The 70,993-nt window shown below is 42.4% G+C and overlaps 9 protein-coding genes and 1 pseudogene across 9 annotated transcripts; 4 read left to right on the forward strand and 6 right to left on the reverse strand.

Annotated features, from left to right (window-relative positions):
• Positions 1–1,092: 1,092 nt before the first annotated feature.
• LOC115053110 (odorant receptor 131-2-like) lies at positions 1,093–2,018 on the reverse strand (annotated as a pseudogene).
• Positions 2,019–12,695: 10,677 nt separating this feature from the next.
• On the forward strand, positions 12,696–13,622 carry LOC115053111 (odorant receptor 131-2-like). The gene has a single exon (XM_029517678.1). It carries the CDS (start codon positions 12,696–12,698, stop codon positions 13,620–13,622), a length of 927 nt encoding a protein of 308 aa, XP_029373538.1.
• Positions 13,623–16,838: 3,216 nt separating this feature from the next.
• On the reverse strand, positions 16,839–17,426 carry LOC115053112 (odorant receptor 131-2-like; the record flags this gene model as incomplete). The annotated part of the gene is made up of 1 exon (XM_029517679.1): positions 16,839–17,426. A coding segment is annotated over one exon (588 nt), but the record flags the coding sequence as incomplete, so codon positions are not given.
• Positions 17,427–21,472: 4,046 nt separating this feature from the next.
• On the forward strand, positions 21,473–24,131 carry LOC115053113 (odorant receptor 131-2-like). Its single transcript, XM_029517680.1, has 2 exons — positions 21,473–22,379; positions 23,995–24,131. The coding sequence occupies exons 1-2, from the start codon at positions 21,473–21,475 to the stop codon at positions 24,129–24,131; spliced, it is 1,044 nt and encodes a 347-aa protein (XP_029373540.1).
• A 4,077-nt stretch (positions 24,132–28,208) lies between these two features.
• LOC115053115 (odorant receptor 131-2-like) lies at positions 28,209–29,075 on the reverse strand. The gene has a single exon (XM_029517681.1). The coding sequence runs from the start codon at positions 29,073–29,075 to the stop codon at positions 28,209–28,211; it is 867 nt and encodes a 288-aa protein (XP_029373541.1).
• A 7,397-nt stretch (positions 29,076–36,472) lies between these two features.
• LOC115053117 (odorant receptor 131-2-like) lies at positions 36,473–37,399 on the reverse strand. The gene has a single exon (XM_029517683.1). The coding sequence runs from the start codon at positions 37,397–37,399 to the stop codon at positions 36,473–36,475; it is 927 nt and encodes a 308-aa protein (XP_029373543.1).
• Positions 37,400–41,099: 3,700 nt separating this feature from the next.
• On the forward strand, positions 41,100–42,026 carry LOC115053118 (odorant receptor 131-2-like). Its single transcript, XM_029517684.1, has one exon. It carries the CDS (start codon positions 41,100–41,102, stop codon positions 42,024–42,026), a length of 927 nt encoding a protein of 308 aa, XP_029373544.1.
• Positions 42,027–47,521: 5,495 nt separating this feature from the next.
• LOC115053119 (odorant receptor 131-2-like) lies at positions 47,522–48,400 on the reverse strand. Its single transcript, XM_029517685.1, has one exon. It carries the CDS (start codon positions 48,398–48,400, stop codon positions 47,522–47,524), a length of 879 nt encoding a protein of 292 aa, XP_029373545.1.
• A 6,983-nt stretch (positions 48,401–55,383) lies between these two features.
• On the forward strand, positions 55,384–56,310 carry LOC115053121 (odorant receptor 131-2-like). The gene has a single exon (XM_029517687.1). The coding sequence runs from the start codon at positions 55,384–55,386 to the stop codon at positions 56,308–56,310; it is 927 nt and encodes a 308-aa protein (XP_029373547.1).
• Positions 56,311–62,809: 6,499 nt separating this feature from the next.
• LOC115053123 (odorant receptor 131-2-like) lies at positions 62,810–63,676 on the reverse strand. Its single transcript, XM_029517688.1, has one exon. The coding sequence runs from the start codon at positions 63,674–63,676 to the stop codon at positions 62,810–62,812; it is 867 nt and encodes a 288-aa protein (XP_029373548.1).
• Between the last annotated feature and the right edge of the window lie 7,317 nt (positions 63,677–70,993).

Raw genomic sequence — 70,993 nt, forward strand, 5'->3', positions numbered from 1 at the left:
TATTTATATGATTCTCCTGAGGTTCATTTGATTTCTTTATATTGAAAATGATATTTATGTAAAAAGAAAGACCTTTAAAACCAATATTTTCATGGACAAGGAAGCCTAACAAGGTAACCAAGAGGTAAGAAACGAATTGGATGATCAATAATTGTTTTTAGGGTTTTTATGACTGATTATAGAAACAGAAAGCTAACAAAGTTAGCACGTTCATCCCGAGAGTCCCTGATCTCTTGTCTCTCTCACTCTCTCCATCACTGGCTGGCCACACTGATCCTCATGTTTTTGTTGTTTGTTTGTTTGGATAGTTTTTTCTCTTAGTTCATATGTTAATAGGTATGTTTTCTTTTGTGTAAATAACATGATGGAATCTTGTGAGCTGATGGAAGAATGTGTATGAAGAGGCACAGATGATTTTAATGAAAGCATTTATTGAAGATTGATTAGTCAAGAAAATATGTGAGCAGTAAGGGAAACCAGGGACAAAAATTCCCTGAATCAGAAACAAACTAGAACACAAATTTTGCGCTAAAACATTTTCACCAGTTTTCACCAAAAGTGTTTTTCCAGATTTATTTTTTGGATGCTGTCCTGAGATCAAATGTCGACAGTAGGAACCCAAACAAGTATTACAGAGTCTCTGTTTTGTTGGCTAACAACATAAGACATCCCTGAACCAACTAGTCAGTGACTGTCAATGGAATTCTCTCTCTTATTATTTCATTCTTTATTTTGACAACATATATCATGAACATCATCACAACAAGTCATTCATTTTTTTCCTCGCACCATTTGATCACCAAATATCACACCATAGCTGTAAGAAGTCATTGTTTACTCCAACAACTGCTTGCCAATATCTTCAGAGGAATTTTTTTCACCTGACTGTGATGCACAAGAAGTCTGTCACATCAAAGAAGAGAGGCCCAAAGTAAGATAAATGTTAAAATGCAGGTACTCATACATTTTGACTGATACTGTGGTTTTGTTAAAGAAAACCTAGAGGCCCACTGGCTCATTGTTTTTGAGGACCAGCTCATTAAGATCAGATCGACACGCTCTGACTCGGACACACACACTGACTTTGATTTATCAATTCAGATTTCCTTTATACAACCCAAAGGAGAGATAACTTTTCAGTGCATGAAAGAAAATCTCATCTCTGAGGCCATAAATGAGAGGGCTCAGACATCTTGGTGTAAGATAAAATACTATATAGTTGAAGTATCTCACATTATAAAATACAACAAAATCAATATGAAACAATGCAGATTCAATGAAGGGACACCACAGCTGGATGAGACAGAGCAGCAGCTGGAAACCATGAAGAGCCACTGTCCTGAGCCCTTTCCTTGATGACTGCTTATCCTCTCCTGATGCAGCTTTGGCCACTTTCATTATTTTAACATAGGAAAAAACAAGTATGATGCACATGACCAAAAACTGTAATTGGTATATAGCTGACCTCAGATGTTGCTGCCATAAATTAATCATAAATATTTCCACAGAACATAACTGATATTTGGTGTAAAATTTTAGGGATGCAGATCCAAAGAAAGTGGAGAAAATAAAAATAGAGGGCACAGAGCTGAGAGCATGAATGATGAGGATACAGTTAATAGTATTACGTGTGGAGCAGAGCTCTCCATGATGCAGCGGCATACAAACAGCCACATAACGCTCCAGAGTCATTGCTGTCAGAGTCACTGGTGTAACAGTAATATACACAATTACCACAACACAGATAATGACACACAACCAAACATGAATGGGGATATTAAACTGGGTCAAAATAGCAAGGACATCAGAAAGGAATAACACCAAACTATCAGATAGTAATGTAACAGCAAATAAGATGTAGCGTGTTGTTGTGTAGAAACACTCTTTTGAAAAAAGGTTATGATGAGCAACAAGTTGATAGAGAGAAAAATTATAACCAGCAGCTGCACAACTGTTACCAGGTCATTCATCAGCAGGTACAAAGGTTCATTACCAACCAGTGAACTGTTATCAGCCATAAGTGTTTTTTCTAAGCAAACGTAGAGTTTTAGCCACAACAAAATGTCCTTTAAAGAGTCAGTATTCCTTCAAGTGTTTCCTAGTAGAAAGTGTAAAAAGTTCAATTTCATCAGTTTATCAAATCCTACATGCAGTCTCAGGCAGAGCTGTTGTCTTCTGATGTGTGTCCATCCTTCTGAGAGAGGGCTGTGCACGAGGCTTTAAAGTCTAGAGCATCCAAAAATAACTTCAAATGAAAGTTCACCCACCAGTATTGTCATCGTCTCTTAGAGCCTGCGTGTCTTTGTTTGGCTGTTTACAGTTTGATGGACAATTTACTGCAAACTTTAAAGTGAGCTGATTTTCCTTGAACTTTATTTAAAATGTAAATAAAACTATTATTATTGTTATTAATGGGAAGGCAGCTGCATGTTTTGCATGCAGAGGCCAAACCCCAGTTGCAGGGCGAACCAGTGGAATGCTTGTGCTGTAGTAATGGAGAGGGTGTGACAGGAATGGCAGCCAATGTAAAAACTGAGGCCATCAGTCATGAAAGACACTGAGCTGACTTTTTGTGGCGACCCCAAATAGGGAAATGCTGAAAGAACAAGTGACAAACATATACATACATATATGTTATGAACCGAGATAGACTGGTGACCTGTCCAGGGTGTACTCCGCCCTCACCCAGTGTGAGTTTGGATTGGCTCCTCAATTGTAATATAAAACTGGGTAAAGATGACAAGAATATCAGACATGAATAGTAAGAAACTATCTGATATGAATGTAAGAGCAAATTAAATATAGCATGTAGTTGTGTAGAAGCACTCTTTAGTAAAAAAAGGTTATGGTGAAGAAAAAATTATCTGCCATCTTTGTATTTTCTAAGAAACGGGAGCTTCAGTCACTGCAACAAGTCCTGTAAACTGTAAAAATGTGTTCTTTACACAATTTGATTACTGTCCAATTTTAAGTACCCTTTAAAGTGATATGAAGTTGGATTGTTAGTTTTCCCAAATCCTGTTTCTCCACTCCAGCGACTAAAGTTGTCAGCTGAGCTCTAAACCAGGGCCGTGCATGATGATGACTTTATAGACTGCACGTACAACAGTTGGAAACAACGCTGCCGTGACCTCCTGAGTTTAGGTTGTTATTCATCCCAGGTTTTTGTGAGTTAACGGTGACCCTGACCTGTGACTGCGAGAGTATAATCAGTTCAAATAAAAATCACTTAATTTTTGAGTAATAATCTATGTTTTTGTTCAATTTAAAGAGATTACCTCAAAGTATTAATGAGATATTGTGTTAACAAGACCTGGTGGTGATTTTTCACTGTGCCAACTTGTTGCTCATCATGAACCTTTTTCAAAAAGAGTGTTTCTACACAAAAACACGTTACGTCAGTTATGTGCAGTGGAGCTGTTTACGAGTGGTGGTGTCCAGTTGATGGAAAACTACAGGCCATAGAAGAATATCCTGTCGTAGAGATGAAGAAGGAGTTGAAGCCTTTTCATGGCCTGCTCAGTTGCTATGGCCACAGTTGTGGTACCTGTGACTGCACTGCTAGATGCTTTGGGAGGCAGGTCTTGGATGTAGTCATTCATCTGCTTGTAGAGGGGCTTGGACCCTCCCCATTATCAAGCAGAGATCCCTGATGTTGTGACCAGATAATATGAGTCACAAACAACATGTGGCCAGAGACAGGGCGCAACAATAAATGCTGATGACGACAGTGCAGTGTGGAGTGAGTTTGACTGTCTACTCAGTAGAGATAAAATCATTATACTGGGAGCACAGCATCGAGGAATAAATTCGGCTTTAGAAGATGTTTATCTGAAGATGCTGTGGCAAGATTTAAAGATAACGTTCGGTCATCATTTGCAGCAATGCCATATCTAAATTCAAATGAGGTTTTCTCCCATACACAGGTTGAAACCTTGTGATTCGAACTAAGGCCACACTGTGTTTAAATCTTGATGATGCTGCCCCTCTCAAAAAGAAAGTCATAAAACAGAGGAGGCTGGCTCCCTGGTACAATTCTCACATTCCTACCTTAAAGCAGACATCAAGGAAATTAGAAAGAATTTGGCGTTCCAGTAACTCAGAAGAGTCTCACAGAGCCTGAAAAGAAAGCTTAAAAACATATAAATAAGCTCTCCACAGTGCTAGAAGTTCATATTACTCAGCACTAATAGAAGAAAACAAAAAAAAAAAAAAAACAGGTTTCTCTTCAGCACTGTAGCCAGGCTGACACAGAGTCATAGCTCAGTTGAACCAGTGATCCCCTGAGCTTTGAGCAGCGATGACTTTATGGACTTTTTACAGATAAAACTGTAACAATCAGAGAAAGAATTCATCAGCTCTTACCTCCATTAGACAATAATCTTCTACTGAATACAGCAACTCCTGAATCACCTGCAATGCCTATTGTACATCTGGAATCATTCTTTCAGTCATTCATCCTAGACCTGATTAATTTTACCTTATCTTTGGGTTATGTACCTCAGACTCTTAAGACCGCAGTCGTGAAACTTCAACTGAAAAAGCCAAATCTTGTTCCAGATGTTTTGGCCATCTACAGATCAATATTGAACCTTCTGTCCATCTATAAAATCATGGAGAAAGTGGTAGCAAACCACTTACATCACCATCTGCATAGGAACGGCTTGCTTGAAGAGTCAGTCAAGATTTAGAGCCCATAACAGCACAGAAACAGCGCTGCTTCAAGTCTCCAATGATATTCTAATGGCTTCAGATAATGCATCAGCCTTCATACTTCTCCTGTTATATGTTAGTGCTGCATTCAACACCAGAGATGAACGGTGAACTTAGGAGCCAGTTTCTTAGACTCCACCCCCAGTGGTAGGTCCAGGTGGACAGCCATACCTTTTGTCCCACTTGGTAAGGGGGGGGTCTGGGAGCAACAGCAATTGGCAGCTGTTGAATACCGTTCTGCTGCCTAAAGGAGTGAGGACCTGGCCTGGGTCCAGTTTTGGTGGCAGCGGCGGATGAATGCCTCCACGGATAGACAGAAAGTCTCTTTTTCCTGGGTTGGAAATAATGGAAACAATGAAACCCAGAAGACGGACTGGCGGATGCTCCGAGGCGACAGAACTCCCTCCAGAACAGTGAGGTGAACTAGGGCCCTCTGTCCGACACCCTGTCAGTAGGGAGGCCATGGAGTCAGAAAAAGTGTTGGTCAGCTGTCTTTAGCTGACGGGAGTTTGGGGAGGTGAATGAAGTGAGCAATCTTGCTGAATCGGTCTACCACAGTCAGGATGGTGGTGTGATCTCCAGACCAGGGCCTCAAGGAGCCGTCCCTCTTGCTGACGAAGAACAACCCTGCACCAGAAAGTGATGAGGACAGATGGATGATCCCAGCAGGCAGGGCGTTGCCGATGTATGTCTCCATGGCCTCTCTTTCAGCGGCAGATAGGGAGTAGAGCCGACCCTTGGCAGTGTGGTACTGGGAAGAAGTTTGATGGTGCTGTCATACGGCTGATGCGGGGGCAAGGAGATGGCCCTCGCCTTGCTGAAAACCTCTTGAAAACTCATGGTAGTCTGCAGGTACCTTGGAAGGGTCAGAGGTCAAACAGGTTATGAAGGTTGGTGTAGAGGCAGTAGGTTGGACCCCGTAGACCAGTCTATGTGAGGGTTGTGGCGGCAAAGCCAGGGGTAACCGAGGATCACTGGGAGGTTGGGAGATTTAAGGACGTGGAAACAGACTGTCTCGTGGTGGTTGCCGGACAGGAGCATGGGAATAGCTGTGGTCTGATGGGTGCACTGGCTGGCACTGGACAAGACAGGGGAACCTGATTGATGCTGCTGATGGGCGAGTTCCTCATCAATCAGGTGATGCCCGGCGGTAGCACAGGAGCCGGAGTCAGAGTCGTGTCAGAGGGGTCGGGGGCTGCAGCGGCTGCAGATTGTTGAGTCATGACGGTAGCCATCTGTTGAACCTGGACGGCTAGCAGGTTAGCGTCTGCTCCAGCCCTGAAGGTGTTCCTTATGCCGCTGGAGCATGTCCTCTACTCGAGCTAGGCGAGAGGTTGGAGAGGAGGTGTCTGCTGGGTCCATGTCTGGCCAGAGTTTTACTGACACTGGGTGGTTAGGACCCAAAAACAGAACACAGTCGGCAATGACTTTAATTGCTAGGGACAGGTAAAGAGCAGGATCTATAGAGTCGATCCCCGGTTCAGAAGTGCCAACAAGTTGAGAGCAGAGGAGCGGTCAGAGACAGGAGGAGTGGTCGAAGCCGGGAGAGCAGTGCGAGAAGGTGGAGGTACTGACAGGGAGCAGGCAGAGGATGAGCCGAGGACAGGCGGATAGGTCAGAACCAGGAGAGCAGACAGAAGCCCAGGACACTGAGACAGAACTCTTGGTCGGAGACGAAAGGCAGGCAGGTACAATGGGGAGCAGACGTGGAGAGCAGGTCCGGGAACAGGTAGGCAGGGTTGGGAGATCTGACATGTAATCGCTGGAGAGTCTCGCATGGCACAAAGAACAATCTGGCAAGAAGTGAGTGTGGAGCTAGTGAATATATACCTGGGTTGATTGTGGGTGATGTGCTGCAGGTGTGCTGATGGCTGAGTGAGAGCAGGTGTGGTGTGAGTAGTGGAAAGGTACTGAGTCCAGGGTGAGAGACAGCAGCAGACTGTGACAGACGTACTTGGTTAAAACTGGCACATGTGTCTCAGACCAAATGGCTATGACCTGTTGGGTTCCCCAGGGGTCAATTCTGGGACCCCTATTGTTTAATCTGTACATGCTTCCATTAGGCCAGCTAATATGCAGTTATAATGTGTCCTACCACAACTATGCAGATGACACTCAGATCTACGTTAGGTTAGAAATCTAAGGATAATTTTCGACTCAGACCTGAACACTTACAGCCACATTAAATCAATGACATCAGCAGCTTTTTATCATCTGAAAAACACTGGCAGAATCAAAGAAATAGTGTCTAAACCAGATTTGGAGAGAATAATCTATCCAGCAGGTTAGACTACTGTAACGGTCTGCTCACTGGACTCTCTAAACAAGCTGTAAGACAGCTGCAGTACATCCAGAATGCTGCTGCTCGAGTCCTGACTAGAATCAGGAAATACAACCACATTAGTCCAGTGCTCAGGTCTCTGCGCTGGCCTCCTGACGCTCAGAGAATAGACTTTAAAACAGCTCTGCTTGTGTACAAGTCTCTTCATGGTCTAGCACCAAAGTACATCTCTGACATGGTAGAGCCATATGAGAACCTCAGGGAGTGGTCTCCTGGTGGTGCCCAGGGTCAGGACTAAACATGGTGAGGCTGCGTTCCAGTTTTATGCTGCTAAAATCTGGAACAGTCTTTCAGAAGATGATTTCAGATTAGCTTTTAATGCATTGAATGATTTTTTTCTTGAATGATTTATGTCATGATTCTATCTGCCTTCTTGTAATTTTTTCTCCATCTGTCAAGCACTTTGAATTACCCTGGGTACGAACGCTAATTGTTGATCCAGTCTCCATGTGTCTGTGTGTGGCAACATTGGATTTCTGTTACTTATTAACTCAATTCAAAAACCAACCAAATATCAGAATCAGATTCAGAAAACTTTGTCAATGTGACATTGCACAACGAAATTAAGGTGTCAACTTACAGTGCAGAGGAAGTAATATAAATAGATAAAGATCTAAAAGGGATAAACGTGAAAAGTAAAAAAAAAGGAATTTAAAAACATAAATATAAATACAAACACAAGTTATAAGCAATGGGGAGAAGAGCCTGCTAGCTCTTATTGCATGTCACGGTAAAAATAATTGTATTGCACAAAAAAGTAATGGGTATTGCACATCTTATTTATCTAATGAATATGCAGTTCAGCTGTCATAAATATGAAACAAAAAGTTTATCTTGGCTTCCATTTACAGTTTTGAATTTCGGTTGGTTAAGATCACAACATTTTAACATGAACATTTGGCAAAATATCTTTTAGTAATCTTCCAGTCCGTTACTGTCCAGCTTGCCCGTCATTGGTGTTGTATATGCTGTATATGTGTGTGTGCCTTTAATAGAGAGTTGACGACAATGCCATAAAGCAGGTGTTCCAGGTGAGTCACACGTGGTGACCACACGGGCATTATTACCCAGCTTCAAGTTACACAGTAAAGTTCTAGTATTGGATAATAACCTTTGTGTGGACATTGAATCACTTTACATGGTGTCAGATTCACTTGACAGACGCAGCGCTTCAGAAAGATGGCAAAGTTTAATCCTCCGGATAGTTTTGCATTTGATCGTCCAAATAAATTGGGAGACTGGAAGCAGCGTTTCCAACGCTTTTGTTTGGTGACAGAACTAAGCAGAGAGGATGGAGAAGTTCAGGTCAGTTCCCTGATATATGCTATGGGCCCGAAGGCTGAAAACATTTTCAAGTCATTCGTGTTAGCTGGGGATGACCAAAAGATGTTTGTTAGGAAAAGACGAGTACTTTTTCCCCAAACGGAATGTAATCCACGAGCGCGCCTGTTTCCACCAGAGAGTTCAGCGGCCCGGGGAGAAAGTTGAAATGTTTATCTGAGTTCTTTATGATTTATCAGAACACTGTGACGACACTCACTGTGACAGAGCCTACAGACTGGTGTGCACCGATAGTGCCAGTTCCAAGAAAGATTGGCAAAGTCCGCATTTGTGTAGACCTGAAAAGGTTAAATGAGGCTGAGGAGAGAACTGCAAAGCTGAGTGGTGCTACAATGTTGACGTCACTAGACGCAGCCTCAGGTTTTTGGCAGATAACTACACCCCGAAAGCAGCAAGTTAACTACCTTCATAACACCATTTGGGAGATACTCCTTCAAGCGGCTCCCATTCAGCATGACCAGTGCTCCTGAAGTCTTTCAGCGGAAAATGGCGAAACTCTGAATGACCTTGATATCGCTATTTGATGCTAAATCCAGTCTGCCAGATTCGGTTGCCTGGATCAGGCCCTGAATGACAATGGTCCCCAATTTGCATGTGAGGAGTTCCGAGAGTTCGCTAGAGAGTACAACTTTCAGCACGTAACATCAAGTCCCCATAATCCGCAAGGAAATGGACATGCAGAGAGGAGTTCAAATCGCAACCACGATTCTTCAACAGAGAGACCCTTGCTCTTATGTGCTACCGCTCCACCATGCTCCACTACTGGAGTGAGTCCGGCTGAACTGCTTATGGGCCAGAAGATTAAGACAATATCTCCAACACTTGAGAGAAACCTTCTTCCTCTTTGGCCTAACCTGAAAACTGTCAGGAACAAAGATGCGAAGGAGAAGGAGAAAGAAGCTTTCTACTTCAACCTTTGACATGGAGCAAAGCCCCTGCTGTTGCTGAGGTCTGGTGATCCCGATCTTGGGAAGTTGGACCACCAGCAAGCCTGGGGAACACCCGCTGAAATAGAAGAGGTGGAGAGAAAAGTACGGATGGGATACAGACCCTGGTTCGGGTAGGGGGCATGAAAGTATAGAGGGTGCAGGAGGTGGAGGCAATACAAGCTACACTAGCAGATTCAGCAACTAAACTCACCTGAACAGTCCTATACTCAAACGAAACTAACACACCAACCCAGGCCAACTCACCTGGAACACCCGCTGTCATCCCTGGTTACAGTTCTAATCCACGATCCTATGTTATCGAGACAGAACAGGGGGCAACACTGAGGCGTCACCATCGTCACCTGCAAACATGTTCCTGTGCCAGCTGGAGATATACCAGAGGGGTATTCCAGAAAGCGGGTGATGTGAAAACTCTGAGTATGTTAACCCTGAGATGAGGGAAACTCTGAGTTATCGGTTCCAGAAAGATGTCCAAGATGGAAGGCCTGTAAGGGATGTAACCTGCAGAAATTACTTTTGAATAAAACAGCCTAAGACAACTTCTCATTATTGTTTCTTTATTCCCTTAAAGTACATAAGCAGCAGTTAGGATTTGTAATATACAGTATAATACAGCCATGAACATATTTCACGTGTGTAGTGCACCCATCTCAACTGATGTTCGAGTAATAGAATTTCAAGGTCTGTTTTTCTAATCTGGCAATCCAGATAGACCATTTCTTTTTCTGTTCTCTGTATTGTCTTCATAAGCTGGACTCTGTACAAATCCTTCACAGTTAACTAGGAAACATATGGAGGACATTGAAATCCTACAGTTCTACATACAGATTTAATGCAGTATTGACCGAAAACCTTGCTGAGTCAAGATGTGCTGTAGAAGTTGGTGACCCTCCTGGTGATGTGCAGACATGTTCTGTTGAAGGACAAGAATGGGCTAGTAGTTTGTCCATGATCTATGATCATCACGTCAGAGTGCACGTCAAACTCTGAGTTCCACTCAAGAATATAAAGGAATGTGAATGGGTAGAGCACTGAAGAGCCATCTGAAGCAAGATCTGAGTCTGGAATACTTACAGCTGCTGGGTGTTCAACTGTTTTAGTCAGAGGCTGAACAAGGCAGATGGCACCATCCACAACTGTTGTGTTATATTTAAGTTGTATTTTTTTAAATGACACAAGTGTATACTGACATCTGATGTAGGCACTTTTGTCCTGGGGGTGACAGGCTCAGATGAGCTTCCCCCAGGGATGCCCTCAGCCACCGGTCGTTCCCTGTTTTGGCTAAGGGCCAGTTCCTCAGCCTCTGTCAGAGGTGGTGGCGGCGGCCCTCCACCCGTTTTTCAGGCCTCTGCCTTCTTTCTGGTGGCTAAACAGAACTCAAATGTTAATCTCTTTTTTAAATTAATAGATTTTACTTAGTTTGTGTACACATTGACTTTAATATGTCACAATTTTATTTGGGGAAAACACAAGAAACTTGTGTGACAAAAAAATGGACCAGACAAACTTTCACCCTGCTCTATGTTCCCTACAGATAATATCCAACTAGGCCAGTGAGTGGTGAACTATCATGTCTTTAGGGTCATCAGGTGGTAACCTCCTTTCAGCGGTGTTTCGTCTAGTTAGGCCCACAACACCTCCAGGAGGCTGGACCGTGAACACTTGCGTCCCAGAGTCACCCCCACATGCCAGCCGTCACCACTCCTCACACAAAGACAACTATCTACAACAGTACGACTATCAACTACTCTAACCTCTCACCAACTGCACCAGTGAAAGCGGGGTGGGGGTACAGACCCTGGTTCGGGTAGGGGGGAGAAATAGAAGAGGTGGAGAGAAAAGTACGGATGGGATACAGACCCTGGTTCGGGTAGAGGGTGCAGGAGGTGGAGGCAATACAAGCTACACTAGCAGATTCAGCAACTAAACTCACCTGAACAGTCCTATACTCAAACAAAACTAACACACCAACCCAGGCCAACTCACCTGGACTAACTGCACGGTGTCAAAGAGGCTCAAACAGGCCACACCCTCCACTTAAATACACTTCCTCTTCCTGGATTTCTTCCTCTGCTTCTCCCTAGAGTCTGTCTATCTGAAGAGCTCGGTCTGCTGGGCCCCCAGCTACTATTACTTCTTCTAACCCAAATCCACTGACTGGATCTTACTGCCTCATCTGTCATTTCCTTCACTATTTTCCTCACCCTCAGTCCGCTTCCTCCTAACTCCTTCAACAAAGCAACAGCAGATCTTGCTACAAACCCTCTACATCCTACTTCCACTGGACAAATCCTGACCTTCCATCCTCGCTGCTCAGCATCTTCAATGCCTGCAGCTAAGCTTTTTAAAACCAGGTTATGTCGCCACGTATATCGGCCTTGTGAGAGACTAATCTTACAACCGGACAAGATGTGTTTTAGAGCTGCAGCACCTGAACACAACGAACATAACGGGTCTCCATTTACCCAGAGTTTTAGGTTCTGGGGAGTTGGCAATACGTCATATGTTGCCCCTATCAAATATCTAACAGTACTTTCCTCCATACTCCACAGCTCTTTCCAACTAAGCTTTTTCTTCTCTACACCTTCCCAGTTCAACCACTGTCCCTGCTTATCCTGAGCCACTGCCCTCGCACTCCTTAATATTTCCTCCTGTCTACGAACCTGCTCTACAATTAGCTTCCTCTTCTCTTTGGGATCTGCTCTACTCCACACCGGTTTGCCTGGGCCAAGCCCCAAGCCTCCCAGGCCTATCTGTACATTACCCACAATCTCTGTATGCCTAAGAGATGCTTTTGCTTCCTGCACTGCCATTCTATCAACATTTTATCAAGTGACAACTGAAAACTATTCCAAAGCATTTATTATTTATGCATTTAGATTTTATGGACTTTGAGGATTCTATCCCTTTCTTTCCATATTTTCAGGGCTTTGGTGGCAGTTTAGTAGTTTATATACAGCAATCTCAGTTAAAGCAACATATTAGTAATTTTAAAGGAAATTGTCATTTGAATTTCTAAACAAAAACAAGGACACTGCAGTACTCCATTTGTGCGCAGGGCACAGCTGATGGGGGGCGACATGGTGTTAATTTTCACTGTCCCAGTCTTTAAAGTCAGCATGCGTAGCCCTCCATCTTCAGGCTGCACAGAGCTCAGTGAGCAGCATTCCTCCCAGTTGCAGTAGACAGGATTTTGGAAATTGCTGTGTTCAGTGTACCACAATATCACTTCAGAGAGGAGTGGATAAAAGCTTTGGGTAAATAATCCAGTTTTTGTTTTTGTTAATGACAATTTAAGGGACTTTTTGGGGTGACACAAACTTCTGCGTGCTTGCTTAGAAAACACACTTATGGCAGACAACAATTCTCTTGTTCTTCTTGAATCGCTGCAGCGGCACATAAATTACAAGGTCATTATTGTGCAGCTCCTTGTGATGATTTTTCTCAGCATCAACTTGTCGCTCATTGTAACCTTTTTTCAAAAAGAGTGTTTCTACACAACCGCACGTTATATGCTATTTGCTGTTACATTACTGTCAGATAGTTTGTTGTTATTCATGTCTGATATCGTTCTCATCCTCAACCATTTTCGTATTGCCTTTCAAACGTGGCTGTGCCTCATTATCTCTATGGTGGTGTTTCTGTATACTACAGTCACACCAGTGACTCTGACAGCAATGACTCTGGAGCGTTATGTGGCTGTTTGTATGCCGCTGCATCATGGAGAGCTCTGCTCCACACGTAATACTATTAACTGTATCCTCATCATTCATGCTCTCAGCTCTGTGCCCTCTATTTTTATTTTCTCCACTTTCTTTGGATCTGCATCCCTAAAACTTTACACCCAATATCACATCTGTTCAGTGGAAATATTTATGATTCACTTATGGCAGCAACATCTGAGGTCAGCTATATACCAATTACAGTTTTTGATCATGTGCATCATACTTGTTTTTTGCTATGTTAAAATAATGAAAGTGTCCAAAGCTGCATCAGGAGAGGATAAGCAGTCATCAAGGAAAGGGCTCAGGACAGTGGCTCTTCATGGTTTCCAGCTGCTGCTCTGTCTTATCCAGCTGTGGTTTCCCTTCATAGAAGCTGCTTTGTTCCACATTAGTTTTACTCTATTTAACAATGTCAGGTATTTTAACTACATATTATGTTATCTTGCACCCAGATGTATGAGTCCTCTCATTTATGGCCTGAGAGATGAGGTTTTTTTTAATTCTCTGAAATACTTTGCCTCATTTGGCTTGTGTAAAAGAGACATTATTTAATATGTTAGAATTTCTCTTCCTTTCAGCATTTATAACAGACGTGGATGATGCTCATGAACAACGTGCCAGTGAACTTCTATCTGTTTTTCCTGAAAACCACAGTCTTGTTTTTACTTTAAGAGATCAGGTCCTATTTCATGTGTTAACATTTAGTGGGCTATTTCACAGCCATCAGTAAAATCTATGTACATAGAGCAGCATAGTGATAGATTGGGGTATGAAATGCAGCACGTGATCAAATTCTCCAGTTAATATCTTTATATTGATGTCATTGAAGTCACAGAGTTATTGGTTTTGGGATTTGAGTCTTTAAAACAGCATATTAGATGGTGTAAATCTTTAGCATATATGATACACCTGATGTTGTCTAACATGTAGTAAAACCTTTGCTTGTTTGAGTCCTCTCATCTACGGCTTCACATGAGGTTCTCTTTGATGCCCTCAAATACTGTGTCTCCTTTGGCTCGTAGGTGCAAAATACTATTTGATCAATTTGAATAACAGTTATTGGCTTCCTGTGTGTAGATATAAACACGTCTTGCATGGATTGAAATGGGCTTTATGGGTGTGTTCACGTTATTGTAATAGTAATTGGCATTGATATTGAATCAGATGATTAGCAACTATTCATTACTTTTTTATGAATAGTGCAGAACAGTTATGTTTTTTTTTGTTGTGTACGTTGTTGTTTTGTTGTAAGTTTAAGGCAGAACGTGTCTTTGCTTCATGGTCTTACGTTTTGTTTTGATAAATCAGATACTGATGGTCCTATTTAATCTGTAAAAAGCTGATGTGTCATCAGTTACAGAATTCAGCCTGCCTTTGTCCTCAATCTGAACCACTGACACAAAGGCTGAGAGGAAATTTAAATCTGTAGTTTCATCTGTATTAAATCTTCTAAAGTCTTCATGATTTAATCGTTTAAGCTCATGTTTTGCTTCCCTCATTAATAGTTTGTATACCGTCATAGTTTTTGAATTGTAGTTTGGAGCTGCATATTAAAGATTTTGGCCTTTTAATGTACTTTCTTTGGAACACCTGGAACCTTTAAAAATAAAATGATCTCACCCATCTTTTTTTTGATGTTTTAATAAAATACAAATGAAGCAGAGAATCAGAGCAGGTTACTGATGTCTACAAGAAGTGTTTGGCTAAGCTCTTCCTGTTTGCAGAGCTGTGAATGACTATTCTTCGACAAGATGGTGGTCCCATCTCAATTAGACAAAAGGTCCAATCTCTGAATGTATATTTATTTATTTATTTAGTGTGAAACAACAATAAACACAAAAAGAACAAATAAAAACAATGACACAATCACAATTAAAAAAGCGTATAAAGGTATCCAATGTTATAACAAAACATAAATAAAAATATTGAAAACAAAAAGGAAAAAGCAGCATCCAGGTAACAGTTTCAGCTCGCCTTTAGAGAAGACTGGTACTGAGAAAGGCCAAGTGCCGATTCTGTTCCTTCTCTTTAATTATTTGCCGTGTTTTTGAGAAGATTCCCTCAGAGGGGATGGATGGTATGGAATTACCATATTTTTCGCACAATAAGATGCACTTAAATCCTTAAATTTAAGGCAGTGCGCCTTATGTATGAAATCTTGCTGTGCTTACTGACCTCGAACCAACTTTATGTGGCACACTGCGCTCAAAAATCTGTCAAAATGTTTTATTGCGACTTTGGTAAGCGACGAAGCCGTTCCACTTGATGGATTGTGGGAGCATTCTCAGATGGCACAGGGGCGTTGTGTTAACGGTGGTCCTTGGTTGGATATGGGTTGACAACGTTAGATAACTAATTATGTAGTGCAAGTTCGACTTACCTGACTGTTGTTTCACTTTATATATGTTTTATCATGCACCTTATAAGCCGGTGTGCCTTATGTATGAAAATAGACCTGTTCATTGATATTGCACCTTATAATGCGGTGCACCTTATGGTCCACAAAATACGGTACTTTTGAACCAAAATATGCAAACTAATTTTATAAAATATCAAACAAAAATACAAATTTGAGAGAGAATAAAACAAAACCAAGCCAAAAACAAACTAATCTCAAAATTAAAACTCATGAGTCGCAAACAAATTATCTGGCTTATTGTGTATTGGAAGTATTGGAAGTAAAGTAAAGTATCAGTCTTTTCATTTTATGTCCTTTTGTTTACAGTTCCCTTTGCGTCTTTCTCACTGCTGGCTTTGCAGTTGTTTTTCCTGATCTTTTGGATTTCTGACACAAACCTCTCGGGTGGGCGGGTTCTTTAAGGGGTGCCTCGCTGTTGGCTAATGAGTTTTTGAGTGACGGCTCCATTGCTGGAGAGCTCACTCAGTGCCCCGGAAGTTGCTCAGCGCATCAAGCTCTGGCGCCACCAAACAGACATGTAAACACACAAACATTATATATGTGTTGTCTGTGTCTTGTGTCAAACGTGTTGTTGTTTTGTCATGCTCTGGTTAGTAAGTTTATATTGAATTGATCTTGGCTAACATTAGCTATTGCTATCAATAACGATTGCTAGCTAGCTAACCACACACACACACACACTGGTACTAACGTTGCAGAAAATCGAGCAGTGTAGGTAGGATTTTATTTGTAATGAAGTATTTTTACATGTGGCATCGATACCTTTGCTTAGGTAATCTGAGTACTTGGGGTCACAGAATCTGCTGGTTGACCAAATTCACTGTAACATCGGCCTGTTTTCTTTTCTGGATAATTTGCCATGAGAATCACTGCAGGCTGAATGTATCTTGATATGAGATATATTATATATTATATATAGATATATTATGACATATGACTTTTATATAGTTTTAATTGACAATGAGAGTTTGGGAGATGTATGATTTCATATAACTATTCACACCTTTTTCTGTGATATACATAAAAAATACCAACACCAAAAAATCTGATTTCTTCCTTTTTTCTTTGATTCCTGTTTGAGGATGTTCTGCTCCACTACTTACAGAAAAAGTTCATAAGCAAAAATCAATTTTGTTGATTGAGTGGAAATAAAATAATTTAGACCCAATAACATGAACAGAGTAACATTAACTGGAGGTACAGAGTGGCCGAACATCACTGATATTGTAATTCTGGAGATAAACACCTTTTTTCTTTATAACCACCATTAAGTCCAAGGTTGATGAACACTTAAACACAGACTATGACTATAATTTAGTTAAATAGCAGACACAGCTACCGACTGTGATTTATCCAATGTTATTTCCTTTATACAACCCAAAGGAGACATATTTTTTCAGTGCATGAAAGAAAACTTCATCTCTGAGGCCATAAATGAGAGGACTCAAGAATTTTGGTACAAGATAAAATAATATATAGTTGAAATATCTCACATGATAAAACACAACAACATCAATCTGAAGCAATGCAGCTTCTATGAACGAACACCACAGCTGGATGAGACAGAGCAGCAGCTGGAAACCATGAAGAGCCACTGTCCTGAGCCCTTTCCTTGATGACTGCTTATCCTCTCCTGATGCAGCTTTGGCCACTTTCATTATTTTAACATAGGAAATCACAACAGGTATTAGCATGATCAAGAAGTAAAACTGACTTATAGCTGACCTGAGATGGTGTTGCCATAAGTAAATGAAAAGAAACTCCACTGCACATAACTGAAATTGGTTGTAAAATTTTAGGGATGCAGATCCAAAGATGGTGGAGAGAATAACAATGCAGGGCACAGAGCTGAGAGCATGAATGAAGAGGACAATGTTTACATTATTACGTGTGGAGCAGAGCTCTCCGTGACGCAGCGGCATACAAACAGCCACATAACGCTCCAGAGTCATTGCTGTCAGAGTCACTGGTGTAACTGTAGTATACACAAGTGTCAAAACACTGATAATGACACACAACCAAACCTGAATCACAACATTATAATGGGCAAGCAGAAGGAGGATATCAGATAAGAATAATAACAAACTATCCGACAGTAAAGAAACGGCAAATAAGATGTAACGTGTGGTTGCATAGAAACACTGTTTTTGAAAAAAGGTTGTGATGAGCAACAAGTTGATGCAGAGAAAAATCATTACCAAGACCTGAACAGTGAAAATCTGCTCGTCGCTCTGCTGAACAAGCTCAAAATCCACCAGTGAAGTGTTACCAGCCATAAATGTGTTTTCTAAGCAAAGAAAGATGAGTTTTAGCCACAACAAAAAGTCCAATAAAGAGTCAATATCAAAAAGAGATTGCAATAAGACAATGGTGGATTAAATAGTGTTTTCATGAATCCCAATGTGACAGAAAGCAGTAATGACTGCTGAGCTCTGTGCAGCTCAGTGAGACAGCACCGTGCATGATGAGGACTTTAAAGATTAGACTATCCAAAAATAACACCAAATGAAATCTCCCTCACCAATGTCGTCATTGACTCTTACAGCCGTCCGTCTCTGATTGGCTGTCTGTGGTTGGACAGAAACACTGAGCACTGCAGATACCAAAGAAAATAACAAAGAAAACGGTCACTTAAATTTGACAGTTATTCTGAAGTTACCAAAGAATGTTGCCAAAGTTTTCATCTGAGGTTATTGGCCTCAGCATGCCTTAGGTTTAGTTTAAACACCTGCTGACAAGCTTCCTTTAATGATCTGTGTCTCTTTGAGTGGGATTGAATTTGTGTATTCACTAATTTAGACTTGGTTAGTGCTGTCGCCCCACAATAAGAAGGTTGTGGGTTCAGTTCCCGGCCTGGGGCCTTTCTGTGTGGAGTTTGCATGTTCTCCCCGTGTCTGCGTGGGTTTCCTCCCACTGTCCAAAGATATCATGTTTCGGTTAACTGGTGACTCTGAATTTGCCGTAGGTGTGAGTTTGAGCATGGGTGGTTGTTCATCTCTTTTTGTCTTTGTGTGTTGGGCCTGTGGACTGGCGACCTGTCCAGGGTGACCCCGCCCCTGGCACGATGTGAGCTGGGATTGGCTCCAGCAGCCCGGAAACAGAAAAGCGATAGAAGATGGATGGATGGGTGGATGGACTAATTTAGACTTGGTTTGAAATACACTTTTTTCACATTTTCTTGTCTTTTTAAAAGGAGAGAGTTGTAAAGAAGACAAAATATGATTGTGTATGTTGTAAAGATATCAGAAGTTGATCCAGTCTCCATGTGTATGTGTCTCTGTGAGGCAACATTGTATTTACTCATGAACTCAATTCAAAATCAGCCAAATATAGTTCAGCTGTCATAAATATGAAACATAAAATTTATCTTGGCTTCCATTTACAGTTTTGAATTTCAGTTGGGTAAGATCACAACATTTTAACATGAACATTTGGCAAAATATCTTTTAGTAATCTTCCAGCCCGTTACTGTCCAGCTTGCCCGTCATTGGTGTTGTATATGCTGTATATGTGTGTGTGCCTTTAATAGAGAGTTGACGACAATGCCATAAAGCAGGTGTTCCAGGTGAGTCACACGTGGTGACCACACGGGCATTATTACCCAGCTCCAAGTTACACAGTAAAGTTCTAGTATTGGATAATAACCTTTGTGTGGACATTGAATCAGTTTACATGGTGTCAGATTCACTTGACAGACGCAGCGCTTCAGAAAGATGGCAAAGTTTAATCCTCCGGAAAGTTTTGCGTTTGATCGTCCAAATAAATTGGGAGACTGGAAGCTGCGTTTCCAACGCTTTTGTTTGGTGACAGAACTAAGCAGAGAGGATGGAGAAGTTCAGGTCAGTTCCGTGATATATGCTACGGGCCCGAAGGCTGAAAACATTTTCAAGTCATTTGTGTTAGCTGGGGATGATCAAAAGATGTTTGTTAGGAAAAGACGAGTACTTTTTCCCCAAACGGAATGTAATCCACGAGCGCGCCTGTTTCCACCAGAGAGTACAGCGGCCCGGGGAGAAAGTTGAAATGTTTATCTGAGTTCTTTATGATTTATCAGAACACAGATGACTTTAATATGTCACCATTTTATTTAGAGAAAACACAAGAAACTTGTGTGACAAAAAAAATGGACCAGACAAACTTTCCCCCTGCTCTATGTTCCCTACAGATAATATCCAACTAGGCCAGTGAGTGGTGATAACTATCATGTCTTTGGGGTCATCAGGTGGGAACCTCCTTTCATCGTTGTTTCGTCTAGTTAGGCCCACAACACCTCCAGGAGGCTTGACCGTGAACACTGGCGTCCCAGAGTCACCCCCACATGCCAGCCATCACCACTCCTCACACAAAGACAACTATCTCCAACAGCACGACTATCAACTACTCTAACCTCTCACCAACTGCACCAGTGAAAGCGGGGTGGGGGTACAGACCCTGGTTCGGGTAGGGGGGAGAAATAGAAGAGGTGGAGAGAAAAGTACGGATGGGATACAGACCCTGGTTCGGGTAGAGGGTGCAGGAGGTGGAGGCAATACAAGCTACACTAGCAGATTCAGCAACTAAACTCACCTGAACAGTCCTATACTCAAACAAAACTAACACACCAACCCAGGCCAACTCACCTGGACTAACTGCACGGTGTCAAAGAGGCTCAAACAGGCCACACCCTCCACTTAAATACACTTCCTCTTCCTGGATTTCTTCCTCTGCTTCTCCCTAGAGTCTGTCTATCTGAAGAGCTCGGTCTGCTGGGCCCCCAGCTACTATTACTTCTTCTAACCCAAATCCACTGACTGGATCTTACTGCCTCATCTGTCATTTCCTTCACTATTTTCCTCACCCTCAGTCCGCTTCCTCCTAACTCCTTCAACAAAGCAACAGCAGATCTTGCTACAAACCCTCTACATCCTACTTCCACTGGACAAATCCTGACCTTCCATCCTCGCTGCTCAGCATCTTCAATGCCTGCAGCTAAGCTTTTTAAAACCAGGTTATGTCGCCACGTATATCGGCCTTGTGAGAGACTAATCTTACAACCGGACAAGATGTGTTTTAGAGCTGCAGCACCTGAACACAACGAACATAACGGGTCTCCATTTACCCAGAGTTTTAGGTTCTGGGGAGTTGGCAATACGTCATATGTTGCCCCTATCAAATATCTAACAGTACTTTCCTCCATACTCCACAGCTCTTTCCAACTAAGCTTTTTCTTCTCTACACCTTCCCAGTTCAACCACTGTCCCTGCTTATCCTGAGCCACTGCCCTCGCACTCCTTAATATTTCCTCCTGTCTACGAACCTGCTCTACAATTAGCTTCCTCTTCTCTTTGGGATCTGCTCTACTCCACACCGGTTTGCCTGGGCCAAGCCCCAAGCCTCCCAGGCCTATCTGTACATTACCCACAATCTCTGTATGCCTCAGAGATGCTTTTGCTTCCTGCACTGCCATTCTATCAACATTTTATCAAGTGACAACTGAAAACTATTCCAAAGCATTTATTATTTATGCATTTAGATTTTATGGACTTTGAGGATTCTATCCCTTTCTTTCCATATTTTCAGGGCTTTGGTGGCAGTTTAGTAGTTTATATACAGCAATCTCAGTTAAAGCAACATATTAGTAATTTTAAAGGAAATTGTCATTTGAATTTCTAAACAAAAACAAGGACACTGCAGTACTCCATTTGTGCGCAGGGCACAGCTGATGGGGGGCGACATGGTGTTAATTTTCACTGTCCCAGTCTTTAAAGTCAGCATGCGTAGCCCTCCATCTTCAGGCTGCACAGAGCTCAGTGAGCAGCATTCCTCCCAGTTGCAGTAGACAGGATTTTGGAAATTGCTGTGTTCAGTGTACCACAATATCACTTCAGAGAGGAGTGGATAAAAGCTTTGGGTGAATAATCCAGTTTTTGTTTTTGTTAATGACAATTTAAGGGACTTTTTGGGGTGACACAAACTTCTGCGTGCTTGCTTAGAAAACACACTTATGGCAGACAACAATTCTCTTGTTCTTCTTGAATCGCTGCAGCGGCACATAAATTACAAGGTCATTATTGTGCAGCTCCTTGTGATGATTTTTCTCAGCATCAACTTGTCGCTCATTGTAACCTTTTTTCAAAAAGAGTGTTTCTACGCAACCGCACGTTATATGCTATTTGCTGTTACATTACTGTCAGATAGTTTGTTGTTATTCATGTCTGATATCGTTCTCATCCTCAACCATTTTCGTATTGCCTTTCAAACGTGGCTGTGCCTCATTATCTCTATGGTGGTGTTTCTGTATACTACAGTCACACCAGTGACTCTGACAGCAATGACTCTGGAGCGTTATGTGGCTGTTTGTATGCCGCTGCATCATGGAGAGCTCTGCTCCACACGTAATACTATTAACTGTATCCTCATCATTCATGCTCTCAGCTCTGTGCCCTCTATTTTTATTTTCTCCACTTTCTTTGGATCTGCATCCCTAAAACTTTACACCCAATATCACATCTGTTCAGTGGAAATATTTATGATTCACTTATGGCAGCAACATCTGAGGTCAGCTATATACCAATTACAGTTTTTGATCATGTGCATCATACTTGTTTTTTCTTATGTTAAAATAATGAAAGTGTCCAAAGCTGCATCAGGAGAGGATAAGCAGTCATCAAGGAAAGGGCTCAGGACAGTGGCTCTTCATGGTTTCCAGCTGCTGCTCTGTCTCATCCAGCTGTGGTTTCCCTTCATTGAAGCTGCTTTGTTCCAGATTAGTTTTAATTTATTTGACAATGTCAGGTATTTTAACTACATATTATGTTATCTTGCACCCAGATGTATGAGTCCTCTCATTTATGGCCTGAGAGATGAGTTTTTTTTTAATTCTCTGAAATACTTTGCCTCATTTGGCTTGTGTAAAAGAGACATTATTTAATATGTTAGAATTTCTCTTCCTTTCAGCATTTATAACAGACGTGGATGATGCTCATGAACAACGTGCCAGTGAACTTCTATCTCTTTTTCCTGAAAACCACAGTCTTGTTTTTACTTTAAGAGATCAGGTCCTATTTCATGTGTTAACATTTAGTGGGCTATTTCACAGCCATCAGTAAAATCTATGTACATAGAGCAGCATAGTGATAGATTGGGGTATGAAATGCAGCACGTGATCAAATTCTCCAGTTAATATCTTTATATTGATGTCATTGAAGTCACAGAGTTATTGGTTTTGGGATTTGAGTCAGTTATTGGCTTCCTGTGTGTAGATATAAACACGTCTTGCATGGATTGAAATGGGCTTTATGGGTGTGTTCACATTATTGTAATAGTAATTGGCATTGATACTGAATCAGATGATTAGCAACTATTCATTACTTTTTTATGAATAGTGCAGAACAGTTATGTTTTTTTTTGTTGTGTACGTTGTTGTTTTGTTGTAAGTTTAAGGCAGAACGTGTCTTTGCTTCATGGTCTTACGTTTTGTTTTGATAAATCAGATACTGATGGTCCTATTTAATCTGTAAAAAGCTGATGTGTCATCAGTTACAGAATTCAGCCTGCCTTTGTCCTCAATCTGAACCACTGACACAAAGGCTGAGAGGAAATTTAAATCTGTAGTTTCATCTGTATTAAATCTTCTAAAGTCTTCATGATTTAATCGTTTAAGCTCATGTTTTGCTTCCCTCATTAATAGTTTGTATACCGTCATAGTTTTTGAATTGTAGTTTGGAGCTGCATATTAAAGACTTTGGCCTTTTAATGTACTTTCTTTGGAACACCTGGAAACTTTAAAAATAAAATGATCTCACCCATCTTTTTTTTGATGTTTTAATAAAATACAAATGAAGCAGAGAATCAGAGCAGGTTACTGATGTCTACAAGAAGTGTTTGGCTAAGCTCTTCCTGTTTGCAGAGCTGTGAATGACCATTCTTCGACAAGATGGTGGTCCCATCTCAATTAGACAAAAGGTCCAATCTCTGAATGTATATTTATTTATTTATTTAGTGTGAAACAACAATAAACACAAAAAGAACAAATAAAAACAATGACACAATCACAATTAAAAAAGCGTATAAAGGTATCCAATGTTATAACAAAACATAAATAAAAATATGGAAAACAAAAAGGAAAAAGCAGCATCCAGGTAACAGTTTCAGCTCGCCTTTAGAGAAGACTGGTACTGAGAAAGGCCAAGTGCCGATTCTGTTCCTTCTCTTTAATTATTTGCCGTGTTTTTGAGAAGATTCCCTCAGAGGGCATGGATGGTATGGAATTACCATATTTTTCGCACTATAAGATGCACTTAAATCCTTAAATTTAAGGCAGTGCGCCTTATGTATGAAATCTTGCTGTGCTTACTGACCTCGAACCAACTTTATGTGGCACACTGCCACACAGTAATAAAACAGAGGAGGCTGCATTAACTCCCATGATCACTATCCCATCCCCCACATACTTCTCCAGTATGTGGACTTCTCCACGCACCTGGCGGGTACCACTATTTTCTTGAAGATGGACCTGGTGCTCAGGTGAACAGGTTCCTGTGCATGCCGAGGACGTGCCCAAGACCGTGGTGATTGCATTTGGGCTTTTTGAGTCCATGTGTATACCTCTTAGCTTGAAGGGGGCAGCAAAAACCTTCCAGAGGCTGATGGACTCTGTGTAGCGTGACCTGGCCTTTGTTTTCATTTATCTGGACGACATATTGGTAGCCAGTCCGTCAGCCAAAGAGCACCTGGCGCACGTGAAACAGGTTTTTCATTGTGATGGACAAATCTGGCCTGATAGTCAACCTGGCCAAGTGTATCTCACAGCCGTGAAGACATTGCAGGAGTTCTTGGGCTTGGTGAATTTCTATAATTGTTTCCTCCCTCATGCTTCCCACCTCCTTCAGCCACTGTATGGAGCCCTGCGGCTTAAGAAGGCAAATGACCCTGTCGACTGGACTTCTGAACGTGTCCAGGCCTTTGAAGGAGCTAAGAGCGCACTCGCTAACGCTGCCCTTCTTGCCTATCCCAAACCCACTGCACCCATAGCTTTAATTACTGATGCGTCAGACATAGCTGTGGGGGCAGTGGTTGAGCAGCATGTTGCAAATGCGTGGCAGCCACTTGCATTTCTCAGGTGAAAACTGTCAGATAGTAAGCGCAAGTACAGCATTTTTGACTGGTAGCTGTTGGCACTGCACCTGGCAACCCGTCATTCTGCTTCCTGCGGGAAGGTTGCTTCCTCACGGCTTCTGTATATGATAAACCACTGCTTTCACCACGTCCAAGGTGACTGAGCCGTGGTCTTCTCGTCAGCAGCGCCACCTAGTGGTCATTACTGAGTTCACAACAAACATTCACCATGTGGCTGGGACGTTAAACCCTGATGCTGATCGTCTGTTGCGTGTGCTCGTGTGTCCTGTGCACCTGGGGGTGGATTTCTCTGCTGTAGCTGCCGACCAGCCTGGAGACCCGGATGTCCTCGCCCTTAGAACAATGGGCACCAGTCTCAAACTACACTATACAGTGATGCAGGAAGGCAGCCCCACCCTTCTCTGCGATGTCTCCACTGGCCATCCTCGCCCCATTCTGGTGGCCTGGCACCGTTGAGTTTTCGAGTCGATGCACTCCCTCTCACACCCTGGAGTTCGGGCATCAGTGAAGTTGGTCAGTTCCAAGTTCATCTGGCCTGGCTTCCGTAAAGATGGAGGCATGGACGGCTGTATGTGTGGTGTTCCAGCATGCTAAGGTCCACCAACACACTGAGTTGCCCCTCGAACTGTTTCTCATCCCGGTTAGACACTTTGACCACGTGCATGTGGATCGCCTTCGCAAGTCTCGACGCACATTCTCACAATGGTGGATCAGACCACCAGGTGGCCGGAGGTTGTCCCTCTGTTCTCCACGACATCCTTGGACATCGCATGTGCGTGTCTGTCCTCCTGAGTAGCCTGTTTTGGTACTCTGTCAGATGTCACCTTGGACAGGAGCCCCCAGTTCATGTCAGAGCTCTGGTCAGCACTTGTGCAATCATTGGGTGTGCAGGTGCACCGCACTACTCTCAGATGGTAACTGGGTGGACCGTTTACCTTGGGTTATGCTCAGGTTGCATTCGGCACCCAAGGAGGCCCTTGATGCTTCGCCTGCTGAGCTGGTTCTTGGCCAGCCACTCCTCATCCCTGGGGAATTTTCACCTGGGGGCTCCGTTCCTCGGCCTCGTCCAGCCATTTATCCTATTTTAGTCAGACAGCAGTCGTGTACTTGGCCCCATTCACCACTGTTTTCTGCGTTTGTTTGTGCCTGCAGAGCTCATGTCGGCTTGGTTTGTTTTTGGAAGACATGATTCTAACCCCCATAAGATGGCCCTTTTTGGGTTCTTGAGACGGGTTCTAAGAGTTTTGTGCTGAACATGGGTGGGTATAGGTGTGAGTTTGTTACACTTGATAGCCTTAAACCAGCGCACTTAGTGGCAGACAAAGTTGTGTTTCCGGCCCAGGTTCCCCGTCGGGGTCGCCCTCCTTCCAGGCCCCCAGCAGTACCTTCACAGGTTCAGCATTCTGCTTCTCAGCCAGCATTGAACTGTTTTTCTCCTGCAGTTTTGGCTGGGACAAGGTGCAGCCCTAATGGCAAGTTGCTCAAGCCCCGAGTGAGAGACTGATTTCTTTTTCCAAGAGTCCCCTCTGGGTATTCAGGGTAGAGGACTGTGTCATGGACACCAGGGGCTCAAGAGTAAAGTTGTTCCTGTTTCAGTTGGTTTTTGGTTGAGAATTCAAAAAGTTAAAACTCGCCTTCGTCTCCTGGTTTTTCCTCCTCCTGCCACAATATTTTCAATACAGAACGAGTCGTTACAATTCCATTCTACTGTTAACATTGGTTGATGTAGATGTAGACATCATAGAATAGCACTGGCAAAAATAAAATTCAAAAAAGAACAACATCATGTCAATATATTTATTTTTAGACATGGACCAAAAAGACATTTGCTGAATGGACATCATTTTGTTGGAGGTAGGCAAAAATGATAACAGTGCCACATTTCAGTCTGAGCATGGTGTTTTGAACTCTTGAGGTAGGTCACAAAGGTGCAACATTTCAATGTAAACATGTGACAAATGGAAAACTGTTAGCAGCATTTGTTAACGTTACCGTTGTCTGTTTTCCATCATGGTAATGCCAGCTACGGAGCATGAGCAAGAGTGATTTTTGCAGGCAGCCACGGCTCTCGTGTTGTTTTAGAGACACAAATTGTAAAGCCCGATTGCAACGACTCTACAATCGATTCATCTATGGATTCATGGCTGATTCGTATCGATTCAGGAGGCTGCTACCGACGCAACCGTATCTCTCAGTGTAATTTAAATTGTACCAATTGTTTTCCCCTCCGGTGGACGTGGATTTTGGAGAATGACGCGTTGCGCTCTGTCCTATCACAGGACGCCCTGAGGAGGATTTTCCTTCAGCCCGAGCAGGATATTGACTCGTATTACTCATATGGTACTCGTACTCGTCAAAATTGCCATATCTGTACTGGATACTTGTTTCAACCAAGTTTCTGGCTCAACCTATGATAATAATGTTCCAAACATAAAGTTTTTTTGAACATTTAAGAGCTGTATTCTAATACTCCTTAGTAATAGCCAGGCAACATATCAGCCCTTTATTTATTTATATGATTCTCCTGAGGTTCATTTGATTTCTTTATATTGAAAATGATATTTATGTAAAAAGAAAGACCTTTAAAACCAATATTTTCATGGACAAGGAAGCCTAACAAGGTAACCAAGAGGTAAGAAACGAATTGGATGATCAATAATTGTTTTTAGGGTTTTTATGACTGATTATAGAAACAGAAAGCTAACAAAGTTAGCACGTTCATCCCGAGAGTCCCTGATCTCTTGTCTCTCTCACTCTCTCCATCACTGGCTGGCCACACTGATCCTCATGTTTTTGTTGTTTGTTTGTTTGGATAGTTTTTTCTCTTAGTTCATATGTTAATAGGTATGTTTTCTTTTGTGTAAATAACATGATGGAATCTTGTGAGCTGATGGAAGAATGTGTATGAAGAGGCACAGATGATTTTAATGAAAGCATTTATTGAAGATTGATTAGTCAAGAAAATATGTGAGCAGTAAGGGAAACCAGGGACAAAAATTCCTTGAATCAGAAACAAACTAGAACACAAATTTTGCGCTAAAACATTTTCACCAGTTTTCACCAAAAGTGTTTTTCCAGATTTATTTTTTGGATGCTGTCCTGAGATCAAATGTCGACAGTAGGAACCCAAACAAGTATTACTGAGTCACTGTTTTGTTGGCTAACAACATAAGACATCCCTGAACCAACTAGTCAGTGACTTTCAGTGGAATTCTCTCTCTCATTATTTCATTCTTTCATTTTAAGAACATATATCATGAACATCATCACAATTAGTCATTCATTTTTTTCCTCGCACCATTTGATCACCAAATATCACACCATAGCTGTAAGAAGTCATTGTTTACTCCAACAACTGCTTGCCAATATCTTCAGAGGAATTTGTTTTCACCTCACTGTGATGCACAAGAAGTCTGTCACATCAAAGAAGAGAGGCCCAAAGTAAGATAAATGTTAAAATGCAGGTACTCATCCATTTCGACTGATACTGTGGTTTTGTTAAAGAAAACCTAGAGGCCCACTGGCTCATTGTTTTTGAGGACCAGCTCATTAAGATCAGATCGACATGCTCTGACTCGGACACACACACTGACTTTGATTTATCAATTCAGATTTCCTTTATACAACCCAAAGGAGAGATAACTTTTCAGTGCATGAAAGAAAATCTCATCTCTGAGGCCATAAATGAGAGGGCTCAGACATCTTGGTGTAAGATAAAATACTATATAGTTGAAGTATCTGACATAATGAAATACAACAAAATCAATATGAAACAATGCAGATTCAATGAAGGGACACCACAGCTGGATGAGACAGAGCAGCAGCTGGAAACCATGAAGAACCACTGTCCTGAGCCCTTTCCTTGATGACTGCTTATCCTCTCCTGATGCAGCTTTGGCCACTTTCATTATTTTAACATAGGAAAAAACAAGCATGACGCACATGATCAAAAACTGTATTTGATATATAGCTGCCTTCAGATGGTGCTGCCATAAATTAATCATAAATATTTCCACAGAACATAACTGATATTTGGTGTAAAATTTTGGGGATGCAGATCCAAAGAAGGTGGAGAAAATAAAAATAGAGGGCACAGAGCTGAGAGCATGAATGATGAGGATACAGTTAATAGTATTACGTGTGGAGCAGAGCTCTCCATGATGCAGCGGCATACAAACAGCCACATAACGCTCCAGAGTCATTGCTGTCAGAGTCACTGGTGTAACAGTAATATACACAATTACCACAACACAGATAATGACACACAACCAAACATGAATGGGGATATTAAACTGGGCCAAAATAGCAAGGACATCAGAAAGGAATAACACCAAACTATCAGATAGTAATGTAACAGCAAATAAGATGTAGCGTGTTGTTGTGTAGAAACACTCTTTTTGAAAAAAGGTTATGATGAGCAACAAGTTGATGAACAGAAATATTATAACCAGGAGCTGGACAGTAATCATATTATCCTTCATCAATACATGCATGAGTTCATTACCAACCAGTGAATTGTTATCAGCCATAAGAGTGTTTTCTAAGCAAACGTAGAGTTTTAGCCACAACAAAATGTCCTTTAAAGAGTCAGTATTCCTTCAATCGATTCCTTGTAAAAAATTTAAAAAGTTCAATTTCATCAGTTTATCAAATCCTACATGCTGTCTCAGGCAGAGCTGTTGTCTTCTGATGTGTGTCCATCCTTCTGAGAGAGGGCTGTGCACGAGGCTTTAAAGTCTAGAGCATCCAAAAATAACTTCAAATGAAAGTTCACCCACCAGTATTGTCATCGTCTCTGAGATCCTGCGTGTCTTTGATTGGCTGTTTACAGTTTGAGGGACAATTTACTGCAAACTTTAAAGTGAGCCGATGTTCCGGCTCATTTTATTTAAAATGTAAATAAAACTATTATTATTGTTATTAATGGGACTGGGAATGGGACTTAAAAACTGAGGCCATCAGTCATGAAAGACACTGAGCTGACTTTTTGTGGCGACCCCAAATAGGGAAACGCTGAAAGAACAAGCGACAAACATATACATACATATATGTTATGAACCGAGATAGACTGGTGACCTGTCCAGGGTGTACTCCGCCCTCACCCAGTGTGAGTTTGGATTGGCTCCTCAATTGTAATATAAAACTGGGTAAAGATGACAAGAATATCAGACATGAATAGTAAGAAACTATCTGATATGAATGTAAGAGCAAATTAAATATAGCATGTAGTTGTGTAGAAGCACTCTTTAGTAAAAAAAGGTTATGGGGAAGAAAAAATGATCTGCCATCTTTGTATTTTCTAAGAAACGGGAGCTTCAGTCACTGCAACAAGTCCTGTAAACTGTAAAAATGTGTTCTTTACACAATTTGATTACTGTCCAATTTTAAGTACCCTTTAAAGTGATATGAAGTTGGATTGTTAATTTTCCCAAATCCTGTTTCTCCACTCCAGCGACTAAAGTTGTCAGCTGAGCTCTAAACCAGGGCCGTGCATGATGATGACTTTATAGACTGCACGTACAACAGTTGGAAACAACGCTGCCGTGACCTCCTGAGTTTAGGTTGTTATTCATCCCAGGTTTTTGTGAGTTAACGGTGACCCTGACCTGTGACTGATTTCAAATAAAAATCACTTAATTTTTGAGTAATAATCTATGTTTTTGTTCAATTTAAAGAGATTACCTCAAAGAATTAATGAGATATTGTGTTAACAAGACCTGGTGGTGATTTTTCACTGTGCCAACTTGTTGCTCATCATGAACCTTTTTCAAAAAGAGTGTTTCTACACAAAAACATGTTACGTCAGTTATGTGCAGTGGAGCTGTTAATGAGTGGTGGTGTCCAGTTGATGGAAAACTACAGGCCATAGAAGAATATCCTGTCGTAGAGATGAAGAAGGAGTTGAAGCCTTTTCATGGCCTGCTCAGTTGCTATGGCCACAGTTGTGGTACCTGTGACTGCACTGCTAGATGCTTTGGGAGGCAGGTCTTGGATGTAGTCATTAATCTGCTTGTAGAGGGGCTTGGACCCTCCCCATTATCAAGCAGAGATCCCTGATGTGGTGACCAGATAATATGAGTCACAAACAACACGTGGCCAGAGACAGGGCGCAACAATAAATGCTGATGACGACAGTGCAGTGTGGAGTGAGTTTGACTGTCTACTCAGTAGAGATAAAATCATTATACTGGGAGATTTCAATATTCACGCAGACGTAGAAAGCGACAGCCTTAGTTCTGGGTTTCTTTTCTTAGTAGCCTCAATTGGCTTTTCCCAGCATGTGAATGAACCCACTCACTGCTTCAATCATATCCTTTATCTTGTTCTAACATATGGCCTTGAAATTGGCAAGTTCACACTCTTTCCTCAAAACTCTCTTTTGACTAACCACTAGCTCATTACGTTTGAGTTTACTTTGATTGACTGCACAGGATTGAGGAATAAATTCGGCTTTAGAAGATGTTTATCTGAAGATGCTGTGGCTAAATTTAAAGATAACGTTCGGTCATCATTTGCAGCAATGCCATATCTAAATTCAAATGAGGTTTTCTCCCATACACAGGTTGAAACCTTGTGATTCGAACTAAGGCCACACTGTGTTTAAATCTTGATGATGCTGCCCCTCTCAAAAAGAAAGTCATAAAACAGAGGAGGCTGGCTCCCTGGTACAATTCTCACATTCCTACCTTAAAGCAGACATCAAGGAAATTAGAAAGAATTTGGTGTTCCAGTAACTCGGAAGAGTTTCACAGAGCCTGAAAAGAAAGCTTAAAAACATATAAATAAGCTCTCCACAGTGCTAGAAGTTCATATTACTCAGCACTAATAGAAGAAAACAAACAAAAAAAAACCAAAACAAAAACAAAACAAAACAGGTTTCTCTTCAGCACTGTAGCCAGGCTGACACAGAGTCATAGCTCAGTTGAACCAGTGATCCCCTGAGCTTTGAGCAGCGATGACTTTATGGACTTTACTGATAAAACTGTAACAATCAGAGAAAGAATTCATCAGCTCTTACCTCCATTAGACAATAATCTTCTACTGAATACAGCAACTCCTGAATCACCTGCAATGCCTGTTGTACATCTGGAATCATTCTTTCAGTCATTCATCCTAGACCTGATTAATTTTACCTTATCTTTGGGTTATGTACCTCAGACTCTTAAGACCGCAGTCATGAAACTTCAAACGAAAAAGCCAAATATTGTTCCAGATGTTTTGGCCATCTACAGATCAATATTGAACCTTCTGTCCATCTATAAAATCATGGAGAAAGTGGTAGCAAACCACTTACATGACCATCTGCATAGGAACGGCTTGCTTGAAGAGTCAGTCAGGATTTAGAGCCCATAACAGCACAGAAACAGCGCTGGTTCAAGTCTCCAATGATATTCTAATGGCTTCAGATAATGCATCAGCCTTCATACTTCTCCTGTTATATGTTAGTGCTGCATTCAACACCAGAGATGAACGGTGAACTTAGGAGCCAGTTTCTTCGACTCCACCCCCAGTGGTAGGTTCGGGTGGACAGCCATACCTTTTGTCCCACCTGGTAAGGAGGGGGGGTCTGGGAGCGACAGCGATTGGTAGCTGTTGAATACCGTTCTGCTGCCTAAAGGAGTGAGGACCTGGCCTGGCCCCAGTTTTGGCAACAGCGGCGGATGAATGCCTCCACGGATAGACAGAAAGTCTCTTTTTCCTGGGTCGGAAATAATGGAAACAATGAAACCCAGAAGACGGACTGGCGGATGCTCCAATGTTTCGACAGAACTCCCTCCAGAACAGTGAGGTGAACTGGGGCCCTCCGTCTGACACCCTGTCAGTAGGGAGGCCATGTAGTCAGCACACATGTTGACCAGTTTGGGGAGGGGAATGAAGTGAGAAATCTTGCTGAATCGTTCTACCACAGTCAGGATGGTGGTGTGATCTCCAGACCGTTGTAGCCCGGTGACAAAGTCGATGCAGGGCCTCAAGGAGCCGTCCCTCTTGCTGACGAAGAACAACCCTGCACCAGTAAGTGATGAGGACGGATGGATGATCCCAGCAGGCAGGGCTTCGCCAATGTATGTCTCCATGGCCTCTCTTTCAGCGGCAGACAGGGAGCAGAGCCGGCCCTTGGCAGTGTGGTACCGGGAAGAAGTTCGATGGTGCTGTCATACGGCTGATGCAGGGGCAAGGAGGTGGCCCTCGCCTTGCTGAACACCTCTTGAAAACTCATGGTCGTCTGCAGGTACCTTGAAAAGGTCAGAGGTCAAACAGGTGCTGATGTGGGTGTAGGGGCAGTAGGTTGGACCCCGTAGACCAGTCTAGATTTTAGGACGTGGAAACAGACTGTCTCTTGGTGGTTGCCGGACAGGAGCATGGGAATAGCTTTTGTCTGATGAGTGACAGTCCCCAGGAGGTGTACTGCCTGGCACTGGACGAGACAGGAGAACCTGATTGATGCTGCTGATGGGCGAGTTCCTCATCAATCAGGTGATGCCCGGCGGTAGCACAGGAGCGGAGTCAGAGTCGTGTCAGAGGGGTCAGGGCTGCATCGGCTGCAGATTGTTGAGTCATGACGGTAGCCATCTGTTGAACCTGGACGGCTAGCAAGGTTAGCGCCTGCTCCAGCCCTGAAGCTGTGCCTTGTGCCGCTGGAGCATGTCCTCTACTCGAGCTAGGCAAGAGGTTGGAGAGGAGGTGTCTGCTGGGTCCATGTCTGGCCAGAATTTTTATGACACTGGGTGGTTAGGACCCAAAAGCAGAACACAGTCGGCAATGACTTTAATTGCCAGGGACAGGTAAAGAGCAGGATCTGTAGAGTCAATACCTGGTTCTGAAGTGCCGACAAGGAGAGAGCAGAGGAGCGGTCAGAGACAGGAGGAGTGGTCGAAGCCGGGAGAGCAGTGCGAGAAGGTGGAGGTACTGACAGGGAGCAGGCAGAGGATGAGCCGAGGACAGGCGGACAGGTCAGAACCAGGAGGGCAGACAGAAGCCCAGGACACTGAGGCAGAACTCTTGGTCGGAGACGAAAGGCAGGCAGGTACAACGGGGAGCAGACGTGGAGAGCAGGTGCGGGAACAGGTAGGCAGGGTTGGGAGATCTGACATGTAATCGCTGGAGAGTCTCGCATGGCACAAAGAACAATCTGGCAAGGAGGGAGTGTGGAGTGAGTGTGGAGCTAGTGAATATATACCTGGGTTGATTGTGGGTGATGTGCTGCAGGTGTGCTGATGGCTGAGTGAGAGCAGGTGTGGTGTGAGTAGTGGAAAGGTACTGAGTCCAGGGTGAGAGACAGCAGCAGACTGTGACAGACGTACTTGGTTAAAACTGGCACGTGTCTCAGACCAAATGGCTATGACCTGTTGGGTTCCCCAGGGGTCAATTCTGGGACCCCTATTGTTTAATCTGTACATGCTTCCATTAGGCCAGCTAATATGCAGTTATAATGTGTCCTACCACAACTATGCAGATGACACTCAGATCTACGTTAGGTTAAAAATCTAGGGATAATTTTAGACTCAGACCTGAACTTTAACAGCCACATTAAATCAATGACATCAGCAGCTTTTTATCATCTGAAAAACACTGGCAGAATCAAAGGAATAGTGTCTAAACCAGATTTGGAGAGAATAATCCATCCAGCAGGTTAGACTACTGTAACGGTCTGCTCACTGGACTCTCTAAACAAGCTGTAAGACAGCTGCAGTACATCCAGAATGCTGCTGCTCGAGTCCTGACTAGAATCAGGAAATACAACCACATTAGTCCAGTGCTCAGGTCTCTGCGCTGGCCTCCTGACGCTCAGAGAATAGACTTTAAAACAGCTCTGCTTGTGTACAAGTGTAACCCTAACCCTAACCCTAACCCTGGTGGTGCCCAGGGTCAGGACTAAACATGGTGAGGCTGCGTTCCAGTTTTATGCTGCTAAAATCTGGAACAGTCTTTCAGAAGATGATTTCAGATTAGCTTTTAATGCATTGAATGATTTTTTTCTTGAATGATTTATGTAATGATTCTATCTGCCTTCTTGTAATTTTTTCTCCATCTGTCAAGCACTTTGAATTACCCTGGGTACGGACGCTAATTGTTGATCCAGTCTCCATGTGTCTGTGTGTGGCAACATTGGATTTCTGTTACTTATTAACTCAATTCAAAAACCAACCAAATATCAGAATCAGATTCAGAAAACTTTGTCAATGTGTCAACGTGACATTGCACAACGAAATTAAGGTGTCAACTTTCAGTGCAGAGGAAGTAATATCAATAGATAAAGATCTAAAAGGGATAAACGTGAAAAGTAAAAAAAAGGAATTTAAAAACATAAATATAAATACAAACACAAGTTATAAGCAATGGGGAGAAGAGCCTGCTAGCTCTTATTGCATGTCACGGTAAAAATAATTGTATTGCACAAAAAAGTAATGGGTATTGCACATCTTATTTATCTAATGAATATGCAGTTCAGCTGTCATAAATATGAAACAAAAAGTTTATCTTGGCTTCCATTTACAGTTTTGAATTTCGGTTGGTTAAGATCACAACATTTTAACGTGAACATTTGGCAAAATATCTTTTAGTAATCTTCCAGCCCGTTACTGTCCAGCTTGCCCGTCATTGGCCTGCTGGCTAGTAAGCTCCAAGTCTGCTCGTCACCACGTAGTCTCCCATTTCCTGAGCCACCAGCCTGTTTCAGACTGCTAACTCTGTCTATCTTCCAATCTCTAAACTCTCTTACTGCCCCAGATGATGAGGCTTGTTTCAGTTCCAACTGCTGCTTGTACACTAACTCACTCACTCATCTTCTACCGCTCACATTGGGTGAGGGCAGAGTACACTGTGGACAGGTCGCCAGTCCATCGCAAGGCCAACATACAGAGACACAACAACAACTGCTCACACTCAGACCTACGGGCAATTTACAGTCAGCATTTAACCCAAACATGATGTCTTTGGACGGTGGGAGGAAACCCACCCAAGCACAGGGAGAGCATGCAAACTCAGCACAGAAAGGCCCCAGGCCGGGAACCAAACCTTCTTATTGTGGGGCAACAACGCTAAACACTATGCTGCCGTGCTGCCCCCTGCTTGTACCGACATCACTTATTTCCAGTGTTCACTTCATGAACAAATTCATATTTTTGGATAAATACATGGTCTACGTCATCAAGCAACCAGTGAACTGCTCTGATCTGTGTTATTACAGAAAAATTAAAAGAACTGAAAGTGTGTGGATTTATTTTTACAAGTGTTGCAAAAAGCCAATTAAAGCAGATTTACGATTGTAATGAGTGGCCAAGTCCTCCGTTTTCAGTGAGATAATGTTCACATATGCAGCTTACAAACCATCCTGTTTGCAAAAAATAGATTTCATTTGATATCGTTATTTATTCTTAACAACATGCAAATAAATTACTTATTATGTAATTATATTAATGTTGACAGTTTGGGACATAAAATGCATTGAACTATTAACTCTTTTACATTTTATGAATAAAAAGCACCAACACCAAAAAACCCAATTTGTTCCATTTTCATTTGATTCCAGCTTCAGGACATTTTGCTGCATTACTCACAGAGTTCACAAACAAGAATCCATATTTTAAGTGTTTCTGAGTGACATGAGTTAAAATGATCTAGTTCTGACAAGAAGAAAAGCAACTCAGCCTCAACAACCTGAACACAGGGACACTTACTGAAGCCACAGAGTGGCCCATCATCACTGATATGTAGTTTTGTTTAAAAAAAAACAAAAAAAACAAAACACCCTTTTCTGTAAGCAGCAGCCCATTAAGTCCAGTTCCAAATCCAAAGTTGATGAACACTTAAACACAGACTATGACTATAATTTAGTTAAATATCAGACACAGCTACCAACTGTGATTTATCCAATGTTATTTCCTTTATACAACCCAAAGGAGACATATTTTTTCAGTGCATGAAAGAAAACTTCATCTCTGAGGCCATAAATGAGAGGACTCAAGAATTTTGGTACAAGATAAAATAATATATAGTTGAAATATCTCACATGATAAAACACAACAACATCAATCTGAAGCAATGCAGCTTCTATGAACGAACACCACAGCTGGATGAGACAGAGCAGCAGCTGGAAACCATGAAGAGCCACTGTCCTGAGCCCTTTCCTTGATGACTGCTTATCCTCTCCTGATGCAGCTTTGGCCACTTTCATTATTTTAACATAGGAAATCACAACAGTTATTAGCATGATCAAGAAGTAATACTGACTTATAGCTGACCTGAGATGGTGTTGCCATAAGTAAATGAAAAGAAACTCCACTGCACATAACTGAAATTGGGTGTAAAATTTTAGGGATGCAGATCCAAAGATGGTGGAGAGAATAACAATGCAGGGCACAGAGCTGAGAGCATGAATGAAGAGGACAATATTTACATTATTACGTGTGGAGCAGAGCTCTCCGTGACGCAGCGGCATACAAACAGCCACATAACGCTCCAGAGTCATTGCTGTCAGAGTCACTGGTGTAACAGTAGTATACACAAGTGTGACAACACAGATAATGACACACAACCAAACCTGAATCACAACATTATAATTGGCAAGCAAAAGGAGGATATCAGATAAGAATAATAACAAACTATCCGACAGTAAAGAAACGGCAAATAAGATGTAACGTGTGGTTGCATAGAAACACTGTTTTTGAAAAAAGGTTGTGATGAGCAACAAGTTGATGCAGAGAAAAATCATTACCAAGACCTGAACAGTGAAAATCTGCTCGTCGCTCTGCTGAACAAGCTCAAAATCCACCAGTGAAGTGTTACCAGCCATAAATGTGTTTTCTAAGCAAAGAAAGATGAGTTTTAGCCACAACAAAAAGTCCAATAAAGAGTCAATATCAAAAAGAGATTGCAATAAGACAATGGTGGATTAAATAGTGTTTTCATGAATCCCAATGTGACAGAAAGCAGTAATGACTGCTGAGCTCTGTGCAGCTCAGTGAGACAGCACCGTGCATGATGAGGACTTTAAAGATTAGACTATCCAAAAATAACACCAAATGAAATCTCCCTCACCAATGTCGTCATTGACTCTTACAGCCGTCCGTCTCTGATTGGCTGTCTGTGGTTGGACAGAAACACTGAGCACTGCAGATACCAAAGAAAATACCAAAGAAAACGGTCACTTAAATTTGACAGTTATTCTGAAGTTACCAAAGAATGTTGCCAAAGTTTTCATCTGAGGTTATTGGCCTCAGCATGCCTTAGGTTTAGTTTAAACACCTGCTGACAAGCTTCCTTTAATGATCTGTGTCTCTTTGAGTGGGATTGAATTTGTGTATTCACTAATTTAGACTTGGTTAGTGCTGTCGCCCCACAATAAGAAGGTTGTGGGTTCAGTTCCCGGCCTGGGGCCTTTCTGTGTGGAGTTTGCATGTTCTCCCCGTGTCTGCGTGGGTTTCCTCCCACTGTCCAAAGATATCATGTTTCGGTTAACTGGTGACTCTGAATTTGCCGTAGGTGTGAGTTTGAGCATGGGTGGTTGTTCATCTCTTTTTGTCTTTGTGTGTTGGGCCTGTGATGGACTGGCGACCTGTCCAGGGTGACCCCGCCCCTGGCACGATGTGAGCTGGGATTGGCTCCAGCAGCCCGGAAACAGAAAAGCGATAGAAGATGGATGGATGGGTGGATGGACTAATTTAGACTTGGTTTGAAATACACTTTTTTTCACATTTTCTTGTCTTTTTAAAAGGAGAGAGTTGTAAAGAATGTATGTTGTAAAGATATCAGAAGTTGATCCAGTCTCCATGTGTATGTGTCTCTGTGAGGCAACATTATATTTATGTTACTCATGAACTCAATTCAAAATCAACCAAATATAGTTCAGCTATCATAAATATGAAACATAAAATTTATCTTGGCTTCCATTTACAGTTTTGAATTTCAGTTGGGTAAGATCACAACATTTTAACATGAACATTTGGCAAAATATCTTTTAGTAATCTTCCAGCCCGTTACTGTCCAGCTTGCCCGTCATTGGTGTTGTATATGCTGTATATGTGTGTGTGCCTTTAATAGAGAGTTGACGACAATGCCATAAAGCAGGTGTTCCAGGTGAGTCACACGTGGTGACCACACGGGCATTATTACCCAGCTCCAAGTTACACAGTAAAGTTCTAGTATTGGATAATAACCTTTGTGTGGACATTGAATCACTTTACATGGTGTCAGATTCACTTGACAGACGCAGCGCTTCAGAAAGATGGCAAAGTTTAATCCTCCGGAAAGTTTTGCGTTTGATCGTCCAAATAAATTGGGAGACTGGAAGCAGCGTTTCCAACGCTTTTGTTTGGTGACAGAACTAAGCAGAGAGGATGGAGAAGTTCAGGTCAGTTCCGTGATATATGCTACGGGCCCGAAGGCTGAAAACATTTTCAAGTCATTCGTGTTAGCTGGGGATGATCAAAAGATGTTTGGTAGGAAAAGACGAGTACTTTTTCCCCAAACGGAATGTAATCCACGAGCGCGCCTGTTTCCACCAGAGAGTACAGCGGCCCGGGGAGAAAGTTGAAATGTTTATCAGAGCTCTTTATGATTTATCAGAACACAGATGACTTTAATATGTCACCATTTTATTTAGAGAAAACACAAGAAACTTGTGTGACAAAAAAATGGACCAGACAAACTTTCACCCTGCTCTATGTTCCCTACAGATAATATCCAACTAGGCCAGTGAGTGGTGATAACTATCATGTCTTTGGGGTCATCAGGTGGGAACCTCCTTTCATCGTTGTTTCGTCTAAATAGGCCCACAACACCTCCAGGAGGCTGGACCGTGAACACTGGCGTCCCAGAGTCACCCCCACATGCCAGCCATCACCACTCCTCACACAAAGACAACTATCTCCAACAGCACGACTATCAACTACTCTAACCTCTCACCAACTGCACCAGTGAAAGCGGGGTGGGGGTACAGACCCTGGTTCGGGTAGGGGGGAGAAATAGAAGAGGTGGAGAGAAAAGTACGGATGGGATACAGACCCTGGTTCGGGTAGAGGGTGCAGGAGGTGGAGGCAATACAAGCTACACTAGCAGATTCAGCAACTAAACTCACCTGTCCTATACTCAAACAAAACTAACACACCAACCCAGGCCAACTCACCTGGACTAACTGCACGGTGTCAAAGAGGCTCAAACAGGCCACACCCTCCACTTAAATACACTTCCTCTTCCTGGATTTCTTCCTCTGCTTCTCCCTAGAGTCTGTCTATCTGAAGAGCTCGGTCTGCTGGGCCCCCAGCTACTATTACTTCTTCTAACCCAAATCCACTGACTGGATCTTACTGCCTCATCTGTCATTTCCTTCACTATTTTCCTCACCCTCAGTCCGCTTCCTCCTAACTCCTTCAACAAAGCAACAGCAGATCTTGCTACAAACCCTCTACATCCTACTTCCACTGGACAGGACAAATCCTGACCTTCCATCCTCGCTGCTCAGCATCTTCAATGCCTGCAGCTAAGCTTTTTAAAACCAGGTTATGTCGCCACGTATATCGGCCTTGTGAGAGACTAATCTTACAACCGGACAAGATGTGTTTTAGAGCTGCAGCACCTGAACACAACGAACATAACGGGTCTCCATTTACCCAGAGTTTTAGGTTCTGGGGAGTTGGCAATACGTCATATGTTGCCCCTATCAAATATCTAACAGTACTTTCCTCCATACTCCACAGCTCTTTCCAACTAAGCTTTTTCTTCTCTACACCTTCCCAGTTCAACCACTGTCCCTGCTTATCCTGAGCCACTGCCCTCGCACTCCTTAATATTTCCTCCTGTCTACGAACCTGCTCTACAATTAGCTTCCTCTTCTCTTTGGGATCTGCTCTACTCCACACCGGTTTGCCTGGGCCAAGCCCCAAGCCTCCCAGGCCTATCTGTACATTACCCACAATCTCTGTATGCCTAAGAGATGCTTTTGCTTCCTGCACTGCCATTCTATCAACATTTTATCAAGTGACAACTGAAAACTATTCCAAAGCATTTATTATTTATGCATTTAGATTTTATGGACTTTGAGGATTCTATCCCTTTCTTTCCATATTTTCAGGGCTTTGGTGGCAGTTTAGTAGTTTATATACAGCAATCTCAGTTAAAGCAACATATTAGTAATTTTAAAGGAAATTGTCATTTGAATTTCTAAACAAAAACAAGGACACTGCAGTACTCCATTTGTGCGCAGGGCACAGCTGATGGGGGGCGACATGGTGTTAATTTTCACTGTCCCAGTCTTTAAAGTCAGCATGCGTAGCCCTCCATCTTCAGGCTGCACAGAGCTCAGTGAGCAGCATTCCTCCCAGTTGCAGTAGACAGGATTTTGGAAATTGCTGTGTTCAGTGTCCCACAATATCACTTCAGAGAGGAGTGGATAAAAGCTTTGGGTGAATAATCCAGTTTTTGTTTTTGTTAATGACAATTTAAGGGACTTTTTGGGGTGACACAAACTTCTGCGTGCTTGCTTAGAAAACACACTTATGGCAGACAACAATTCTCTTGTTCTTCTTGAATCGCTGCAGCGGCACATAAATTACAAGGTCATTATTGTGCAGCTCCTTGTGATGATTTTTCTCAGCATCAACTTGTCGCTCATTGTAACCTTTTTTCAAAAAGAGTGTTTCTACGCAACCGCACGTTATATGCTATTTGCTGTTACATTACTGTCAGATAGTTTGTTGTTATTCATGTCTGATATCGTTCTCATCCTCAACCATTTTCGTATTGCCTTTCAAATGTGGCTGTGCATCATTATCTCTATGGTGGTGTTTCTGTATACTACAGTCACACCAGTGACTCTGACAGCAGTGACTCTGGAGCGTTATGTGGCTGTTTGTATGCCGCTGCATCATGGAGAGCTCTGCTCCACACGTAATACTATTAACTGTATCCTCATCATTCATGCTCTCAGCTCTGTGCCCTCTATTTTTATTTTCTCCACTTTCTTTGGATCTGCATCCCTAAAACTTTACACCCAATATCACATCTGTTCAGTGGAAATATTTATGATTCACTTATGGCAGCAACATCTGAGGTCAGCTATATACCAATTACAGTTTTTGATCATGTGCATCATACTTGTTTTTTCTTATGTTAAAATAATGAAAGTGTCCAAAGCTGCATCAGGAGAGGATAAGCAGTCATCAAGGAAAGGGCTCAGGACAGTGGCTCTTCATGGTTTCCAGCTGCTGCTCTGTCTTATCCAGCTGTGGTTTCCCTTCATTGAAGCTGCTTTGTTCCAGATTAGTTTTAATTTATTTGACAATGTCAGGTATTTTAACTACATATTATGTTATCTTGCACCCAGATGTATGAGTCCTCTCATTTATGGCCTGAGAGATGAGTTTTTTTTTAATTCTCTGAAATACTTTGCCTCATTTGGCTTGTGTAAAAGAGACATTATTTAATATGTTAGAATTTCTCTTCCTTTCAGCATTTATAACAGACGTGGATGATGCTCATGAACAACGTGCCAGTGAACTTCTATCTCTTTTTCCTGAAAACCACAGTCTTGTTTTTACTTTAAGAGATCAGGTCCTATTTCATGTGTTAACATTTAGTGGGCTATTTCACAGCCATCAGTAAAATCTATGTACATAGAGCAGCATAGTGATAGATTGGGGTATGAAATGCAGCACGTGATCAAATTCTCCAGTTCAGTTAATATCTTTATATTGATGTCATTGAAGTCACAGAGTTATTGGTTTTGGGATTTGAGTCAGTTATTGGCTTCCTGTGTGTAGATATAAACACGTCTTGCATGGATTGAAATGGGCTTTATGGGTGTGTTCACATTATTGTAATAGTAATTGGCATTGATATTGAATCAGATGATTAGCAACTATTCATTACTTTTTTATGAATAGTGCAGAACAGTTGTTTTTTTTTGTTGTGTACGTTGTTGTTTTGTTGTAAGTTTAAGGCAGAACGTGTCTTTGCTTCATGGTCTTACGTTTTGTTTTGATAAATCAGATACTGATGGTCCTATTTAATCTGTAAAAAGCTGATGTGTCATCAGTTACAGAATTCAGCCTGCCTTTGTCCTCAATCTGAACCACTGACACAAAGGCTGAGAGGAAATTTAAATCTGTAGTTTCATCTGTATTAAATCTTCTAAAGTCTTCATGATTTAATCGTTTAAGCTCATGTTTTGCTTCCCTCATTAATAGTTTGTATACCGTCATAGTTTTTGAATTGTAGTTTGGAGCTGCATATTAAAGACTTTGGCCTTTTAATGTACTTTCTTTGGAACACCTGGAACCTTTAAAAATAAAATGATCTCACCCATCTTTTTTTTGATGTTTTAATAAAATACAAATGAAGCAGAGAATCAGAGCAGGTTACTGATGTCTACAAGAAGTGTTTGGCTAAGCTCTTCCTGTTTGCAGAGCTGTGAATGACCATTCTTCGACAAGATGGTGGTCCCGTCTCAATTAGACAAAAGGTCCAATCTCTGAATGTATATTTATTTATTTATTTAGTGTGAAACAACAATAAACACAAAAAGAACAAATAAAAACAATGACACAATCACAATTAAAAAGCGTATAAAGGTATCCAATGTTATAACAAAACATAAATAAAAATATTGAAAACAAAAAGGAAAAAGCAGCATCCAGGTAACAGTTTCAGCTCGCCTTTAGAGAAGACTGGTACTGAGAAAGGCCAAGTGCGTCAGCTTTGAGGGGCTGATTCTGTTCCTTCTCTTTAATTATTTGCCGTGTTTTTGAGAAGATTCCCTCAGAGGGGATGGATGGTATGGAATTACCATATTTTTCGCACAATAAGATGCACTTAAATCCTTAAATGTAAGGCAGTGCGCCTTATGTATGAAATCTTGCTGTGCTTACTGACCTCGAACCAACTTTATGTGGCACACTGCGCTCAAAAATCTGTCAAAATGTTTTATTGCGACTTTGGTAAGCGACGAAGCCGTTCCACTTGATGGATTGTGGGAGCATTCTCAGATGGCACAGGGGCGTTGTGTTAACGGTGGTCCTTGGTTGGATATGGGTTGACAACGTTAGATAACTAATTATGTAGTGCAAGTTCGACTTACCTGACTGTTGTTTCACTTAATATGTTTTATCATGCACCTTATAAGCCGGTATGTATGAAAATAGACCCATTCATTGATACTGCCACTGGCTGTTCCACCTGCGTGGTGTCAACATGGAAGACTACAAGTACTTTTTGGTCACTGCTTCGCTGGACCAGCAGTCCACACGCCGGGTCATGCAGCAGAAGATATGTCACCTTCAAACAGCTTCTTTTCAGGAGGGACAGCCTATCTGCCTCGGAGAGGGTAGATAGGATACTTTCCCTACCCAGATTGGGCAACGGCACGACCGTGGATCTCATTCACAAAATGCTGTCACTACTATGATGGGACAAAGGTGGTTCCCTTTTTCTGTGTCATCTCCTGTCTCTGGTGTGCACGGCTCTGGCTAACTCCCGTGATCACTATCCCATCCCCCACATACAGGACTTCTCCACGCACCTGGTGGGTACCACTATTTTCTCGAAGATGGACCTGGTGCGCAGGTGAACAGGTTCCCGTGCATGCCGAGGACGTGCCCAAGACCGTGGTGATTGCATTTGGGCTTTTTGAGTTCATGCGTATACCTCTTAGTGTCAGGTTTTGAGTTAATTCTGGTGTTTAGTGTTCTGTCCATGTAATTTCCTGTTTTATTTTGTAGTCCTGGTTCCTTCGTGTTCCCCGTTATGTTACTTCCTGGTTGTGTCCCATGTTGATTGGCTTCCCTGCCCTAATGTGGATCACCTGTGTCTTGTTTAGCACTGTGTATTTAAGTCTAGTTTTCAGCCTAGTCCTTGTCGGATCATTGTCATTTTGTCGTTTGCCCTGTCATTTCATCCTTGCCTTGTCCATGCCCTGCCTTGTTGTTTTGCCCATGCCCTGTAGTTTTGTTCCTGCCTTGTCCGTTCGTTATTAAAGTGTTTTCTTTCATCATCACCTACCTGGTTTTCCGGCTCCTGCATTTGGGTCCTCCCTGCAACGCGCTCGCACCACGTTGTCCCTCTGTTCTCCACGACATCCTTGGACATCGCATGTGCGTGTCTGTCCTCCTGAGTAGCCTGTTTTGGTACTCTGTCAGATGTCACCTTGGACAGGAGCCCCCAGTTCATGTCAGAGCTCTGGTCAGCACTTGTGCAATCATTGGGTGTGCAGGTGCACCGCACTACTCTCAGATGGTAACTGGGTGGACCGTTTACCTTGGGTTATGCTCAGGTTGCATTCGGCACCCAAGGAGGACCTTGATGCTTCGCCTGCTGAGCTGGTTCTTGGCCAGCCACTCCTCATCCCTGGGGAATTTTCACCTGGGGGCTCTGTTCCTCGGCCTCGTCCAGCCATTTATCCTATTTTAGTCAGACAGCACTCGTGTACTTGGCCTCATTCACCACTGTTTTCTGCGTTTGTTTGTGCCTGCAGAGCTCATGTCGGCTTGGTTTGTTTTTGGAAGACATGATTCTAACCCCCATAAGATGGCCCTTTTTGGGTTCTTGAGACGGGTTCTAAGAGTTTTGTGCTGAACATGGGTGGGTATAGGTGTGAGTTTGTTACACTTGATAGCCTTAAACCAGCGCACTTAGTGGCAGACAAAGTTGTGTTTCCAGCCCAGGTTCCCCGTCGGGGTCGCCCTCCTTCCAGGCCCCCAGCAGTACCTTCACAGGTTCAGCATTCTGCTTCTCAGCCAGCATTGAACTGTTTTTCTCCTGCAGTTTTGGCTGGGACAAGGTGCAGCCCTAATGGCAAGTTGCTCAAGCCCTGAGTGAGAGACTGATTTCTTTTTCCAAGAGTCCCCTCTGGGTATTCAGGGTAGAGGACTGTGTCATGGACACCAGGGGCTCAAGAGTAAAGTTGTTCCTGTTTCAGTTGGTTTTTGGTTGAGAATTCAAAAAGTTAAAACTCGCCTTCGTCTCCTGGTTTTTCCTCCTCCTGCCACAATATTTTCAATACAGAACGAGTAGTTCCAATTCCATTCTACTGTTAACATTGGTTGATGTAGATGTAGACATCATAGAATAGCACTGGCAAAAATAAAATTCAAAAAAGAACAACATCATGTCAATATATTTATTTTTAGACATGGACCAAAAAGACATTTGCTGAATGGACATCATTTTGTTGGAGGTAGGCAAAAATGATAACAGTGCCACATTTCAGTCTGAGCATGGTGTTTTGAACTCTTGAGGTAGGTCACAAGGGTGCAACATTTCAATGTAAACATGTGACAAATGGAAAACTGTTAGCAGCATTTGTTAACGTTACCGTTGTCTGTTTTCCATCATGGTAATGCCAGCTACGGAGCATGAGCAAGAGTGATTTTTGCAGGCAGCCACGGTTCTCGTGTTGTTTTAGAGACACAAATTGTAAAGCCCGATTGCAACGACTCTACAATCGATTCATCTATGGATTCATGGCTGATTCGTATCGATTCAGGAGGCTGCTACCGACGCAACCGTATCTCTCAGTGTAATTTAAATTGTACCAATTGTTTTCCCCTCCGGTGGACGTGGATTTCGGAGAATGACGCGTTGCGCTCTGTCCTATCACAGGACGCCCTGAGGAGGATTTTCCTTCAGCCCTGAGCAGGATATTGACTCGTATTACTCATATGGTACTCGTACTCGTCAAAATTGCTATATCTGTACTGGATACTTGTTTCAACCAAGTTTCTGGCTCAACCTATGATAATAATATTTCAAACAGAAAGTTTTTTTTAACATTTAAGAGCTGTATTCTAATACTCCTTAGTAATAGCCAGGTAACATATCAGCCCTTTATTTATTTATATGATTCTCCTGAGGTTCATTTGATTTCTTTATATTGAAAATGATATTTATGTAAAAAGAAAGACCTTTAAAACCAATATTTTCATGGACAAGGAAGCCTAACAAGGTAACCAAGAGGTAAGAAACGAATTGGATGATCAATAATTGTTTTTAGGGTTTTTATGACTGATTATAGAAACAGAAAGCTAACAAAGTTAGCACGTTCATCCCGAGAGTCCCTGATCTCTTGTCTCTCTCACTCTCTCCATCACTGGCTGGCCACACTGATCCTCATGTTTTTGTTGTTTGTTTGTTTGGATAGTTTTTTCTCTTAGTTCATATGTTAATAGGTATGTTTTCTTTTGTGTAAATAACATGATGGAATCTTGTGAGCTGATGGAAGAATGTGTATGAAGATGCACAGATGATTTTAATGAAAGCATTTATTGAAGATTGATTAGTCAAGAAAATATGTGAGCAGTAAGGGAAACCAGGGACAAAAATTCCCTGAATCAGAAACAAACTAGAACACAAATTTTGCGCTAAAACATTTTCACCAGTTTTCACCAAAAGTGTTTTTCCAGATTTATTTTTTGGATGCTGTCCTGAGATCAAATGTCGACAGTAGGAACCCAAACAAGTATTACAGAGTCACTGTTTTGTTGGCTAACAACATAAGACATCCCTGAACCAACTAGTCAGTGACTTTGAGTGGAATTCTCTCTCTCATTATTTCATTCTTTCATTTTGACAACATATATCATGAACATCATCACAACAAGTCATTCATTTTTTTCCTCGCACCATTTGATCACCAAATATCACACCATAGCTGTAAGAAGTCATTGTTTACTCCAACAACTGCTTGCCAATATCTTCAGAGGAATTTTTTTTCACCTCACTGTGATGCACAAGAAGTCTGTCACATCAAAGAAGAGAGGCCCAAAGTAAGATAAATGTTAAAATGCAGGTACTCATCCATTTTGACTGATACTGTGGTTTTGTTAAAGAAAACCTAGAGGCCCACTGGCTCATTGTTTTTGAGGACCAGCTCATTAAGATCAGATCGACACGCTCTGACTCGGACACACACACTGACTTTGATTTATCAATTCAGATTTCCTTTATACAACCCAAAGGAGAGATAACTTTTCAGTGCATGAAAGAAAATCTCATCTCTGAGGCCATAAATGAGAGGGCTCAGACATCTTGGTGTAAGATAAAATACTATATAGTTGAAGTATCTCACATTATAAAATACAACAAAATCAATATGAAACAATGCAGATTCAATGAAGGGACACCACAGCTGGATGACACAGAGCAGCAGCTGGAAACCATGAAGAGCCACTGTCCTGAGCCCTTTCCTTGATGACTGCTTATCCTCTCCTGATGCAGCTTTGGCCACTTTCATTATTTTAACATAGGAAAAAACAAGTATGATGCACATGACCAAAAACTGTAATTGATATATAGCTGACCTCAGATGTTGCTGCCATAAATTAATCATAAATATTTCCACAGAACATAACTGATATTTGGTGTAAAATTTTAGGGATGCAGATCCAAAGAAAGTGGAGAAAATAAAAATAGAGGGCACAGAGCTGAGAGCATGAATGATGAGGATACAGTTAATAGTATTACGTGTGGAGCAGAGCTCTCCATGATGCAGCGGCATACAAACAGCCACATAACGCTCCAGAGTCATTGCTGTCAGAGTCACTGGTGTAACAGTAATATACACAATTACCACAACACAGATAATGACACACAACCAAACATGAATGGGGATATTAAACTGGGTCAAAATAGCAAGGACATCAGAAAGGAATAACACCAAACTATCAGATAGTAATGTAACAGCAAATAAGATGTAGCGTGTTGTTGTGTAGAAACACTCTTTTTGAAAAAAGGTTATGATGAGCAACAAGTTGATAGAGAGAAAAATCATAACCAGCAGCTGCACAACTGTTACCAGGTCATTCATCAGCAGGTACAAAGGTTCATTACCAACCAGTGAACTGTTATCAGCCATAAGTGTTTTTTCTAAGCAAACGTAGAGTTTTAGCCACAACAAAATGTCCTTTAAAGAGTCAGTATTCCTTCAAGTGTTTCCTTGTAGAAAGTGTAAAAAGTTCAATTTCATCAGTTTATCAAATCCTGCATGCAGTCTCAGGCAGAGCTGTTGTCTTCTGATGTGTGTCCATCCTTCTGAGAGAGGGCTGTGCACGAGGCTTTAAAGTCTAGAGCATCCAAAAATAACTTCAAATGAAAGTTCACCCACCAGTATTGTCATCGTCTCTTAGAGCCTGCGTGTCTTTGTTTGGCTGTTTACAGTTTGATGGACAATTTACTGCAAACTTTAAAGTGAGCTGATTTTCCTTGAACTTTATTTAAAATGTAAATAAAACTATTATTATTGTTATTAATGGGAAGGCAGCTGCATGTTTTGCATGCAGAGGCCAAACCCCAGTTGCAGGGTGAACCAGTGGAATGCTTGTGCTGTAGTAATGGAGAGGGTGTGACAGGAATGGCAGCCAATGTAAAAACTGAGGCCATCAGTCATGAAAGACACTGAGCTGACTTTTTGTGGCGACCCCAAACAGGGAAATGCTGAAAGAACAAGTGACAAACATATACATACATATATGTTATGAACCGAGATAGACTGGTGACCTGTCCAGGGTGTACTCCGCCCTCACCCAGTGTGAGTTTGGATTGGCTCCTCAATTGTAATATAAAACTGGGTAAAGATGACAAGAATATCAGACATGAATAGTAAGAAACTATCTGATATGAATGTAAGAGCAAATTAAATATAGCATGTAGTTGTGTAGAAGCACTCTTTAGTAAAAAAAGGTTATGGTGAAGAAAAAATGATCTGCCATCTTTGTATTTTCTAAGAAACGGGAGCTTCAGTCACTGCAACAAGTCCTGTAAACTGTAAAAATGTGTTCTTTACACAATTTGATTACTGTCCAATTTTAAGTACCCTTTAAAGTGATATGAAGTTGGATTGTTAGTTTTCCCAAATCCTGTTTCTCCACTCCAGCGACTAAAGTTGTCAGCTGAGCTCTAAACCAGGGCCGTGCATGATGATGACTTTATAGACTGCACGTACAACAGTTGGAAACAACGCTGCCGTGACCTCCTGAGTTTAGGTTGTTATTCATCCCAGGTTTTTGTGAGTTAACGGTGACCCTGACCTGTGACTGCGAGAGTATAATCAGTTCAAATAAAAATCACTTAATTTTTGAGTAATAATCTATGTTTTTGTTCAATTTAAAGAGATTACCTCAAAGTATTAATGAGATATTGTGTTAACAAGACCTGGTGGTGATTTTTCACTGTGCCAACTTGTTGCTCATCATGAACCTTTTTCAAAAAGAGTGTTTCTACACAAAAACACGTTACATCAGTTATGTGCAGTGGAGCTGTTTACGAGTGGTGGTGTCCAGTTGATGGAAAACTACAGGCCATAGAAGAATATCCTGTCGTAGAGATGAAGAAGGAGTTGAAGCCTTTTCATGGCCTGCTCAGTTGCTATGGCCACAGTTGTGGTACCTGTGACTGCACTGCTAGATGCTTTGGGAGGCAGGTCTTGGATGTAGTCATTAATCTGCTTGTAGAGGGGCTTGGACCCTCCCCATTATCAAGCAGAGATCCCTGATGTTGTGACCAGATAATATGAGTCACAAACAACATGTGGCCAGAGACAGGGCGCAACAATAAATGCTGATAACGACAGTGCAGTGTGGAGTGAGTTTGACTGTCTACTCAGGAGAGATAAAATCATTATACTGGGAGCACAGCATCGAGGAATAAATTCGGCTTTAGAAGATGTTTATCTGAAGATGCTGTGGCTAAATTTAAAGATAACGTTCGGTCATCATTTGCAGCAATGCCATATCTAAATTCAAATGAGGTTTTCTCCCATACACAGGTTGAAACCTTGTGATTAGCATTAAGGCCACACTGTGTTTAAATCTTGATGATGCTGCCCCTCTCAAAAAGAAAGTCATAAAACAGAGGAGGCTGGCTCCCTGGTACAATTCTCACATTCCTACCTTAAAGCAGACATCAAGGAAATTAGAAAGAATTTGGCGTTCCAGTAACTCAGAAGAGTCTCACAGAGCCTGAAAAGAAAGCTTAAAAACATATAAATAAGCTCTCCACAGTGCTAGAAGTTCATATTACTCAGCACTAATAGAAGAAAACAAAACCAAACAAAACAAAAAAAAAAAAAAAAAAAAAAAAAAAAAACAGGTTTCTCTTCAGCACTGTAGCCAGGCTGACACAGAGTCATAGCTCAGTTGAACCAGTGATCCCCTGAGCTTTGAGCAGCGATGACTTTATGGACTTTTTACAGATAAAACTGTAACAATCAGAGAAAGAATTCATCAGCTCTTACCTCCATTAGACAATAATCTTCTACTGAATACAGCAACTCCTGAATCACCTGCAATGCCTATTGTACATCTGGAATCATTCTTTCAGTCATTCATCCTAGACCTGATTAATTTTACCTTATCTTTGGGTTATGTACCTCAGACTCTTAAGACCGCAGTCATGAAACTTCAACTGAAAAAGCCAAATCTTGTTCCAGATGTTTTGGCCATCTACAGATCAATATTGAACCTTCTGTCCATCTATAAAATCATGGAGAAAGTGGTAGCAAACCACTTACATGACCATCTGCATAGGAACGGCTTGCTTGAAGAGTCAGTCAGGATTTAGAGCCCATAACAGCACAGAAACAGCGCTGGTTCAAGTCTCCAATGATATTCTAATGGCTTCAGATAATGCACCAGCCTTCATACTTCTCCTGTTATATGTTAGTGCTGCATTCAACACCAGAGATGAACGGTGAATTTAGGAGCCAGTTTCTTAGACTCCACCCCCAGTGGTAGGTCCAGGTGGACAGCCATACCTTTTGTCCCACTTGGTAAGGGGGGGGTCTGGGAGCAACAGCAATTGGCAGCTGTTGAATACCGTTCTGCTGCCTAAAGGAGTGAGGACCTGGCCTGGGTCCAGTTTTGGTGGCAGCGGCGGATGAATGCCTCCACGGATAGACAGAAAGTCTCTTTTTCCTGGGTTGGAAATAATGGAAACAATGAAACCCAGAAGACGGACTGGCGGATGCTCCGAGGCGACAGAACTCCCTCCAGAACAGTGAGGTGAACTAGGGCCCTCTGTCCGACACCCTGTCAGTAGGGAGGCCATGGAGTCAGAAAAAGTGTTGGTCAGCTGTCTTTAGCTGACGGGAGTTTGGGGAGGTGAATGAAGTGAGCAATCTTGCTGAATCGGTCTACCACAGTCAGGATGGTGGTGTGATCTCCAGACCAGGGCCTCAAGGAGCCGTCCCTCTTGCTGACGAAGAACAACCCTGCACCAGAAAGTGATGAGGACAGATGGATGATCCCAGCAGGCAGGGCGTTGCCGATGTATGTCTCCATGGTGTCTCTTTCAGCGGCAGACAGGGAGTAGAGCCGGCCCTTGGCAGTGTGGTACTGGGAAGAAGTTTGATGGTGCTGTCATACGGCTGATGCGGGGGCAAGGAGATGGCCCTCGCCTTGCTGAAAACCTCTTGAAAACTCATGGTAGTCTGCAGGTACCTTGGAAGGGTCAGAGGTCAAACAGGTTATGACGGTTGGTGTAGAGGCAGTAGGTTGGACCCCGTAGACCAGTCTATGTGAGGGTTGTGGCGGCAAAGCCAGGGGTAACCGAGGATCACTGGGAGGTTGGGAGATTTAAGGACGTGGAAACAGACTGTCTCGTGGTGGTTGCCGGACAGGAGCATGGGAATAGCTGTGGTCTGATGGGTGCACTGGCTGGCACTGGACAAGACAGGGGAACCTGATTGATGCTGCTGATGGGCGAGTTCCTCATCAATCAGGTGATGCCCGGCGGTAGCACAGGAGCCGGAGTCAGAGTCGTGTCAGAGGGGTCGGGGCTGCAGCGGCTGCAGCTTGTTGAGTCATGACGGTAGCCATCTGTTGAACCTGGACGGCTAGCAAGGTTAGCGTCTGCTCCAGCCCTGAAGGTGTTCCTTATGCCGCTGGAGCATGTCCTCTACTCGAGCTAGGCGAGAGGTTGGAGAGGAGGTGTCTGCTGGGTCCATGTCTGGCCAGATTTTTACTGACACTGGGTGGTTAGGACCCAAAAGTTACTGTCCAGCTTGCCCGTCATTGGTGTTGTATATGCTGTGTATGTGTGTGTGCCTTTAATAGAGAGTTGACGACAATGCCATAAAGCAGGTGTTCCAGGTGAGTCACACGTGGTGACCACACGGGCATTATTACCCAGCTCCAAGTTACACAGTAAAGTTCTAGTATTGGATAGTAACCTTTGTTTGGACATTGAATCACTTTACATGGTGTCAGATTCACTTGACAGACGCAGCGCTTCAGAAAGATGGCAAAGTTTAATCCTCCGGATAGTTTTGCGTTTGATCGTCCAAATAAATTGGGAGACTGGAAGCTGCGTTTCCAACGCTTTTGTTTGGTGACAGAACTAAGCAGAGAGGATGGAGAAGTTCAGGTCAGTTCCCTGATATATGCTACGGGCCCGAAGGCTGAAAACATTTTCAAGTCATTCGTGTTAGCTGGGGATGATCAAAAGATGTTTGTTAGGAAAAGACGAGTACTTTTTCCCCAAACGGAATGTAATCCACGAGCGCGCCTGTTTCCACCAGAGAGTGCAGCGGCCCGGGGAGAAAGTTGAAATGTTTATCAGAGCTCTTTATGATTTATCAGAACACAGATGACTTTAATATGTCACCATTTTATTTAGAGAAAACACAAGAAACTTGTGTGACAAAAAAATGGACCAGACAAACTTTCACCCTGCTCTATGTTCCCTACAGATAATATCCAACTAGGCCAGTGAGTGGTGATAACTATCATGTCTTTGGGGTCATCAGGTGGGAACCTCCTTTCATCGTTGTTTCGTCTAGTTAGGCCCACAACACCTCCAGGAGGCTGGACCGTGAACACTGGCGTCCCAGAGTCACCCCCAAATGCCAGCCATCACCACTCCTCACACAAAGACAACTATCTACAACAGCACAACTATCAACTACTCTAACCTCTCACCAACTGCACCAGTGAAAGCGGGGTGGGGGTACAGACCCTGGTTCGGGTAGGGGGGAGAAATAGAAGAGGTGGAGAGAAAAGTACGGATGGGATACAGACCCTGGTTCGGTTAGGGGGCATGAAAGTATAGAGGGTGCAGGAGGTGGAGGCAATACAAGCTACACTAGCAGATTCAGCAACTAAACTCACCTGAACAGTCCTATACTCAAACAAAACTAACACACCAACCCAGGCCAACTCACCTGGACTAACTGCACGGTGTCAAAGAGGCTCAAACAGGCCACACCCTCCACTTAAATACACTTCCTCTTCCTGGATTTCTTCCTCTGCTTCTCCCTAGAGTCTGTCTATCTGAAGAGCTCGGTCTGCTGGGCCCCCAGCTACTATTACTTCTTCTAACCCAAATCCACTGACTGGATCTTACTGCCTCATCTGTCATTTCCTTCACTATTTTCCTCACCCTCAGTCCGCTTCCTCCTAACTCCTTCAACAAAGCAACAGCAGATCTTGCTACAAACCCTCTACATCCTACTTCCACTGGACAAATCCTGACCTTCCATCCTCGCTGCTCAGCATCCTTACCTACAGTCAGCTCTATGAAATATACTTTCTTTCTACTCCTAGACCACAAAATGAAATCAGGCCTTAGCTTTGTGTAGGCTATTTCCTGGGGAACAACAAGCTTTCCTCCTAAATCTACCTGCATCTCCCAGTCACTAGCATCCCCCAAGCTGCCTTGCTTCCTTATTATCTTATTAACTTTCTCTCCTTCCTGAACAAACTGTATTGCAACTCTCTTTGTCTTAGACCCTCCTAGAATTGCCTTCCTCCGTATATCTTCAATGCCTGCAGCTAAGCTTTTTAAAACGGTTTTAAAAAGGTTATGTCGCCACGTATATCGGCCTTGTGAGAGACTAATTTTACAACCGGACAAGATGTGTTTTAGAGCTGCAGCACCTGAACACAATGAACATAACAGGTCTCCATTTACCCAGAGTTTTAGGTTCTGGGGAGTTGGCAATACGTCATATGTTGCCCCTATCAAAAATCTAACAGTACTTTCCTCCATACTCCACAGCTCTTTCCAACTAAGCTTTTTCTTCTCTACACCTTCCCAGTTCAACCACTGTCCCTGCTTATCCTGAGCCACTGCCCTCGCACTCCTTAATATTTCCTCCTGTCTACGAACCTGCTCTACAATTAGCTTCCTCTTCTCTTTGGGCTCTGCTCTACTCCACACCGGTTTGCCTGGGCCAAGCCCCAAGCCTCCCAGGCCTATCTGTACATTACCCACAATCTCTGTATGCCTAAGAGATGCTTTTGCTTCCTGCACTGCCATTCTATCAACATTTTATCAAGTGACAACTGAAAACTATTCCAAAGCATTTATTATTTATGCATTCAGATTTTATGGACTTTGAGGATTCTATCCCTTTCTTTCCATATTTTCAGGGCTTTGGTGGCAGTTTAGTAGTTTATATACAGCAATCTCAGTTAAAGCAACATATTAGTAATTTTAAAGGAAATTGTCATTTGAATTTCTAAACAAAAACAAGGACACTGCAGTACTCCATTTGTGCGCAGGGCACAGCTGATGGGGGGCGACATGGTGTTCATTTTCACCGTCCCAGTCTTTAAAGTCAGCATGCGTAGCCCTCCATCTTCAGGCTGCACAGAGCTCAGTGAGCAGCATTCCTCCCAGTTGCAGTAGACAGGATTTTGGAAATTGCTGTGTTCAGTGTACCACAATATCACTTCAGAGAGGAGTGGATAAAAGCTTTGGGTAAATAATCCAGTTTTTGTTTTTGTTAATGACAATTTAAGGGACTTTTTGGGGTGACACGAACTTCTGCGTGCTTGCTTAGAAAACACACTTATGGCAGACAACAATTCTTTTGTTCTTCTTGAATCGCTGCAGCGGCACATAAATGAAAAGGTCATTATTGTGCAGCTCCTTGTGATGATTTTTCTCAGCATCAACTTTTTGCTCATTGTAACCTTTTTTCAAAAAGAGTGTTTCTACACAACCGCACGTTATATGCTATTTGCTGTTACATTACTGTCAGATAGTTTGTTGTTATTCATGTCTGATATCGTTCTCATCCTCAACCATTTTCGTATTGCCTTTCAAACGTGGCTGTGCCTCATTATCTCTATGGTGGTGTTTCTGTATACTACAGTCACACCAGTGACTCTGACAGCAATGACTCTGGAGCGTTATGTGGCTGTTTGTATGCCGTTGCATCATGGAGAGCTCTGCTCCACACGTAATACTATTAACTGTATCCTCATCATTCATGCTCTCAGCTCTGTGCCCTCTATTTTTATTTTCTCCACTTTCTTTGGATCTGCATCCCTAAAGTTTTACACCCAATATTACATCTGTTCAGTGGAAATATTTATGATTCACTTATGGCAGCAACATCTGAGGTCAGCTATATACCAATTACAGTTTTTGATCATGTGCATCATACTTGTTTTTTCTTATGTTAAAATAATGAAAGTGTCCAAAGCTGCATCAGGAGAGGATAAGCAGTCATCAAGGAAAGGGCTCAGGACAGTGGCTCTTCATGGTTTCCAGCTGCTGCTCTGTCTTATCCAGCTGTGGTTTCCCTTCATTGAAGCTGCTTTGTTCCAGATTAGTTTTACTTTATTTAACAATGTCAGGTATTTTAACTACATATTATGTTATCTTGCACCCAGATGTATGAGTCCTCTCATTTATGGCCTGAGAGATGAGGTTTTTTTTAATTCTCTGAAATACTTTGCCTCATTTGGCTTGTGTAAAAGAGACATTATTTAATATGTTAGAATTTCTCTTCCTTTCAGCATTTATAACAGACGTGGATGATGCTCATGAACAACGTGCCAGTGAACTTCTATCTGTTTTTCCTGAAAACCACAGTCTTGTTTTTACTTTAAGAGATCAGGTCCTATTTCATGTGTTAACATTTAGTGGGCTATTTCACAGCCATCAGTAAAATCTATGTACATAGAGCAGCATAGTGATAGATTGGGGTATGAAATGCAGCACGTGATCAAATTCTCCAGTTAATATCTTTATATTGATGTCATTGAAGTCACAGAGTTATTGGTTTTGGGATTTGAGTCTTTAAAACAGCATATTAGATGGTGTAAATCTTTAGCATATATGATACACCTGATGTTGTCTAACATGTAGTAAAACCTTTGCTTGTTTGAGTCCTCTCATCTACGGCTTCACATGAGGTTTTCTTTGATGCCCTCAAATACTGTGTCTCCTTTGGCTCGTAGGTGCAAAATACTATTTGATCAATTTGAATAACAGTTATTGGCTTCCTGTGTGTAGATATAAACACGTCTTGCATGGATTGAAATGGGCTTTATGGGTGTGTTCACATTATTGTAATAGTAATTGGCATTGATATTGAATCAGATGATTAGCAACTATTCATTACTTTTTTATGAATAGTGCAGAACAGTTATGTTTTTTTTGATGGAAGTGCAGCTTTCATTCATTTGTTCATCTTCTACCGCTCATCCATTTTTGGGGGCAGCTCACATTGGGTGAGGGCGGTGTCGCCCTGGACAGGTCACCAGTCTGTCAGAGGGCCAACACACAGAGACAGACAGAGACAGCCACCCACACTCAGACCTAGGGAAAATTTAGAGCACTAGTTAACCTGAACATGATGTCTCGGGATGGTTGGAGGAAACTTGAGCACCGAGAGGAAACTGCAAAAGCACAGGGAGAGCATGCAAATGTTACAAGGAAAGGCCCCGGACCTGGGAATTGAACCCACGACCTTCTTGTTGTGAAGCAACAGCGCTAACCACTATGCTGCTGTGGGAAGAGTAGTGTAATTTTTTTTATTTTCCTTAATGCATCATTATATTGTTATTATCTTCTATCTAATCAGATGATTAGCAACTATTCATTACTTTTTTATGAATAGTGCAGAACAGTTATGTTTTTTTTTGTTGTGTACGTTGTTGTTTTGTTGTAAGTTTAAGGCAGAACGTGTCTTTGCTTCATGGTCTTACGTTTTGTTTTGATAAATCAGATACTGATGGTCCTATTTAATCTGTAAAAAGCTGATGTGTCATCAGTTACAGAATTCAGCCTGCCTTTGTCCTCAATCTGAACCACTGACACAAAGGCTGAGAGGAAATTTAAATCTGTAGTTTCATCTGTATTAAATCTTCTAAAGTCTTCATGATTTAATCGTTTAAGCTCATGTTTTGCTTCCCTCATTAATAGTTTGTATACCGTCATAGTTTTTGAATTGTAGTTTGGAGCTGCATATTAAAGACTTTGGCCTTTTAATGTACTTTCTTTGGAACACCTGGAAACTTTAAAAATAAAATGATCTCACCCATCTTTTTTTTGATGTTTTAATAAAATACAAATGAAGCAGAGAATCAGAGCAGGTTATGTCTACAAGAAGTGTTTGGCTAAGCTCGTCCTGTTTGCAGAGCTGTGAATGACCATTCTTCGACAAGATGGTGGTCCCATCTCAATTAGACAAAAGGTCCAATCTCTGAATGTATATTTATTTATTTATTTAGTGTGAAACAACAATAAACACAAAAAGAACAAATAAAAACAATAACACAATCACAATTAAAAAAGCGTATAAAGGTATCCAATGTTATAACAAAACATAAATAAAAATATGGAAAACAAAAAGGAAAAAGCAGCATCCAGGTAACAGTTTCAGCTCGCCTTTAGAGAAGACTGGTACTGAGAAAGGCCAAGTGCGTCAGCTTTGAGGGGCTGATTCTGTTCCTTCTCTTTAATTATTTGCCGTGTTTTTGAGAAGATTCCCTCAGAGGGCATGGATGGTATGGAATTACCATATTTTTCGCACTATAAGATGCACTTAAATCCTTAAATTTAAGGCAGTGCGCCTTATGTATGAAATCTTGCTGTGCTTACTGACCTCGAACCAACTTTATGTGGCACACTGCCACACAGTAATAAAACAGAGGAGGCTGCATTAACTCCCATGATCACTATCCCATCCCCCACATACTTCTCCAGTATGTGGACTTCTCCACGCACCTGGCGGGTACCACTATTTTCTTGAAGATGGACCTGGTGCTCAGGTGAACAGGTTCCTGTGCATGCCGAGGACGTGCCCAAGACCGTGGTGATTGCATTTGGGCTTTTTGAGTCCATGTGTATACCTCTTAGCTTGAAGGGGGCAGCAAAAACCTTCCAGAGGCTGATGGACTCTGTGTAGCGTGACCTGGCCTTTGTTTTCATTTATCTGGACGACATATTGGTAGCCAGTCCGTCAGCCAAAGAGCACCTGGCGCACGTGAAACAGGTTTTTCATTGTGATGGACAAATCTGGCCTGATAGTCAACCTGGCCAAGTGTATCTCACAGCCGTGAAGACATTGCAGGAGTTCTTGGGCTTGGTGAATTTCTATAATTGTTTCCTCCCTCATGCTTCCCACCTCCTTCAGCCACTGTATGGAGCCCTGCGGCTTAAGAAGGCAAATGACCCTGTCGACTGGACTTCTGAACGTGTCCAGGCCTTTGAAGGAGCTAAGAGCGCACTCGCTAACGCTGCCCTTCTTGCCTATCCCAAACCCACTGCACCCATAGCTTTAATTACTGATGCGTCAGACATAGCTGTGGGGGCAGTGGTTGAGCAGCATGTTGCAAATGCGTGGCAGCCACTTGCATTTCTCAGGTGAAAACTGTCAGATAGTAAGCGCAAGTACAGCATTTTTGACTGGTAGCTGTTGGCACTGCACCTGGCAACCCGTCATTCTGCTTCCTGCGGGAAGGTTGCTTCCTCACGGCTTCTGTATATGATAAACCACTGCTTTCACCACGTCCAAGGTGACTGAGCCGTGGTCTTCTCGTCAGCAGCGCCACCTAGTGGTCATTACTGAGTTCACAACAAACATTCACCATGTGGCTGGGACGTTAAACCCTGATGCTGATCGTCTGTTGCGTGTGCTCGTGTGTCCTGTGCACCTGGGGGTGGATTTCTCTGCTGTAGCTGCCGACCAGCCTGGAGACCCGGATGTCCTCGCCCTTAGAACAATGGGCACCAGTCTCAAACTACACTATACAGTGATGCAGGAAGGCAGCCCCACCCTTCTCTGCGATGTCTCCACTGGCCATCCTCGCCCCATTCTGGTGGCCTGGCACCGTTGAGTTTTCGAGTCGATGCACTCCCTCTCACACCCTGGAGTTCGGGCATCAGTGAAGTTGGTCAGTTCCAAGTTCATCTGGCCTGGCTTCCGTAAAGATGGAGGCATGGACGGCTGTATGTGTGGTGTTCCAGCATGCTAAGGTCCACCAACACACTGAGTTGCCCCTCGAACTGTTTCTCATCCCGGTTAGACACTTTGACCACGTGCATGTGGATCGCCTTCGCAAGTCTCGACGCACATTCTCACAATGGTGGATCAGACCACCAGGTGGCCGGAGGTTGTCCCTCTGTTCTCCACGACATCCTTGGACATCGCATGTGCGTGTCTGTCCTCCTGAGTAGCCTGTTTTGGTACTCTGTCAGATGTCACCTTGGACAGGAGCCCCCAGTTCATGTCAGAGCTCTGGTCAGCACTTGTGCAATCATTGGGTGTGCAGGTGCACCGCACTACTCTCAGATGGTAACTGGGTGGACCGTTTACCTTGGGTTATGCTCAGGTTGCATTCGGCACCCAAGGAGGCCCTTGATGCTTCGCCTGCTGAGCTGGTTCTTGGCCAGCCACTCCTCATCCCTGGGGAATTTTCACCTGGGGGCTCCGTTCCTCGGCCTCGTCCAGCCATTTATCCTATTTTAGTCAGACAGCAGTCGTGTACTTGGCCCCATTCACCACTGTTTTCTGCGTTTGTTTGTGCCTGCAGAGCTCATGTCGGCTTGGTTTGTTTTTGGAAGACATGATTCTAACCCCCATAAGATGGCCCTTTTTGGGTTCTTGAGACGGGTTCTAAGAGTTTTGTGCTGAACATGGGTGGGTATAGGTGTGAGTTTGTTACACTTGATAGCCTTAAACCAGCGCACTTAGTGGCAGACAAAGTTGTGTTTCCGGCCCAGGTTCCCCGTCGGGGTCGCCCTCCTTCCAGGCCCCCAGCAGTACCTTCACAGGTTCAGCATTCTGCTTCTCAGCCAGCATTGAACTGTTTTTCTCCTGCAGTTTTGGCTGGGACAAGGTGCAGCCCTAATGGCAAGTTGCTCAAGCCCCGAGTGAGAGACTGATTTCTTTTTCCAAGAGTCCCCTCTGGGTATTCAGGGTAGAGGACTGTGTCATGGACACCAGGGGCTCAAGAGTAAAGTTGTTCCTGTTTCAGTTGGTTTTTGGTTGAGAATTCAAAAAGTTAAAACTCGCCTTCGTCTCCTGGTTTTTCCTCCTCCTGCCACAATATTTTCAATACAGAACGAGTCGTTACAATTCCATTCTACTGTTAACATTGGTTGATGTAGATGTAGACATCATAGAATAGCACTGGCAAAAATAAAATTCAAAAAAGAACAACATCATGTCAATATATTTATTTTTAGACATGGACCAAAAAGACATTTGCTGAATGGACATCATTTTGTTGGAGGTAGGCAAAAATGATAACAGTGCCACATTTCAGTCGGAGCATGGTGTTTTGAACTCTTGAGGTAGGTCACAAAGGTGCAACATTTCAATGTAAACATGTGACAAATGGAAAACTGTTAGCAGCATTTGTTAACGTTACCGTTGTCTGTTTTCCATCATGGTAATGCCAGCTACGGAGCATGAGCAAGAGTGATTTTTGCAGGCAGCCACGGCTCTCGTGTTGTTTTAGAGACACAAATTGTAAAGCCCGATTGCAACGACTCTACAATCGATTCATCTATGGATTCATGGCTGATTCGTATCGATTCAGGAGGCTGCTACCGACGCAACCGTATCTCTCAGTGTAATTTAAATTGTACCAATTGTTTTCCCCTCCGGTGGACGTGGATTTTGGAGAATGACGCGTTGCGCTCTGTCCTATCACAGGACGCCCTGAGGAGGATTTTCCTTCAGCCCGAGCAGGATATTGACTCGTATTACTCATATGGTACTCGTACTCGTCAAAATTGCCATATCTGTACTGGATACTTGTTTCAACCAAGTTTCTGGCTCAACCTATGATAATAATGTTCCAAACATAAAGTTTTTTTGAACATTTAAGAGCTGTATTCTAATACTCCTTAGTAATAGCCAGGCAACATATCAGCCCTTTATTTATTTATATGATTCTCCTGAGGTTCATTTGATTTCTTTATATTGAAAATGATATTTATGTAAAAAGAAAGACCTTTAAAACCAATATTTTCATGGACAAGGAAGCCTAACAAGGTAACCAAGAGGTAAGAAACGAATTGGATGATCAATAATTGTTTTTAGGGTTTTTATGACTGATTATAGAAACAGAAAGCTAACAAAGTTAGCACGTTCATCCCGAGAGTCCCTGATCTCTTGTCTCTCTCACTCTCTCCATCACTGGCTGGCCACACTGATCCTCATGTTTTTGTTGTTTGTTTGTTTGGATAGTTTTTTCTCTTAGTTCATATGTTAATAGGTATGTTTTCTTTTGTGTAAATAACATGATGGAATCTTGTGAGCTGATGGAAGAATGTGTATGAAGAGGCACAGATGATTTTAATGAAAGCATTTATTGAAGATTGATTAGTCAAGAAAATATGTGAGCAGTAAGGGAAACCAGGGACAAAAATTCCTTGAATCAGAAACAAACTAGAACACAAATTTTGCGCTAAAACATTTTCACCAGTTTTCACCAAAAGTGTTTTTCCAGATTTATTTTTTGGATGCTGTCCTGAGATCAAATGTCGACAGTAGGAACCCAAACAAGTATTACTGAGTCACTGTTTTGTTGGCTAACAACATAAGACATCCCTGAACCAACTAGTCAGTGACTTTCAGTGGAATTCTCTCTCTCATTATTTCATTCTTTCATTTTAAGAACATATATCATGAACATCATCACAATTAGTCATTCATTTTTTTCCTCGCACCATTTGATCACCAAATATCACACCATAGCTGTAAGAAGTCATTGTTTACTCCAACAACTGCTTGCCAATATCTTCAGAGGAATTTTTTTTCACCTCACTGTGATGCACAAGAAGTCTGTCACATCAAAGAAGAGAGGCCCAAAGTAAGATAAATGTTAAAATGCAGGTACTCATCCATTTCGACTGATACTGTGGTTTTGTTAAAGAAAACCTAGAGGCCCACTGGCTCATTGTTTTTGAGGACCAGCTCATTAAGATCAGATCGACATGCTCTGACTCGGACACACACACTGACTTTGATTTATCAATTCAGATTTCCTTTATACAACCCAAAGGAGAGATAACTTTTCAGTGCATGAAAGAAAATCTCATCTCTGAGGCCATAAATGAGAGGGCTCAGACATCTTGGTGTAAGATAAAATACTATATAGTTGAAGTATCTGACATAATGAAATACAACAAAATCAATATGAAACAATGCAGATTCAATGAAGGGACACCACAGCTGGATGAGACAGAGCAGCAGCTGGAAACCATGAAGAGCCACTGTCCTGAGCCCTTTCCTTGATGACTGCTTATCCTCTCCTGATGCAGCTTTGGCCACTTTCATTATTTTAACATAGGAAAAAACAAGCATGACGCACATGATCAAAAACTGTATTTGATATATAGCTGCCTTCAGATGGTGCTGCCATAAATTAATCATAAATATTTCCACAGAACATAACTGATATTTGGTGTAAAATTTTGGGGATGCAGATCCAAAGAAGGTGGAGAAAATAAAAATAGAGGGCACAGAGCTGAGAGCATGAATGATGAGGATACAGTTAATAGTATTACGTGTGGAGCAGAGCTCTCCATGATGCAGCGGCATACAAACAGCCACATAACGCTCCAGAGTCATTGCTGTCAGAGTCACTGGTGTAACAGTAATATACACAATTACCACAACACAGATAATGACACACAACCAAACATGAATGGGGATATTAAACTGGGCCAAAATAGCAAGGACATCAGAAAGGAATAACACCAAACTATCAGATAGTAATGTAACAGCAAATAAGATGTAGCGTGTTGTTGTGTAGAAACACTCTTTTTGAAAAAAGGTTATGATGAGCAACAAGTTGATGAACAGAAATATTATAACCAGGAGCTGGACAGTAATCATATTATCCTTCATCGATACATGCATGAGTTCATTACCAACCAGTGAATTGTTATCAGCCATAAGAGTGTTTTCTAAGCAAACGTAGAGTTTTAGCCACAACAAAATGTCCTTTAAAGAGTCAGTATTCCTTCAATCGATTCCTTGTAAAAAATTTAAAAAGTTCAATTTCATCAGTTTATCAAATCCTACATGCTGTCTCAGGCAGAGCTGTTGTCTTCTGATGTGTGTCCATCCTTCTGAGAGAGGGCTGTGCACGAGGCTTTAAAGTCTAGAGCATCCAAAAATAACTTCAAATGAAAGTTCACCCACCAGTATTGTCATCGTCTCTGAGATCCTGCGTGTCTTTGATTGGCTGTTTACAGTTTGAGGGACAATTTACTGCAAACTTTAAAGTGAGCCGATGTTCCGGCTCATTTTATTTAAAATGTAAATAAAACTATTATTATTGTTATTAATGGGACTGGGAATGGGACTTAAAAACTGAGGCCATCAGTCATGAAAGACACTGAGCTGACTTTTTGTGGCGACCCCAAATAGGGAAACGCTGAAAGAACAAGCGACAAACATATACATACATATATGTTATGAACCGAGATAGACTGGTGACCTGTCCAGGGTGTACTCCGCCCTCACCCAGTGTGAGTTTGGATTGGCTCCTCAATTGTAATATAAAACTGGGTAAAGATGACAAGAATATCAGACATGAATAGTAAGAAACTATCTGATATGAATGTAAGAGCAAATTAAATATAGCATGTAGTTGTGTAGAAGCACTCTTTAGTAAAAAAAGGTTATGGGGAAGAAAAAATGATCTGCCATCTTTGTATTTTCTAAGAAACGGGAGCTTCAGTCACTGCAACAAGTCCTGTAAACTGTAAAAATGTGTTCTTTACACAATTTGATTACTGTCCAATTTTAAGTACCCTTTAAAGTGATATGAAGTTGGATTGTTAATTTTCCCAAATCCTGTTTCTCCACTCCAGCGACTAAAGTTGTCAGCTGAGCTCTAAACCAGGGCCGTGCATGATGATGACTTTATAGACTGCACGTACAACAGTTGGAAACAACGCTGCCGTGACCTCCTGAGTTTAGGTTGTTATTCATCCCAGGTTTTTGTGAGTTAACGGTGACCCTGACCTGTGACTGATTTCAAATAAAAATCACTTAATTTTTGAGTAATAATCTATGTTTTTGTTCAATTTAAAGAGATTACCTCAAAGAATTAATGAGATATTGTGTTAACAAGACCTGGTGGTGATTTTTCACTGTGCCAACTTGTTGCTCATCATGAACCTTTTTCAAAAAGAGTGTTTCTACACAAAAACATGTTACGTCAGTTATGTGCAGTGGAGCTGTTAACGAGTGGTGGTGTCCAGTTGATGGAAAACTACAGGCCATAGAAGAATATCCTGTCGTAGAGATGAAGAAGGAGTTGAAGCCTTTTCATGGCCTGCTCAGTTGCTGTGGCCACAGTTGTGGTACCTGTGACTGCACTGCTAGATGCTTTGGGAGGCAGGTCTTGGATGTAGTCATTAATCTGCTTGTAGAGGGGCTTGGACCCTCCCCATTATCAAGCAGAGATCCCTGATGTGGTGACCAGATAATATGAGTCACAAACAACACGTGGCCAGAGACAGGGCGCAACAATAAATGCTGATGACGACAGTGCAGTGTGGAGTGAGTTTGACTGTCTACTCAGTAGAGATAAAATCATTATACTGGGAGATTTCAATATTCACGCAGACGTAGAAAGCGACAGCCTTAGTTCTGGGTTTCTTTTCTTAGTAGCCTCAATTGGCTTTTCCCAGCATGTGAATGAACCCACTCACTGCTTCAATCATATCCTTTATCTTGTTCTAACATATGGCCTTGAAATTGGCAAGTTCACACTCTTTCCTCAAAACTCTCTTTTGACTAACCACTAGCTCATTACGTTTGAGTTTACTTTGATTGACTGCACAGGATTGAGGAATAAATTCGGCTTTAGAAGATGTTTATCTGAAGATGCTGTGGCTAAATTTAAAGATAACGTTCGGTCATCATTTGCAGCAATGCCATATCTAAATTCAAATGAGGTTTTCTCCCATACACAGGTTGAAACCTTGTGATTCGAACTAAGGCCACACTGTGTTTAAATCTTGATGATGCTGCCCCTCTCAAAAAGAAAGTCATAAAACAGAGGAGGCTGGCTCCCTGGTACAATTCTCACATTCCTACCTTAAAGCAGACATCAAGGAAATTAGAAAGAATTTGGTGTTCCAGTAACTCGGAAGAGTTTCACAGAGCCTGAAAAGAAAGCTTAAAAACATATAAATAAGCTCTCCACAGTGCTAGAAGTTCATATTACTCAGCACTAATAGAAGAAAACAAAACAAAAAAAAACCAAAACAAAAACAAAACAAAACAGGTTTCTCTTCAGCACTGTAGCCAGGCTGACACAGAGTCATAGCTCAGTTGAACCAGTGATCCCCTGAGCTTTGAGCAGCGATGACTTTATGGACTTTACTGATAAAACTGTAACAATCAGAGAAAGAATTCATCAGCTCTTACCTCCATTAGACAATAATCTTCTACTGAATACAGCAACTCCTGAATCACCTGCAATGCCTATTGTACATCTGGAATCATTCTTTCAGTCATTCATCCTAGACCTGATTAATTTTACCTTATCTTTGGGTTATGTACCTCAGACTCTTAAGACCGCAGTCATGAAACTTCAAACGAAAAAGCCAAATATTGTTCCAGATGTTTTGGCCATCTACAGATCAATATTGAACCTTCTGTCCATCTATAAAATCATGGAGAAAGTGGTAGCAAACCACTTACATGACCATCTGCATAGGAACGGCTTGCTTGAAGAGTCAGTCAGGATTTAGAGCCCATAACAGCACAGAAACAGCGCTGGTTCAAGTCTCCAATGATATTCTAATGGCTTCAGATAATGCACCAGCCTTCATACTTCTCCTGTTATATGTTAGTGCTGCATTCAACACCAGAGATGAACGGTGAACTTAGGAGCCAGTTTCTTCGACTCCACCCCCAGTGGTAGGTTCGGGTGGACAGCCATACCTTTTGTCCCACCTGGTAAGGAGGGGGGGTCTGGGAGCGACAGCGATTGGTAGCTGTTGAATACCGTTCTGCTGCCTAAAGGAGTGAGGACCTGGCCTGGCCCCAGTTTTGGCAACAGCGGCGGATGAATGCCTCCACGGATAGACAGAAAGTCTCTTTTTCCTGGGTCGGAAATAATGGAAACAATGAAACCCAGAAGACGGACTGGCGGATGCTCCAATGTTTCGACAGAACTCCCTCCAGAACAGTGAGGTGAACTGGGGCCCTCCGTCTGACACCCTGTCAGTAGGGAGGCCATGTAGTCAGCACACATGTTGACCAGTTTGGGGAGGGGAATGAAGTGAGAAATCTTGCTGAATCGTTCTACCACAGTCAGGATGGTGGTGTGATCTCCAGACCGTTGTAGCCCGGTGACAAAGTCGATGCAGGGCCTCAAGGAGCCGTCCCTCTTGCTGACGAAGAACAACCCTGCACCAGTAAGTGATGAGGACGGATGGATGATCCCAGCAGGCAGGGCTTCGCCAATGTATGTCTCCATGGCCTCTCTTTCAGTGGCAGACAGGGAGGAGAGCCGGCCCTTGGCAGTGTGGTACCGGGAAGAAGTTCGATGGTGCTGTCATACGGCTGATGCAGGGGCAAGGAGGTGGCCCTCGCCTTGCTGAACACCTCTTGAAAACTCATGGTCGTCTGCAGGTACCTTGAAAAGGTCAGAGGTCAAACAGGTGCTGATGTGGGTGTAGGGGCAGTAGGTTGGACCCCGTAGACCAGTCTAGATTTTAGGACGTGGAAACAGACTGTCTCTTGGTGGTTGCCGGACAGGAGCATGGGAATAGCTTTTGTCTGATGAGTGACAGTCCCCAGGAGGTGTACTGCCTGGCACTGGACGAGACAGGAGAACCTGATTGATGCTGCTGATGGGCGAGTTCCTCATCAATCAGGTGATGCCCGGCGGTAGCACAGGAGCCGGAGTCAGAGTCGTGTCAGAGGGGTCAGGGCTGCATCGGCTGCAGATTGTTGAGTCATGACGGTAGCCATCTGTTGAACCTGGACGGCTAGCAAGGTTAGCGCCTGCTCCAGCCCTGAAGCTGTGCCTTGTGCCGCTGGAGCATGTCCTCTACTCGAGCTAGGCAAGAGGTTGGAGAGGAGGTGTCTGCTGGGTCCATGTCTGGCCAGAATTTTTATGACACTGGGTGGTTAGGACCCAAAAGCAGAACACAGTCGGCAATGACTTTAATTGCCAGGGACAGGTAAAGAGCAGGATCTGTAGAGTCAATACCTGGTTCTGAAGTGCCGACAAGGAGAGAGCAGAGGAGCGGTCAGAGACAGGAGGAGTGGTCGAAGCCGGGAGAGCAGTGCGAGAAGGTGGAGGTACTGACAGGGAGCAGGCAGAGGATGAGCCGAGGACAGGCGGACAGGTCAGAACCAGGAGGGCAGACAGAAGCCCAGGACACTGAGGCAGAACTCTTGGTCGGAGACGAAGCGCAGGCAGGTACAACGGGGAGCAGACGTGGAGAGCAGGTGCGGGAACAGGTAGGCAGGGTTGGGAGATCTGACATGTAATCGCTGGAGAGTCTCGCATGGCACAAAGAACAATCTGGCAAGGAGGGAGTGTGGAGTGAGTGTGGAGCTAGTGAATATATACCTGGGTTGATTGTGGGTGATGTGCTGCAGGTGTGCTGATGGCTGAGTGAGAGCAGGTGTGGTGTGAGTAGTGGAAAGGTACTGAGTCCAGGGTGAGAGACAGCAGCAGACTGTGACAGACGTACTTGGTTAAAACTGGCACGTGTCTCAGACCAAATGGCTATGACCTGTTGGGTTCCCCAGGGGTCAATTCTGGGACCCCTATTGTTTAATCTGTACATGCTTCCATTAGGCCAGCTAATATGCAGTTATAATGTGTCCTACCACAACTATGCAGATGACACTCAGATCTACGTTAGGTTAAAAATCTAGGGATAATTTTAGACTCAGACCTGAACTTTAACAGCCACATTAAATCAATGACATCAGCAGCTTTTTATCATCTGAAAAACACTGGCAGAATCAAAGGAATAGTGTCTAAACCAGATTTGGAGAGAATAATCCATCCAGCAGGTTAGACTACTGTAACGGTCTGCTCACTGGACTCTCTAAACAAGCTGTAAGACAGCTGCAGTACATCCAGAATGCTGCTGCTCGAGTCCTGACTAGAATCAGGAAATACAACCACATTAGTCCAGTGCTCAGGTCTCTGCGCTGGCCTCCTGACGCTCAGAGAATAGACTTTAAAACAGCTCTGCTTGTGTACAAGTGTAACCCTAACCCTAACCCTAACCCTGGTGGTGCCCAGGGTCAGGACTAAACATGGTGAGGCTGCGTTCCAGTTTTATGCTGCTAAAATCTGGAACAGTCTTTCAGAAGATGATTTCAGATTAGCTTTTAATGCATTGAATGTTTTTTTTCTTGAATGATTTATGTAATGATTCTATCTGCCTTCTTGTAATTTTTTCTCCATCTGTCAAGCACTTTGAATTACCCTGGGTACGGACGCTAATTGTTGATCCAGTCTCCATGTGTCTGTGTGTGGCAACATTGGATTTCTGTTACTTATTAACTCAATTCAAAAACCAACCAAATATCAGAATCAGATTCAGAAAACTTTGTCAATGTGTCAACGTGACATTGCACAACGAAATTAAGGTGTCAACTTTCAGTGCAGAGGAAGTAATATCAATAGATAAAGATCTAAAAGGGATAAACGTGAAAAGTAAAAAAAAGGAATTTAAAAACATAAATATAAATACAAACACAAGTTATAAGCAATGGGGAGAAGAGCCTGCTAGCTCTTATTGCATGTCACGGTAAAAATAATTGTATTGCACAAAAAAGTAATGGGTATTGCACATCTTATTTATCTAATGAATATGCAGTTCAGCTGTCATAAATATGAAACAAAAAGTTTATCTTGGCTTCCATTTACAGTTTTGAATTTCGGTTGGTTAAGATCACAACATTTTAACGTGAACATTTGGCAAAATATCTTTTAGTAATCTTCCAGCCCGTTACTGTCCAGCTTGCCCGTCATTGGCCTGCTGGCTAGTAAGCTCCAAGTCTGCTCGTCACCACGTAGTCTCCCATTTCCTGAGCCACCAGCCTGTTTCAGACTGCTAACTCTGTCTATCTTCCAATCTCTAAACTCTCTTACTGCCCCAGATGATGAGGCTTGTTTCAGTTCCAACTGCTGCTTGTACACTAACTCACTCACTCATCTTCTACCGCTCACATTGGGTGAGGGCAGAGTACACTGTGGACAGGTCGCCAGTCCATCGCAAGGCCAACATACAGAGACACAACAACAACCGCTCACACTCAGACCTACGGGCAATTTACAGTCAGCATTTAACCCAAACATGATGTCTTTGGACGGTGGGAGGAAACCCACCCAAGCACAGGGAGAGCATGCAAACTCAGCACAGAAAGGCCCCAGGCCGGGAACCAAACCTTCTTATTGTGGGGCAACAACGCTAAACACTATGCTGCCGTGCTGCCCCCTGCTTGTACCGACATCACTTATTTCCAGTGTTCACTTCATGAACAAATTCATATTTTTGGATAAATACATGGTCTACGTCATCAAGCAACCAGTGAACTGCTCTGATCTGTGTTATTACAGAAAAATTAAAAGAACTGAAAGTGTGTGGATTTATTTTTACAAGTGTTGCAAAAAGCCAATTAAAGCAGATTTACGATTGTAATGAGTGGCCAAGTCCTCCGTTTTCAGTGAGATAATGTTCACATATGCAGCTTACAAACCATCCTGTTTGCAAAAAATAGATTTCATTTGATATCGTTATTTATTCTTAACAACATGCAAATAAATTACTTATTATGTAATTATATTAATGTTGACAGTTTGGGACATAAAATGCATTGAACTATTAACTCTTTTACATTTTATGAATAAAAAGCACCAACACCAAAAAACCCAATTTGTTCCATTTTCATTTGATTCCAGCTTCAGGACATTTTGCTGCATTACTCACAGAGTTCACAAACAAGAATCCATATTTTAAGTGTTTCTGAGTGACATGAGTTAAAATGATCTAGTTCTGACAAGAAGAAAAGCAACTCAGCCTCAACAACCTGAACACAGGGACACTTACTGAAGCCACAGAGTGGCCCATCATCACTGATATGTAGTTTTGTTTAAAAAAAAACAAAAAAAACAAAACACCCTTTTCTGTAAGCAGCAGCCCATTAAGTCCAGTT

This window comes from Echeneis naucrates, chromosome 13 (genome assembly GCF_900963305.1).
Source record: "Echeneis naucrates chromosome 13, fEcheNa1.1, whole genome shotgun sequence".
Classification (NCBI taxonomy): Eukaryota; Metazoa; Chordata; class Actinopteri; order Carangiformes; family Echeneidae; genus Echeneis; species Echeneis naucrates.

Excerpts from the sequence above, each read along its gene's own strand:
- LOC115053117 (XM_029517683.1), bottom strand. The coding sequence starts at position 37,399 with ATGGCTGGTAACACTTCACTGGTGGATTTTGAGCTTGTTCAGCAGAGC.
- LOC115053113 (XM_029517680.1), top strand. The coding sequence starts at position 21,473 with ATGGCAGACAACAATTCTCTTGTTCTTCTTGAATCGCTGCAGCGGCAC. Across the intron at positions 22,380-23,994 it reads CTTTGCCTCATTTGGCTTGT|GTGAACAGGTTCCTGTGCAT; the intron begins GTAAAAGAGACA and ends CCTGGTGCTCAG.
- LOC115053115 (XM_029517681.1), bottom strand. The coding sequence starts at position 29,075 with ATGATTACTGTCCAGCTCCTGGTTATAATATTTCTGTTCATCAACTTG.
- LOC115053111 (XM_029517678.1), top strand. The coding sequence starts at position 12,696 with ATGGCAGACAACAATTCTCTTGTTCTTCTTGAATCGCTGCAGCGGCAC.
- LOC115053119 (XM_029517685.1), bottom strand. The coding sequence starts at position 48,400 with ATGAATGACCTGGTAACAGTTGTGCAGCTGCTGGTTATGATTTTTCTC.
- LOC115053118 (XM_029517684.1), top strand. The coding sequence starts at position 41,100 with ATGGCAGACAACAATTCTCTTGTTCTTCTTGAATCGCTGCAGCGGCAC.
- LOC115053123 (XM_029517688.1), bottom strand. The coding sequence starts at position 63,676 with ATGATTACTGTCCAGCTCCTGGTTATAATATTTCTGTTCATCAACTTG.
- LOC115053121 (XM_029517687.1), top strand. The coding sequence starts at position 55,384 with ATGGCAGACAACAATTCTTTTGTTCTTCTTGAATCGCTGCAGCGGCAC.